At 39.5% G+C, this 72,089-nt stretch overlaps 3 protein-coding genes and 1 pseudogene across 5 annotated transcripts; 2 read left to right on the forward strand and 2 right to left on the reverse strand.

Annotated features, from left to right (window-relative positions):
• Positions 1-14,488: 14,488 nt before the first annotated feature.
• Positions 14,489-30,727, reverse strand: LOC120294423 (probable transcription factor KAN4). The gene is made up of 7 exons (XM_039314499.1): positions 30,452-30,727; positions 16,789-17,257; positions 16,481-16,557; positions 16,126-16,165; positions 15,744-15,876; positions 14,823-14,925; positions 14,489-14,701 (listed from the first exon to the last, which is right to left on the reverse strand). The coding sequence occupies exons 1-7, from the start codon at positions 30,725-30,727 to the stop codon at positions 14,489-14,491; spliced, it is 1,311 nt and encodes a 436-aa protein (XP_039170433.1).
• On the forward strand, positions 30,680-34,973 carry LOC104449364 (transmembrane protein 147). Its single transcript, XM_010063497.3, has 7 exons — positions 30,680-30,906; positions 32,905-32,974; positions 33,072-33,131; positions 33,509-33,623; positions 33,777-33,892; positions 34,079-34,203; positions 34,576-34,973. Exons 1-7 carry the CDS (start codon positions 30,830-30,832, stop codon positions 34,697-34,699), a joined length of 687 nt encoding a protein of 228 aa, XP_010061799.1. The 5' UTR covers positions 30,680-30,829; the 3' UTR covers positions 34,700-34,973.
• Positions 34,974-37,026: 2,053 nt separating this feature from the next.
• Positions 37,027-43,260, reverse strand: LOC104449365 (B3 domain-containing protein Os11g0197600). Of its 3 annotated transcripts, XR_726545.3 has the most exons (8): positions 42,921-43,260; positions 41,867-42,380; positions 41,274-41,443; positions 40,256-40,748; positions 39,869-40,038; positions 38,350-38,712; positions 37,272-37,456; positions 37,027-37,138 (listed from the first exon to the last, which is right to left on the reverse strand). XR_726545.3 is itself a non-coding variant. In XM_010063499.3 (7 exons), the coding sequence occupies exons 1-6, from the start codon at positions 43,011-43,013 to the stop codon at positions 38,395-38,397; spliced, it is 1,758 nt and encodes a 585-aa protein (XP_010061801.1). In that variant the 5' UTR covers positions 43,014-43,260; the 3' UTR covers positions 37,034-37,456; positions 38,350-38,394. The 3 variants fall into 3 exon arrangements, 2 of the variants coding, with proteins under 2 accessions (XP_010061801.1, XP_039171471.1); XM_010063499.3 differs by having other exon boundaries at positions 37,034-37,456; XM_039315537.1 differs by having other exon boundaries at positions 37,034-37,465.
• Positions 43,261-66,288: 23,028 nt separating this feature from the next.
• Positions 66,289-72,089, forward strand: part of LOC104451877 — a 10,791-nt pseudogene continuing 4,990 nt past the window's right edge.

Raw genomic sequence — 72,089 nt, forward strand, 5'->3', positions numbered from 1 at the left:
GGCTTTACATATTCTTGAACCGCATTCGTGAACCTTTTAGCCTTCCCAAAATTCCAGCTCCTCCCTTGACCAGAAAATAATCCTCCTGAAACTTCATCAATTGGTCATACAAGACATCTAAAATGACATCCCATTGATAGTTATCGATATACCACAAAGTATCGATAAGTAATTAACATTATTCATTCAAAATGATCCAACGAAGCACATAATGCCCAACTTCTTTATTGGCTTGGATAAGCATTGATGGTTCTGAGTTGGTCGATGGAGCTATGTTGGATGCTCTCGCATCATTCTCCCGGTTTGTTTGAGATTTTTCCTCAAATCTAGAAGGTTTTCATCCTCCAAGTAAGGAGAAAGGTCTCCCCGTTGAATGTTGCTGAAACTCCAAACTCTCACGGAAGGTCAATCTTGTAAGCATTGTCACCAAGTCACTCAATAACTTTAAAGGGGCCATCAGCTCTAGGCATGAGCTTGTTCTTTCGTCGAAATGGAAATCTCTCATTCCTCAAGTGAAGCCACACAAGATCGGCTGGTTGAAATTGAGTCTTCTTGCGATATTGATTAGCTTTCTTCTTGTAAGATTCGTTGGCCTTTTCAATCTTGGATTGAATATGCTTATGGAGCTTCTTCATTGATTCACTCTTTTCTTGCCATCAAAGCTCACTTGAGAGTTAGATGGAATTGGAATCAAATCAATGGGTGTGAGAGGATTAATTCCATACAACTTCAAATGGCGATCGACCAGTAGTATAACTTGGTGATCGATTATGTAAACAAATTTAGCATGCGCAAGCTTTAAATCCCAATCTTTCAAATATTTACTCACCATACCACGAAGAGTGGTTAGAGTACGATTTGTTACCTCCGTTTGGCCATCGGTTTGTGGATGACAAGCTGTGATGAATAAGAGTCTTGTACCAAGCATTCTCTAGAGAGTCCTCCAAAAGTGGCTTAGAAACTTGGAATCACGATCCGACACAATGGTCTTTGGTACTCCATGAATGCAAATAATCTCTTTGAAATATAATTTAGCAATATGAGATGCATCATTGGTCTTGTGACATGGCATGAAATGAGCCATTTTAGAGAACCGATTGACGACCACCATGATAGCATCTTTCCCTCTTTGAGTTCTTGGTAGAGCCACAATGAAATCCATGCTAACATCTTCCTAGGGCTGCAATGGTACCGGAAGTGGAGTATACAAACCTTGATGGAAATGGCTTTTTGATCTTTGACAAGTTGCACACCTTGAGATGATAGCATGCACATCTCCACTCATCTTGGCCCAATAGAAATGCTCTTGAAAGAACCTCAAGAGTTTTGTTAATACCAAAAATTGACTAGCGAATCCTCCACCATGCGCTCTCGGATAAGCAATTCGCGAAAAGAACTCTTTGGGACACATAATTGATTTCCTTTAAAAAGAAACCCATCTTACAAAGAATATATACCTTGAACTCCTTGCTTGCAATTGTTGATGATGGATGAAAACTCCGCATCTTGAGAATAAAGAGAATCTAGAGTCGAACGACAAGCATAGAATATCTTCTCGATAAAGCATACGCACAACATTAGTGTGCCCCGTGTTTATATTTTGAGACAAAAGAAAATGATTGAAGAAATTCTATCCATTTTGCAAGTCTAGAATTAAGCTTGCGTTGGCCATTAATAAACTTAAGCGCCTCATTATCGAATGAAGGACAAATTGTTTTGGCCTCAAATAATGACTCCAATGATCAAGAGCTCGGACAATGGCATAGAACTCTTTGTCATAAGTTGAATAATTCCTCTTGGAATCGGATAACTTTTCGCTGAAATATGCCAATGGTGTTTGTGCTTGCACTAGAACAGCACCAATACCAACTCTGCTTGCATCACACTCAACTTCAAATACTTTATCAAAATCAGGAAGTACAAGAATAGGAGACTCACAAAGTTTCTGCTTGATTACCTCAAAGGTGTTTTGAGCAGTCTTTGTCCATTCAAAAGCACCATTCTTCATGCATTCAGTTATAGGAGCCATAACGATACTAAAATTTTTGACAAAACGTCGATAGAAAGAAACAAGTCCATGAAAACTTCTTACATTAGAAATAGACTTCAAAACCGGCCAAGTCTTCATAGCTTCTACCTTGGCTTGATCAATAGAGATTCCATCTTTGGAAACCACATAACCAAGAAACACAATGCTTGGAGAAGAACTCACATTTCTCCATTTTAGCATATAGTTTTCGTTCTCTCAAGACATTAAAGACTGTTTTAAATGAGAGATATGCTCCTCCTCGTTCTTGCTATAAACAAGAATATCATAGAAATAAACAACGACATATTGACCAATAAAAGAACAAAGAACCTCATTCATAAGTCTCATGAAGGTACTCAGGCATTAGATAATCAAATGGCATAACCAACCACTCATAAAGGCCTCCCTTGGTCTTGAAAAGCATTCTTCCATTCATCACCTTCTCGCATTCTGATTTGATGATAACCACTTTGCAAATCTATCTTTGAAAACATAGAAGAACCATATAATTCATAAAGCATATCATCAAGTCTAGGTATAGGGTACCTATACTTAATGGCGATGTTGTTGATGACAGCGGCTATCAACACATTCGGTATGTACCATCCTTCTTAGGTACAAGTAGAGCGGAAACGAACAGGGACTCATGCTTTCTCGGACGTATCCTTTGGCGATAAGTTCATCGACTTGTCTTTGCAACTCCTTTGTTTCCTCTAGATTGTAAGCTAGCTTCTTTGGTAGGGAGCACCTGGGATCAAATCAATTTGATGCTCAATACCTCTTATGGGAGGTAATCCGGTGGCAAATCCTCCGAAAACACATTCGCAAATTCTTTCAACAAGCAATGCATTTTGGATATATAGGTCACTCTATCTCACTCTTTTTCTCGACTACAAGCAAAGCAAATACATTCTTTTGTTTGCTAATGGCTCTCTCAACCCATGTCTCACTCAGAAACAGATTTTCCTTACAAGTGTTTCCCTCCCTAGGTTGATTATTATGTATCGAAGAAGGATTGAAAGGTAAAAGAGTAATGTATTTATGTTCCTTATGAAAAGAGTATGTGTTTTCCGACCATCATGCATAGCTTGTATATCAAATTGCCACAATCTACCCAACAATAAGTGGCATGCCTCCATAGGAATCATCACATACAACCTCATCTTGATAGTTCTTCCCAATCAAAAGGATATAAGAACGCGTTTGGTTACCTTGAGTTCATTCCCTTGATTGAGCCATTGGAGTATGGTTGAGGATGTTTCATTGTTGGAAGCTTTAGCTTGTTGACAAGAGTTGTCGAAGCAACATTGGTGTAGCTCCCCACCATCGATGATCACCAACACACCTTTCCATTAATAGTGCAACGCGTGTGAAATATATTCTCCCTTTGCTCTTTATCAAAAGAAACTTCAACATGCAATGCTCTTGGATGATCAACAGCTCGCCATCATCAGCTTTCTCCACAACTTCTTCTTCCTGATCAAATTCGGAAATATTTTGGTCTTGATTGACCTCAACCTCTTGAAGCGCCGAATTGATTTCCTCAATTTCTTGAAGAGTCATAACTCTTCGATTTGGAAAAATTTGCTTGTAAATGCCCAAAACCATGGCACTTAAAGCATTTTCTTGCATCGCCTTCAAACTTCTTTTGGACTTCTTTGGAAGGCTCTACAAGTTTTCCCTTGCCTTTGTCTTTTGTCGACGTACTCTCACCCTTGCTTGAGGAAACACCCTTAAAATAGGATGTCGCCCTTGTTGAGGTTCTGGAGGAAAACCTCTTGCTCTTCAATTGCTTTTCGACTTTTATAGCTAACTTGCATATGTCTTCAAAGGACCAATAAGGTTGAAGTTCAACCATATCAGCAATTTCTTGATTCATGCTGCCAAGGAAACGAGCAATGGTTTGCCCGGGAACACGGAACTTCACTCCTCATTTTGAGTTGTTCAAACTCACGAATGTATTCTTCAACACTCATCCCTTGTTGTCTTAAGGAATTCAGTTTGAGGAAGAGATCTTGCTTATAGTTGTCGAGGCAAGAACCTCTTCTTCATCAACTTCTTGAGTTTTCCCAAGACTTGATTTGGCCTTTTCCTTCTCTTGCTCGTTGTTGCTTTAGATTCTCCCACCATAGAGAAGCATATTTGGTCAGCTTTAGGACAACAACCTTACATTTCTTCTCATCCGAATATGATTTGAAGTCAAAAATTCGTTCAATTGTGTGTAGCCAATCAACAAAGTCGTCGGGATTGAGATTACCATCAAACTCAGGGGACTTCCACTTTAATGTCTCTTTCATCCTCCTTATACTTCCCTCTCCGTCTTCATCTTCGGGTGGAGATTCGGGAATCACTAGAGTGCGAGAATCATTCGGTTGTCTCCGATGGACTCAGAATCGCCATTAGAATTTTGACAAGATTCGGAATCGTCACGTTGATGCCGTTCGTTAGGACGCCTTGCTGGTTGTCCTTGTCTCGCCGGATTCTCTAGAAGATTGAGGACTCGCTCCATTTTGTTGTTGAAGATTTTGGATTGCACGATCTCGCATTTCGTTGTGCGCTTGCTCCAAAGTCAAGCCTCTTGGAACTTGATCCTCCATAAGGAATTTGTAACAGAAGAAAGAAAGGAATCACTCAAATGAGTTGAACCTTGAGCTACGATACCAATCTTTTGATGTGTGATGGGGTGAGTGATTCAAGAACAGATATTTTTAGAGGGGATTTTTGTGGTTAAGTGTGTGGAGTAGTGTATACGGTGAAGAAACAAAAGGAATAAGAAAAGATAGAATAATCACCTTCCAAGATATAAAAGGCCACGCCACCAACCAAGGATGAGGATCAAGATCTACAAAGCTCACCACCAAGGCTTAAAGCTTCCACCAGCCAAGGATAAAGGGCTTCGGGATAGGAGAGAAACTCACCACCAAGGCCTAAAGATTCCACCAGCCAAGGATAAAGGGCTTCTTGGCTCACCACCAAGGAGTGATCTACGCTCCAAGGATAAAAAAACCAAAGGAGTTATCCACTCTCCTAAGATGTTCACTCAACGGAAATCTCACCATTTTCATTCATAAAATTCGTATCTCCCATACATTGGATAGTTTCCCCTATTTATAGGAGGATTTTAGCCTTAAGAAATATTAAAAATAAACTTTAATGACCTAGGAACTTAAACATTCAACTCTTGAGCTACATAAAAATAAAAATACCTAGGAACTTAATAAAAAGCCTTTATTAACACGGGAACTAAATGCCTTTAATCTTCGGCCTTCCGCATTCTCAAACCGTTGGCTTTCCGTGTTCTTGAACCTTTGGCTTTCCATATTCTTGAACCACATTCGTGAACCTTTAGCCTTCCCAAAATTCGAGCTCCTCCCTTGACCAGAAAATAATCATCCTAAAACTTCATCAATTGGTCATACAAGATATCTAAAATGACATCCCATTGATAGTTATCGATATACCACAAAATATCGATAAGTAATTAACATTATTCATTCAAAATGATCCATTGAAGCACATAATGCCCAACTTCTTTATTGGCTTGGATAAGCATTGATGGTTCTGAGTTGGTCGATGGAGCTATGTTGGATGCTCCCGCACCACTCTATCAAATATATGGAAGAAAAAGAAGCCTTGTCCATTGGACATTACCTCCACAAGATTCGGGCCCCAAGCATTTTTTAAAGGTTGCCTCAGTTACCTTAAAAGGTAACCTCTTGCCAATAAAGTACCCCACGAAGTGCTTCAACAGTTATCGAAATTCGAAGATGAGGATGTCGCCAAAATGACAAGAGATAGTGGATTTCTGAAGTAGGACAATTGATGCTTGCGAGTCCACCTCCATAATGATTTTGGAAGTGCCTAAAGAGATTGCCAGTTTGAGGCCCAAAAGAATACCCGAAAGTTCAGCTTTTAATGAAGATAACACTCCTACATGTTGGGCAAAACCTGCAAGCCAGTTACCTGAGTCATCGCAGAGAACTCCACTTATTGAAGCTGGACCACGGTTGCCTTTAGAGCACCTATGGTATTGAGCTTGATCCAACCATGGGGAGGGGCTGTCCAACCCACATATGTCTCTCTTTTATACCCTCTAGGAAGACGGTCTCTTTTTTGCCATTCGAGCTGAAAGGATGTCCTTAACATATCCCATAATCAGGCTTATAGGAGTGCCTTGAAGAGTGAAGTCCTCGAAGCCTTCTTAATTGTAAGACTGAATGTCAAAATTTCTATCTTTGTGACAACGGTCATCTAACCGTTTCAAATTGTAATATTTATTATGAAAATAACTCCTTTACAGTCTAAACTTCTGAAGAAGATGATTGGGTAGTCAATACTTAGTTAATATCTGAGCTAAAAATCTCCAACATTTGACTTGGAATTGCTGAATGTGCAGCCGTATTTTCAAAGTATAAACTGTTGGAAAATAATTTATGACAAAAGAAGAATAGAATCTAACTGCTATAATGGATCACGATTTTCTAAATATAGGTATTTATTTTATAACTTCAATTACCTTTCTTAAAGAGTTGAAAATTCAACAATTCATCAAAGGACGCAAATTCGCCGGGTTATCATTTAACTTGACTTAAACACGAACACACTCACAAATGGGAAAACACCAGGCTCACGCCCAAAAACCCTAATCCACTCCCCCTCCCCTTCTCTCCCTCCCTCCTTTTAGACTTCAGGAGCATGGATGAAAGGGAAGCACAACACACACACAAATATATGCAATTTGAGGTTGCCTGCTGTAGGCAACCTCCTCCAATTTGGGGGTATCCTGACGGGAGTGGCCTCCCTAGGCTTGGTCTCGATACCAATAAGTCCGTGGACATGATTTGAAGTTGATTTTATTTAATTTCATTATCTTTGCATACACATCATTGGACAAACTTGTCCTTGAAGACTTTATATTCTTCCTATCTTAAAATTTAAATTTACAGAAGGTAAAAAATCCAGAATTTCTAGGTTGTACGAACTTTAATATACTCAATGAGGTCACGGCACTTTATGAGGTCATATTTATTTCTTGACTAAGTACAAAGAGAATCTTGTGTATCTCTTGATAAATGGTCATTTGGGTTAATTTGGAGCAAGCATCTTATAAGATATAACACAATTTGTTTCATTTTTGAATTTCTTACTTAAGTACACATAAAATATAAGTAAGTAGATTTAGGAACGAAATCCTGTTCAGAAATCATATTTTGGTGATTCCGATTGTTAAAAATCATCTCATTAAAGTTGTCAAGGACAAGACTTTAACGTTCAAGAATGTTGATGACAACCCAAGAAACAGAAGATTACAACGCAACTGGGGTTTTGATCCTTGCATCTTCTCTTCTACTCTAGCAAATCCTTATTAGTCCTTAGAGTGGAGGCCTTTGACTCCTCAGTTCGTATGCTGCTTCATAGGCTGCTGAACCTGTTCTCTCCACTGCCATCTTCCGATCTTCGGATTGGATGTGTTCGACGTTAGCTGACGATTCTACTTCTGGTTTTGTTCTTTTGTTGCTATTTGCTAGGGCAGGTTTTGCCTGCCTTTTTCCTTGTTTGCCACCCTTTTTGTTAGCGGCTTTTTTTGCATTCGGCTCCTTCCACTCAAGTTGACTTGTTGTCTTCTTGAGTGCAAGTTTTGTGGAGCCGAATTTTGTGTCATAATGTTGGTTGTTGGTTTAAACTCAATATATTATTACATTTTACCAATATATATATATATATATATATATATATATATAAATAAAGTAAGTCGCTATGAACAAACCAACCAATATTATTGCAAATTGCAGGACGAGGGAGTTGGGATCGAGTAAGATGTTGAAGAGCTTGGGGTGCAGAAGATTGGCAAAGATTGAAAACAAAACCGAACTGATCCGCCACTGGATTCAATCCCTCATGGTATGGCTAGAAAATTTTCCGCGGCACCGCTACTGAACCTTGGACCATGGTTCGAATTTAATAAAAAACCCCTTGTGCAAAGCCATATGTTATTTGACATACTAGGCAAAAAATAAAGAAAAAATTGCACTCGCTTGAGAATTCAGTTTTACTTTGTATTGTAAACTCTTGGAAACTAGCAAGTATCCATGACATAGACATGTCAACCTGGCCAACCTTTGGCGTGAAGACCCATTAATCTCACCTCTAGAAAGTTATCATGTCATTTTGTTTTGTGATGACCAAAAATCTCACCTCTAGAAAGCCTAGCACAATATAGGCCCATTAATAACTAAACTATATTTTAAGGAAGTAAGTTATCAGTAGGATAACGAACTTACGAACGTAAGGGAATGTAAGTTATCTACATGCGTAGAACTTTGACATTCAAAACAAATACTTACCATTGACACTAGTAATTTTTGAAATAAGTGTTGTAGGTCCTCTTCAAAATTAGTAAGTTATTAACAAAGTAAGAACTTGTCATTTAAATCATTCAAATTAGTACCTTACACTCGAAATAAGTAATTTACAAGAGTAGCCCTTTTTACAGCCATAAGTTACCAGCAATTTGAGGAACTTTGAAATGTCACGTTTAATTTTTATTTGGTAACTTGCAAACGATAAACGGACCCACTTGTGAAGGATGGTACAATCATTATTTCATCAATGAGTTATTAAGTGCTTGTTGGGCTTACTCCTAACATTTTATAGCACCGATATTCTACTATCGGATACTAGATATGAGGATCATAAAATTCATATTCGTGGGTAAGTTACTGCTTAATTGACTGACCCACTTGTAAACAATCTACTGCAGAATTTGAGGGTTCTTCAATCATTCTTGCTATAAAACACTTGCCAGGCACTTTACAAAAATAGCAAAATAGATAAGTGTGCTCACCATACTAAATTTTTTGTTACCAAATCCAAGGTTTATTTAATAGTCCGCTTATATAACTTGCCCTTGTTATTGACTTATTCCATTTTCCACTCATTTCCACTTCTCCTCATGCGTAGTAATGCATAGGGGTGTGCAATTGGACCAGGTTGGCCCGAAAACCAAATTGGACCACCGAAAAATAGGTCCAAGAGCAGGTTTCTTTAAACTACTTCAGGAACCAGTTCCATTTTTGGAAACCCGTTGAAATTGGTCCGGTTCCCAATTTCCAAGTAAGAGCTCGCCCGTGTCCCAAACCGATTAGACTAGTTTGGAACCGGATTTTACTAGTGTTAAGAGAAGAAGATTTGTTAACGTTTTAGATAAATGAACAACTTCCTATAGTAGTTGTGGGAATGAGACTAATATTAGACCAATGTTTGCCCCTAAAGTTTATGCAATGTTAGGAATTTTACTTGTGATGTTTGTTTATAATAATTAGCCTTGTGGATCTTTAGTTTTTTTTTTTTTTTTTTTAGTCAAAAAAATTCATGTACTTATTGATTATATGTGCTTAATGTTTCAATACAAGTTAGAAGGGTTACGTTGTTTTCTCACGTATTTATGTAAAATTCAAAGCCGTATAGGATTTTTTTTTTTTTTTTTGTCGGTCCTACTACAGTTCTATTCTAACTCTCACTCTTAGACTTGTGCTTTCTGCCCTTTGCGGGCGTGGGAGTCCCGAAACCCCCCGCTCCACAAAACTAATTCGTCCCACCCCAAACCCCGAGAATGTAAGGATTCGAACCCCCCCACACCTCCCCCTTCCGGAGTTAGAAGGGTGGCCACTGGGGTAAACCCCAGTAGTTAAGCTATAGGATATTGAGTGGTTACAAAATAGATTCCAGTGCAAACAGGGTAGACCTTGGAACTAGACCGAAAAAACAGAATAGGTTACAGAACAAGTTCCAATGCAAACATGGCAGGACACATAGTCCAAAAAAGAGAAACTAGTTATAACAAGATAAGTACAGGGTCCAAGTTTGGAATCTACCCACCCCGGAACCAATCACCCTTAGTAATGCGGCATTTTATTGGTAATTTTCATTTGATTCCATTCAAATCAACCAGATGTTCCTCAAAAAGGAAGCTTTAAATTCGACTCCAATGGCTTCAATTCTCAATAATCAAACATGCCCCTGAGATTTGAAATTTTTTTTTTATTTAAATGAAAATTGTATTTATTGCTCAAAAGCATATATGAGAAGCACGTGAAGTTTATGACAAAGAAAATTGAAAAGAGCAAAGGCCAAAATACTACAAAATAAAGTCAAATCTAGAAAATAATGAGGATCATCATAGTATCCATAAGAACGGACCTATCAAGCAAAATAAGAGGCAATCAATCATTGGATCTTATATCATCATTAGTAATGAGCATACACTAAAAATTCCTTCTCTAATAACTAAGGCGTTGCTAGTTGGTGGTACGCATTTGAGTTCAACTTCCTCTATACCGTCACCATGCGAGACAACTAAAATAGGTCGGATAAACACAAATCTAACTTTCAAAAGAGCAAATCTTCGTTGTTTAGCATGACATCATAGCTCCTGCAATCATTTTTTGAAACTGGAGTTAGAGCACTTATACACGAGACTGTAGCACAGGAATATTGAATCCTTAAAGACATTATTGAACTCTCAAATATAAATTGGGAGAGAAGAACCTAGTTTTAGAATTAGATTATGAAAGATCAAACTCTAAGATTTAGAATTAGACTATAGAGAGCTCCCAAATCTAGATCATGAGAGAAGGAAAAAAATAACAAGAAGACTTGAAAAATCAACAACAAATGGAGGGGTGGGTGAGATTAGCTCAAATCCTCCCATTGCTGAAGGTTGAAGACAACGATGGAGAGAGAAGAGAGAGGAGAAACAAAATCTCGACTACTTTTTTCATTTACACTAACCACTTTGGATAGTGTCAAGATTTGGATCTTTTATTGCTCCTTAATTAGCAGCATTATTCTATTTCCTTTAGATCAACCTAAGATTCTGGATTAATTTCAGCTATTAGATTGGGGACATCTTGTCAAGGGGACCTCAATTGATAATCTTATACTTAATTGTCTTGCTTCAAACTTATTCATGAAATTCTTTCATAAATAATACTTATTCAAGAATCATCGCAGCGATGCTGGGATGATTACAATGTATTTTTGGCAAAAGTTGTACATTGTAACATTTTTCTCCATTGTGGATGTCACAACCGGAATCTTAAATGAATAAGGGTAGTGACATGGCTGTCTTTCTCTCTTTCTTCCCTTTATTCATGGTGGTCTCTTTTTCTCTTTTTATTTCTTTTCTTTCCTCGGTCGTGTCTCGGCCTTCTGTCTTGCCGAGTGTCCCCCATCCCTTCCCTCCCCTTTTTCTCTTCGTTGACTCTTCAACCCCCTCCTCTTTCTTTTTCTCCTTTCTTGTTGGCCTTTTGACTAGGTCAAATACCCGCGTATCACAACGAAGGTGTTGATATGATTTTTCAAATAATTGAAAGATTTGTCATGTAAATTTTTGCCACTTGAAAAGCAAGCAAAGAATAGAAAAACGGTCCAATAATGAGGTCTCAGGTACAATATAAGATCCAGCAAAATAATCAGGGTCCTTTAAAGTTATGGTAACTTGGATCAAAACATGCATGTGTCCTTAAAGAATTTAAACCACATACCAAGTACACTCCCTCCGCGCTCCTCTCTCCTCCCTCCCTCTTTGCTACTGATACACCAGCAACACTAATCTTGTTACCTCAGCTCCATCATCAAGCCTCGTCCTATTGCCATTCGCTCTCATTGCGCCCTGCTTGACTTAAGAAGCCCTCCCTCTCCCTCTCTTAAGGTTGGGCCCGGTGGTTGCGACCTCTTGACAGCCAAGGTCATGATCACCTGGCATTGCCAACCGGCCTCGAACATCTCCAGTAAGGCTGGTCCAGTTCTCTGTCCTTTAAAAGGACAGAGGACAGGCTTAGTGGGTTGGGACCACCAAGTTTAAGCAATGATGCCTAGACTAAGTTTAATGACGTTTGATCCAGGTTGCGAGCCCAGGCCTACCCGACACGCAAGGGCAGAGAGAGAGGGGGGTGGGGGCAGGGAGGCCACACGTACACAAATGGCAATGGGGGCTCAAGGACGAGCCGATGGCCATGTCGGCCTCATCATGAGGCACATGCAAGTGTCAATGGGGCGGCAGAGCTCCGATGGACATGGTTAAGGTTGGTCATGCATAATGCAATGTGGGTGGGTGTAGTGAGCATATGCAAGGGGAAGAAAAGCAAAATGAAAAAAAAAAACTAATTTGAGCTGTTGAATTTTCTTATTTTTGATGCGTCTAAATTTTAAGAAATAATTTTACCCAATTCTAGAGAGCCCCAATCTCAAATAAGGAGAACAATCACTTGAACAAAATGAAGAAAGAAGCTCCAAAGTTCAAATTGCAAAAAGTGGACCAAACGTTGTGTGGAGGATTTTAGAAACCCAAAAGATAAAGGTACGTACTTTCGGTTTTGTCGAGAATCTTTTCTCACGGAATAACATGATAAGATATCATGATGGGGAGCAAGAAAATGTGTGTCCTCCATTGGGACACCCCCCGAAAATTCTGAATTGTCCGGAGTCTCTTCAGCTTTCGTGCATGTACATCGTGTAATCCTGCGTGAGAGAACCACTTTCCCTCCACTTCGGACAAAACCGCAATGATGATATTGGAGGGGTGCCTCCTGTCGATTGCTCGCCCACCCTCTGAAAGGGCAAAAAGAAAAGTTTTAGTGCGACGTTTTCCGTTTCTTGATGTACTCACTTGATGTCGGTGAGAAATTTAGTGAATCTGTTTACTGATGAAGGTAGACATTCTCCTCTTTATGGCACCGATGACGTCCAACTTGTATGGCGGGAATGAGTTAAAGTGTTTTTTAATTTCTGATTTGAAAAAAAATTTCCCCGACCACACTTCTGTTTTGTTATTTACAAACATGGGCATCATTTACATTTATATTTAGTTAAATATATATGTGGATGGTGTCCATAATGTAACTCACTAATAAAATAAAGTTTAGAGAAGTTCCCTTCAATTGGGAACGGAAAAAAAAAATATAGTTGTCATAACACTGACTCCCTTGATTTTTGCTTACATTGCACCTATATCTCAACTACTTTCAAAGTCAAAACTACACCCCAGATTAGGTAGTTCCGAGGTTGGCCAGCATGGAAAAACATGGAGGTCTATGCCAAGTCTATATGAAGTCATTTATTCTACCTTCATTTTACATTGTAGGTTACAGAGTTCTAACATATTTGGTATGGAGAGGTGGCTCATTTGGAAATTCAGGCGTCTCCTTAGGGGCCTTCTTAATTGTAGCCTGAATGTGAAATTTCCATCTTTGTGACAATCATCTAATAGTATCAGGATCTAAATGTATATTATGCATCATTCCTTAACAGTTTAAACTTCTAAAGAAGATGTTCGAGCAATCAATACTTAGTTGGTATCCGAGCTAAAAGTTTCCAACATTTGACTTGAAATTGCCGGCCATCCCCTTCTAACATGTAAACCGTTTTAGAAAGTAATTTATGATAGAAGAAAATTAAAATAAAATTACAATCTCTCTCGCCCCCTCCCCCCCCAAAAAAAAAAAAAAAACCACACACACAGAAAATAAATGCAATTTGAGGTGGCCTGCCTTAAGCAACCTCCTCCGATCTGGGGTATCTCGATGGGAGTGGCCGCCCTAGGCTTAGTCTTGATGCCATAACTCCGTGGACATGATTTGAAGTTGATATTAAATTAATCCATTAATATTTGCATACAGAATATTAGACAATACTTATCCACGAATAGACTATTTATTCTTCCTATTTTAAAATGTAAATCTATGGAAGGTAAAAGCTCAAAAATTTCTAAGGTCGTGCGTGCTTCAATATACTTAATGAGATTGCGCCCTTTATGAGATCATTTGAGTTTATTTAATGGACCTTCGCATTATAGACCATGTATAGTCCTTCAGGAACAGTAACTACCCCAACCGTCAATTATATTAGTTTATAACCCAATTTCTTTTCTTTTCAATTTTTTTACTTAAGTACACATAAAAATATAAGTACGTCGCCAGGAACGGACAACCCAAAATTATTGCAAAAAGGCCAGGATGGGGGACGTGGGCTCGAGTAAGGTGTTGAAGACCTTGAGGTGCGAAAATTGAGAAAGATTGAAAACACAACCAAATTGCTCCACCTTTGGACGCGACCCTTCAGGTCATGGCTAGAGAATTTTTAGTGGGACCAATGATGGACCGTGGTTCGAATCGCCGTCACGACAGTGAATTATTTATACAAATTCCCCGTACAAAGCCATATGTTATTTGACATACTAGGCAAAAGACTAGAGAAATAATAAAGGTCGCCTGAAAATTGAGTTCTTGCTTTGTCTTGTAAACTCTCGGAAACTAGCGAGTGTCCGTGATATTTAGTCATGTCTACCGTTCTTTCTTCCTCCCATCAATCGAGACAAAATTTCAAGGAAATCACCAAGCAAGTGCATGGATGTACGAAATATTGCAGGCTCAAATAATTCATTCGTCCATTTCCTCATAATTAAAGCAGGTAATCAATTTGATTGATGGATGGATCAACACTTGAAGGGTTAACTCGGGCGAAGATTCGGTGCAGTCCATTTGCCAACTTGGCCTCCCGAGTGAACTCCAGATTGACCAACGCATCCTCCGGAGGTGGTGACAAGGAGCTCGAGTCCAATCTTTCCTTCGCATCTTCAGACATACGTCGATCAATAATCTTTTGTCCGTCCACCTATATAAAATAATTGACCCCAAATGAAAGCTATCAACAGAGAAAAGATAAATTTAAAAGGAGCGGTATCTTTTTTTGGACCAGACATTGTTTGGTACTCCCTTGATTCTTTTCTATTTACCTTGGCGTCATTTGCTTTGAAGTGGGAATCATATGTCAAAGCATTTTCATGATCCGACTCACTTGTTCCGCTTGTCTCCATTGATTGCAACCACAATAAACCTCTGCTTGCACAAAGGTCCAAGAGTTAAAAAATCGATGATTTAGACATGTAACGAATCTAGTTGCAATTGATATTTGGATATTTATTTGGTATACCCTGGAGGGATGCAAAAATTCCACAAGCCGGGTTCGGTGGATGAGATATGTACGATTAGTTGGTCACCAAGAACGAACCAGGAACACGCACAAGTTATAAAACACTGGCATAGAAGAATTCTTTTCAATAATTATAGTTATAATACTGATATAAATTCATTTGAGTGAGGGTAAGCAATATGAGTCACGCACGGAAGAAGACGACAGTAGCCTAACCTGGTAAAACTTTGATGGTTTGTATGTGCGGTCTTAGGTCTAAGAAGAAACATAAATTTCTAAAAGTGAGAGATTTCAACTTGCTTGGCGACACATGCTTATTGGAGGAATTAAACCCCTTGTCAGCATCCAAACGCCCGTTGGATTTCAGTGATTTCGAGATTTGAACCAAAACCCTTGACTTTAAAGCATGCATTGGAACCTTAATGTGGGTTTTTAATCCATAAATATGCTGTGCTTATCATAAAGGCCAAGCACGTAAAAAGATGGCCTTATCTAAAAAATAAGGCACCTTTTGTGTTCATCAAACTCAATGCGCCTGTTCGAGCTTCTCCATCCAATTATTTAGACTACCAACAACAAAACAAGCACCATTTTTCACACGACACAGTTACGTTGCCCATCACCAGGAGGCACATTTATGTCAATGTATGTGGATCTTCTTCTTCTTTATTTTATTTTATTTTCATCAAATGCACTGAAATTTCAGATGAAGAAGCAAACTAACCCTTGCGTTTGTTTGAAACTTGCTTGGGATGATGGGTTGAGAGAGTAAGAGTTGTCGCAGTCTTCGTGTTTCTCAGAAGATAATGACCCTGCCTCTACATGTTTTGTACCGACGTCTAGTGTTTGCACTTGACCTGAAACATTTATCAAGCAAAGAGTTAAAAAATCCTCTCTTCAGCGAGTGAACCCGTTCAAATGTACAAGTTTCCCAAGTCTCAAAACCCATTTCTTTTTGATCTTTTCTTTGAGTTTTTCCTCTCTTTCCTTCATTTGGAGCTAGCTAACTCCGATCAACAAGCTCTCTCAGAGGAAACGTGGGAAAAATTAAGGTGGATAAATAAATATGATGATCCGCAACTAGAGGAGAATTAATCCACAATTACCTGACGACCCTTTGTCAGTGCTCTTCACTGTTCGATACATCTGCATGGAGAATCAAAACCCACAATAGAAAATAAATTAATAAATGAGAGAAATTGAAGTCCACAATGCTAAGATTAATGCCCTCTAGCTATAGAGAGAGAGCTCTGTAGATACCCCTTTGTCCTTACCTCTTGTAATCCAGTACCCACCACAAATGCGCAACATCATAAAATACAACAAGGACAAAAAAAAAAAAAAAAAATTCATAGAAACCATAAATGTCATTCACAATTCATGAGATCAAGAGACTATATGGAGAAACTAATTCTCAAAAAAAAAAAAAAAAAAAAAAAAATATAAAGAGCAAACGCCCACCTGCAAGTGACTCTTCACGTGGGCTAGGGTTAGATCCTTCACGTTCATCAACTCCAGTACAGATTTTGGGGTTGCTCCTGTAAAATCACATTCGATCGGATTAAATTTCTTTACGACCCATTTCTGATATCCTTTTTCTGAGTCAAAACAAGTGGAGTTTATAAGCAAAAGGCGAGGCTTCTCTTGTTTTTCGTCTTCCTTTCTTTTTCTTTTTTTTGGTTTCGGGGGAAGGGGGGGGTGCGTTCTTTTGGCTAAGTCAAGAAATGTCCAAATATGAAAGCATACTCATGATGTGTGCGTGGATTTACTTTCATGACCGCCTAGAAGCTGGACTGCATGAACAAAATGGGCATGGAGAGTCGTGGTCCATCTCATTCTGGGCGCTCTAATACTTCTCTTTACACTGCTCCCAACTCGAGTGCTTCGCTTGAACTCGCGGCTGTATAAGTGAGGATGGTGGTGATGATTGAGGTTTCTTGGTGGTTGTTGCAAGGTTGAATGGTTGACATCGCCCATTGCAAATCCTAAGCTCAACGTGGGCTCCCCATGACCATGACTAAAACTCCTCTCTTGTGACAAGAAATTGTTCTCATGGCTCAAATCGCTCCCACTGCTTGCGGAGTCAGTGGTTGAGCTCATTTCACTACAGAATGGTTTCCTTGCAAAATCATCGCAATCATAAATTGCGACCTTCTTCCCGGAATCTGGAACACCTGGAGGATTAATTTGCAAGGAAAGATCAGGAAAGTTGGTGGGGGTGTCATCGGGGGGCCTGATCTAGAAAACATGGGAATGAGAGTTATGGATTTTGAAGGGAAAATGTGACAAGGGATCAGTGATGATAGAGAGTCCTAACAAGGAAATAGGAGAATCAAAGCAACTGGAAACCGGAGAGTGAAGAATCGGTGAGAAAGAGAGAGGGTGTGTCTACAGGAGATATAAAAGGCTGACAATGGAATGATAGAGGTTGTGATTAGATCATGAGTGCCTTATGATTTGCATGGGTGTGTTTGAAAAGAAGAGAGACTGAGGAAGAGGAGGAGGATGGAACAATATAGGCTTTTTTCGTAGGATCTCTCTCTAGGTTGAATAGAGATCAGTGCAAGTAATAGACAGATTCCAGAGCACCCAGTGAGGGATTAAAAAAAAAAAAAGTGAAGAAAATGAATGAATGCAGAGAGAAGAAAGAGAAAGTAACAAAAGTTCTTTTTCTGGGTTGAAGCTCTCTTGAAGGCAAAACCTAGAGAAAAGAGAAAGAAAGTATATTTATGGATCAATGCAGTGAGTGCACAGAGAGAGAGAGAGAGAGAGAGAGAGAGAGAGAGAGAGCAGGTACTACTTCCTTATCTTTAAAGGCATATTCAAAAGCAGAAATTAATAAATAGATAATAAATAAGAGGATTGAGGCAGGGATGTGATAAATGGTGGTTTCTTGATGGGAATGGTTGGAATGATAGCAAGAGAAAAGTGAGGGTGCTGCAGTTGAATGGAATATATGGAAAGGAATTTAGTCTCTCTCTTCTTACATTGATGGACAGTGACACCCCCTTGGAAAAAAGAAAAAGAACTCCTTTTAAAAGCTTTTCTCTTTCCGGCTCCATTTGAATTTATAAATTTCAATTATGTCATTTAATGAGTTTAGAATATTCCCATTTTTATTTCATGAACGAGGATTGACTAGCAGGCCTAGAAATATCCCTGTATCTGAATTGCCCTTTATTATTGGCTTTTTCCCAAGCAGATGTGACCCGCGCATCTCCACCAATGGTTGCCAAACTCACCTTTGATGAGTTAGCATTTTGAAAGAAGGAATTTAATTAGTCACCTGATCATTTTTTGATGAGTTAGCGTTTTGAAAGAAGGAATTTAATTAGTCACCTCATCATTTTTTGTCCAGTGGTCATGGATTGCTTCTCTTGACTCGACGTTTGTACTTCAATCCTCTTTGACCTAGCTTCACTTTCAAAACATGCAAAATATCCATTGATGATACTTTTAGTTCTGTCTATAGAAGAATACTCATTAGTCAGGTATGAGTTCAATTCACAAAATAAAGCATCAATATGTTTTGTTTGGGAAAATGAATATGCGTATCATTTGAGTTCATAAAATGGCCAATAATGTGACAAATGCTTGCAATGTTTAGGGCGAGCAAGAATCTTGTTACACGAACTTTTTCTTCATCAAGAGGAATATTTACCAATAATTATAGGCTAGACTAGATGTCTAGGGAGATTTTATCTCGAGCAATGATTTTGGGTGGCCACCATATTGACTAATTGCCATGACTAGTCAATGTCTATGTTGTCCACGCTTTCTTCACTTACAAAACTAGTCCATACGTGGTCGGTCTCATGTATGTACCGAGCTGGACACGTGCGCAGCCCCAGCGCAAATGTCGGACTTAGTCTAGGATGAGCTGAGCTCTCGTGAACAATAAACTAAAGAAAGAAATGCAGGTATTCCTTATTTTTGCACTCTGCCTATGTGAAATTTCATTTATGCAAACTGGTCTATAGATGTCAGTCATTGGTTCTTAGGAGGTTGTTGCTGGAACCCTGATTAATCTTTTCCAGATGAAGTGCATCAATCACATCCATTACTACATGCTTTATTATGTAGCGAAAATCATTCCATATACAAAGCTTTCAATCGTGCATTATGTACTTTTAAAGATCAGGAAAATCTTCCTCATTAAGCCAAAAACCCCTTACGAATGAGTATATAATGTATGGATTATCCCAACATCAATGTCACATGATAAGTCTTCTATACTAAGTGGGAGCTATGCACATTTAGGAATGGAGTTGTTTACATGGTCACAGCTAAGATTGTGAAGAGTCAATGAGAGCATGTGTCTACTATTTCTTTTATTGCAAATTTTAATTCCGTCGTTCGATCAATAGTGCGTTTTGGAAGACGAGTGGTACCCTCACTACACTTGGAGTCCTGTTGGAACAATCTTAAAAATGACTACTTTTTGCCAGATACAATAATCCTCTCTAAGTGATATAGAAAATTCTTACAGTGATTAACTTTAAATCATACATATAAGTCTCCAACTCATAATGGTCTAGAATGTCTCCTCGGTGTCCATTTACCCATTACTATCTAATCGGTTGTCAGATTTGCGCTGCGTGTCTAACAAGCACTCACACAAAAATGCTAATATCCCTCGTACCCTCGCGTCGCTCCGCGTTTGTCTAGCTTGCACTAACCACCGCAACTCCCTGTCTCCCTAATTTGCTCGAAAGTAGAGCGCTCTCTATCTACCCGCACCCCACACCAGCCTCCACATCCCCAATCTCCCTCATTGCCGCCACCGTCAATGAGGACAAGGCAACCGTGGCGAAGAGGCATTCGTGTGGGGGCGCACAAGTCGCACGACGCTGCTCCGACGAGCACCAAAAGAACTCGCGACCTCCGTGCCACCACCCTCAAAACGCATTCATCGCTCAAACACAAATTCCATGTCAATAGGTCAGACAACCAACACTCAATGGCTCAGCGACAATGACGAGGCTCGTGACAGGTCTCTTCTCCGAGAAACGTCGATGGATCGAAACACCGGATGAATCGAGGACCGGGATGAAGACTTCTTTTTTCTTTTTTTCTTTTAATAGGGACGATGGATAGCGCGTGAGCAATGATGGCACGTTGGAAGAGGAACTGTAGGTACTAGTGGGCGCTCCAACATGAACAATACACAATTTCAACGTCTAGCGTATTGTCTTCACAACATCGCATGGCCCAATATTCCCTCTCCGTGTTGAAATATTCCCTTTGGCCCCGACCCCACCACCACCACCATCAATCATCATCCCCGTCGAGCCCCACCCGTCGCGTGGAACCCCCGCCCCCCATCCCTCGGCATCAACGTGGGGATTCCTCCTCCTTTCCCGTCACGTGACTCGTGACCATTTGTTAAGCTAATGTGGTACTGGTATATGTTCATGGAGAAATATAGTTTACCGTTTGATGTGAAGATAGTTTTTACATAAATCACTCTATTTGTCTTTTGATTTGAGAATTAGAACCGTCCACTTTCTCAAATCAACTATGTATAAAACCGCCAGCGGAAAATCATCTTTGTGCAATTGAATGTGCTATAATTACTCAGCGTTAATTATCATTTTCTTTGCTCTCTTTGTTCTTCTCTCTCGCTTCTCTCCCACCTTGTTCCATTTGCTTAACCCCGTTTTGTTGTATTTTCTGCATGTATTTCTCCTCTTAACCTTTTTTTTTATTAACTATTTACCTAGATCGCATACATTGTTATATGAATCTCAGCAATTGATGACTATCTCTCTATTACTCCTAACATGATAATTCTAGGGAAAAAAATTAAAAAACTCGAACGTGTGATTGCTTTTTTTTTCAAGCATGATTTTGTTTAAACCTCAACCAATTTGACAAACTCTCTAACTTATTTCTCATTTTTAATTGTGGTTAATTAAGTATTAAATAAGTCTCCCTTGGGCGTGGACTCTTCCTCCCTCGAGCTACTTTAGAAAATGCCCTCTTTTATTTATCTTCTTCCTCGCAGAAAGGAACAAAGGGAAGACTTGAATACGTTCAAATCATGTGAGCTTAAACTAATGGTTCCTCAAAGCCATGGTCAGCGCCTTATGCGCTCTAGATTCTCCGGGAAATGCAAACTTTTGTCTTCTTCTCATTTCTCTATTAGCTCTCTCTCTAAATTCTCTCTCTCTCTCTCTCTCTCTCTCTCTCTCTCTCTGTGGCTTGCTTGTAATGTTGTCAAATGCTTGGGCTATATATTCCATATTCCTTGTGTTTGTCGTATTGGAGGAACACTTCTTAGCTTTCCTTTGTCTACCCTACTATTATATTCCGTGAGAGGAGGATCATTCAATTTCACGTCAAAACAATGTTAATATAAGCAGTGTCCGGGCAAGTTGGCACCCAGCATTTTCTTGATTAAGGCACCTACCTGTCTCCTGTATTCCCCTTTTTTTATAAATTGCTTGCCCTATTTTTTTAACCAGAAGAGAATATTAGATTTAGTGAAGATTGAGCAAAGACAGACATGTGCTACTCAAGATTTTAAATCCAAAGTCACTCCTTGTATTATGTGACTCATGTCTCAAGCTTAATGCTACACACAGAGAAAACTACTGAAACGCTGACCTCTTCCCGCCAATACTACCACTTTCCTACAATAGCATGGAATGAATAAAATTACATGGACTATTACCGACTTTCGCATATTTATTTTCCTTTCCGACTCTTGTATATAGTTCATGCTTATAGGACTTTCTATTGTTTCTCTGCATGGGGTTCCAAACTTTAGAATGCCTATATCCAATGGAAATGGTAATGTCGAAGATCCCAAAACTGAAGAAGCCCATAACATAAAACTCTCTGGAAGCGTTAGAAGAGAAGCCCTAGAACGTATTGGTCCGCTGAACAAAAGTCAAACGGCTACTATACCTAGTTAGTTTGTGGGTTTGTGGCTACTTTTAGATAATGCCTATAAGCTACACACTGGTTAGGTGAAACTAGTTGTGCCCTAGATCTAGGGTAAATAAAGAGCATTATAGAATGCCGCTAAATTATATAAAAAAAAATTGAAAAAGAGCAAAGAACTTTTTTTAACACCGTCACTCGTGGGCATTACTTCCGAACCCAAATGGCTCCATAAAATAATTTAAACAGCAATCTCAAAGTTCCTGCTTTTGGCCCTAATATTCTATTGAGCCTACACTAATCGGAAGAATATTAGCTTCTTTATGGTTGATTAGCGTGAGAGAATGAGTTACAGCCATGCATGTGTTTTGCTTTGAAATTTGAATGTCACCTTCTTCTTCTCTCTCTCCGATTTTGACTAACAACGACAAAAAAGAAAGCAAGGAATCACCGAAATCACCGCCGTTTAGGCTGACGTGCACCACGACATTACATCACACAGAATGATATTATATTATTCACTCGTCGCTGTTGATTAATCTCCATCAGAGAGAGAGAGAGAGAGAGAGAGAGAGAGTGTGTGTGTTTGAGTTCTTCTATGTCGATTAGGGCAAGAAAAGATGCTCTCTTGGAAAGGGAGTGGCAACGGCTGGCAAAGAGTTGCTATCATTGCCTGATGATGATCACAGTAGTCACTGTAATTATGAGTTAATGAGTAAGAACGTGACTGAAACTCAGTCCCGATAAGCGAAATTTAATGGCCTGCTTAAAATGGGAAGTACTTACACTTGTGGAGTACATTAACTGATAGCTACAATCATAACCCTCGAAAGAGCGACACAGTTGTTAATAGAATGGTTGTTTATTGATAATGCTCTTTTCGGGGAAAAAAAAAGGGTTATTGTCACAAGAATCATCGATCAAAGTCCATGTGTGTCAGCAGTTATTTTCAGTAGAAATGAAAATCAATTTGGTATATTTTGGTGAACATTTGTATTAACTAGTGTCTTAAAGCATGTATTAAATGTACTAATTAGGATTTGATATATATGGATCTCACCAAATATAATGACTTATATGAAGTGAACTAACAAGAATTGGGAGTACCTCAATGGGTCATGCCACCATTGAGGTACATGACTTAAGAGAGCCAAAACTCACCTGGATGTCATAGGAATCGAAGGAAAAGTATTAAAAAAAATCATAAATCTATTCAGTTATAACAATTCAATCACAAATATTACAATTGTGTCAATTTAGTTGTATTTTTACAATTTGCCAATTGAGTTAATCCTACTAATTTTAGTCGAAAATTGTTGATGTGGCCATCTTACGTGGCATGATTGGTGCTGGCGGATGACTATCCTTATAGTTATACAGCACTCTCATTTCCTTTTTTATTCTATCTTTAGTTTTCAATGAGCTATGAATTTAAGTAGATTATTTCATTTCTTTCATTTCCAATTTTATTTTTAAATGGAAATAGGTAACTTGAAAGCATGTGGTTGATAAAGCTTTGTTTTCCAAGGACGGCTAAGGTGGGGGCATCAATGCCGTATGCATTCACGAAAGTCCTAAACACGCCCCCGAAGGGAACAAATTCAACCCTGGGAACTTGAAGCCTCCACCAAATCATATGCATTTTCCATGAGCAACTTCAAAAGGCCGGAGATAGTTATCCTCCACACCTTTTTGACTTTGAGGTAAAAACATTCATTAGCATCTAAAGAGCCCTTAAATCATACATACATATACATATATATATATATATATATATATATATATATATATATATATACCCATATATATATATAACCCAAATTATATCACTGTGATACAAATGCTCCGAGCATTGTTTTATTACAAAAAAACCTCTAAACTTGCCTATTGTGACATAAATACTCCCAACTTTATTTTGTGTCACGTAAAACCAAATTATATATGTGTGACACATATACCTTTTAACTCAATTCCATACATGTTGTATTTGTCATACGATATAAATTCGAGATTTTTATGACAAAAAAAAAGTTTGGGATATTTGTGTCCCATTGAATAAGTTTAGAGTTTTTAGAGATATAAAAAAAAATTCAAAGTATGTTGTCATGGTATTAACCCTAAATTATATAGCCCACAAAGTCAGAGCATCAACATATTCATGGGATGACATTGTTCTTCACTGTCTATATCATTGAATGTCAATTTACATGCCGATTGACTAATTCGTGAGTGCAGGTACAATGTACTTAGAATTAGATGTTTCTCGATTTTTTCACATATCAACTGCATATGTGAAGTCACTTACCAAAAAAACTGCATATGTGAAGTCTCCAAGCAACTGCTTTGAAAATAAAATCTTTAATTAGTGATAGACAAGGTCATACAAATCCAATTCAAATATGCACGAAACGAATTAGACTTTAAAAAAAAAAAAAAAAAAAAGGCTGATGATCTTGATCTTCTAAAAAGCTAAATAATTTGTCTGAAAATAGACGAATAAATCTGATGTCTAAATTTCACTATGTTCAAAAGAAAGTGTGCATAAGTCAATCAAACATAAATTTCTAGCCGTAATTGATCATAATAGTAGCCCAAGTTAATAAATATCATTGCATTTTTCATTTTTTAAAGGTGCTCTTAAATTATCATTTTCATGAAACCCCTCCTACATATAGTGCTAGGGTGTAAACAGACTCGTGATTAATCATATTATTTTAATTTTTGTTTGTTTGCAATTCACAAAAGTGAATTCTAGATGTTAATGGAGTAGTATTTGTCATAAAATACCCTATATGATCACAAAAATGAACAGTTTTATGGTAAAACTTATCATTAAGCATCATGAGTGGTGGAACTTAGGTTAGGAAAAAAAAATTAAAAAATATTATAAGATAAAAACACGATGCCACTTTTTGATTGTGCGAAACATAAAGAGTAATATGTAAAAGTGAAAAAGGGGAAAGATGAAAAATTGCCTTTTTACTGTTCAGATCCTCTGCAAATGATATATATAGACACACACATTTAATAATTGGCAGAAATAGTGGCATAAGTTAACAACATGGAAAATCAACTCAAGCGGCCGAGTCTCCTATAATCATAGTCCATTCATCTTTATTTTATATACACATTGAATTAATCTACATGATCCACCCCTTTTGGGTAAGCTTTTTTCACCTTTACATGGAGAAATGAAAATTTCCACGGCTAAAGTTCAAGCTGTTTAATAAAATAGAGCATCAAAATGAATGAGGGTTATCATAAGATCACCATCAAATGGAGACGGATATCTTTAAAACTACATTGATCACAAGATGGTACAAAATAAGTCAGTTATTGGTAACCAAACTATACAAGTATTATATATTACACTTTATAGGGGGGAAAAGTACCAAAAACATCTTAAATCTATTATATTATTATTAATTCAGTCATAAATCTTTCAATTAGACTAATATTAGTTTTAAACCTTTTTCGCATTGATATTAATTGAGTCCATCTAGTCAATTTTGGCTGGAAATCACTTATGTGAACTTTGGCCATCCTACCATGACATGATTGGTTGACATGAACATTTTATTTAATTTTTAAATACTTTCTGAAATTTTTTGTTAATTTTTTCTTTTCTTTTTCCTTCTTTACTTTCCTTTTTCCTTATTTCCCTCTACCAGTCGCCACCTCTCCATCCAACCACCGATGAGCGCAAGGGCTGAGACGCCCTCACTAGCCATAGGCAAAGCCAACCCTCACCCGGCCCTTGCATAGCCGAAGGCTGGCAAAAGCGTCCCTGCCTTCCCTAGCCTCTAGTGAGGGATGGGTGAGGGGCCTCGCCCGAGTGAGGCTAGGCCACCTTAGGTGCTAGCAAAGGCATTCCACCCTTCACCATATCTAGTGAGGGGTGGCCTAGCTTAACCTTTGCCGACCCTCACCAAAGACCGACAAGGGCGTCTTGGCCCTTACCCTTGTTGATGGTCAACAACCTCCACTGGCCATTATGGAAGGTGGTGACTAGTGTAGGGAAATAAGAAAAAAAGAGTAAAAAAAAAAAGGAAAACAAGGAAAGAAAAAATTAAATGTTTTTTTAGAAAAAGTATTTTAAAATCAAATTAAATGCCCACATAAGCACTAGCCGTGTTACATAGAATAACCAAAGTCCATGTCAGCAATTTCCGACCTTGATTGACTAGATGGGCTTAATTGGTACTAATGTGAAAATATTTAGGACTAAATTGATTCAATTGAGGGGTTTAGGAATGAATTGACGACAATACAATAGGTTTAGGTTTTTTTTTTTTTTTTTTGTACTTTTCCCCTTCTTAGAATGTAAACATTTCCGGACCAAAATCAAATTTAAGAAGACCATGATAAATACTTTATTTTTGTATTTCAAATTGCTCAACACAAACAATTTATCAATTGAGAAAATTGCTCAAACAATTATAAACTTATTTTATACAAATGTCAATTCTATCATACACTCTTTAGTTTTGCCAATTTTAATTTTAAACCTTTACATGAAATTCTAATATAGTTCTTCCGGTCATTTTTTTTTATTGGAAATCGCTTGACATTACAGTCTAGTTATCACCAGCCATTTTACATGGCACACTGCAATGTCACCAATTTTTTGCCAAAATTGGCCAAAAGAATTATATTGGAATTTCACGCAAGGTTTAAGATTAAATATGTTAAAATTGGAAAGTTAAAAATGAATTGATTTCTGTATAATATATTTGGGATTGATTATATAGTTTCCCCATCAACAATTAGAATTTGGGGATTTACTATTATAATATTTCACTAAAGTGACAACTCTTCTTTTCATCAAATATATAACAGCAAAACATTGTGGAAATAGATCGAGGGAAGTGATGAATAACAAATTCAGAAATATTACAACAAAACATTATAAAATAAGCAAATTGACCCCATAGTGAAATCCAAAGTCTTCAATAGTATTTGTTATAGGGCAAATTACCAAAAAGTTTTTATGAGTTGTATCTTGGTTATCTCTTTAATTACGGTTTTTTTTTTATTGTTCTAAGGGTGATTTTTATTTATTTTTGGTCGGTTTCAAGGAGAGATTATTAGTTGGATTTTGGGGGTGAATGTGGGCAGATTGGACTGGTCAACGAGAAGCCTAACCCTGAACATTGACATATTAATACATGCACGCCTCGAAGAAAAGAGCGTGATCAGAAGGATGAAGTCAGAGAAGGGTCAGAGACATCAAACCAGACAAAAGTTTATTCTTCATCTATGTCCTAAATAAAGCTAAGAGTTGGCAAATCAAGCATCGGCGTTCCCCAAGGACAGGTCATGCCATGCAGGGAAAACCGAAGAAGACATGCGAAAATCAGACCCTAAACCACTTTACGATGGAACCCCCGTCCTCTGGTAATTCCATCCCTTAAAGTTCCATGGGTAAGTGTGCCTCGGTTCGGCCTCAACCACTCTCGCTTACCGGTTATAAGCACAAATACAAAGACCACAGTACCGACTGTCCCTCTGTTGTTTTATCTCCCTGCCATGACATGATCATCGCCATCAGGTTCACTGGAATCTAAATGACTGTAAGTCGTACGGTGCGTCATGGCCTTCAAGAAGTCCCTAGTAAATTCCCGTACATGAATTGTCGTCAAAACAAGGGAAGGGGAACTAAGGAGAGAGAGGCAGAAGACGACCCAATTTCGGAGGGAAAAGAAAGAGAGTAGAGGCATGTCTGCTTTTTCATTGTTTTCAAGGAGAGAACACAAAGAAGTAGAAAAATGAAAGCAAATGATGTGTGGATGTTTACAGTGTGATTTACATTGCAAATTCGAGGAAATTGACACATGTTGTGCATCACTAGGGCATTGAGCACGAAAAGGTCACATTACATTGCTTATCAAAATTATATTAACATTGTAAGTATTTGACAGACGTTGTCCCAGCTAAGAGGCATATGACGATTGCCCTAATTGTGTTCCACAATGTAAGAGAAAAAGAGAGGACATTTCATACCCTAGTGAGCTCTTTTGGGTATCATTACCTGGCGACTTTCCCTTCACTCATGGGCTGACTGATTGAACTCGATAGTCTTTTGTTCTCATTCATGATGGACTTGAATTTCTCAAGAATGGATTATGTTTTCTAGTGGAAAGGACCCACACGGAGAACCAGTTCATATCGTGGTTTGATTTATTGAATCATCAGTTCAAGTTGGGGAGAGAGAGAGAGAGAGAGAGGGAGGGAGGGAGGGAGGGAGGGAAATTCAGAATGGCCACTGAGGCCAGGGTCTGGCCATTTTTGGTTTTGAAATGGATCTCATACAAGTAAAGCTGCCTCGACCAAAAGAAGAAAATGACATGTCCGGTTTTTCCTTTTCGTAAGGAAAAACCTACCCGGAGGGCCATTGCTGCAACTTATACCTTTGAAAATCAAATCCCCTTTATTTGGGACCATTTCAAGAATTTAATAATTTCGGTTGCTAGACCATGCTTATTCCAAGTTGTTGGCTCCTCTCTCAAGACTACCTCCCCTACATCATTTTTCTCCATTATTCAGTTCACGAGATAATGATTAACTTCTCTTTCACGGACTTAATAGATCACTTCCGATTAGAAAGTAATAATGTGAAAGTGGATGCAATCCATCATGTCTTCCTGTTTTGAATTCATTTTCGTGTGGCTAAGGCTTGAACCCAAACCTCTCCCAGTTTCCCTTGTCGTTTATTGAAAATTCTGTGCTGCTGCTGCTGCTGATGGCCTCTTTTCCTTCTCCAAGCTAGTCTCATTCTGTGTTTTCTCCTTGCTAGTCGCTTGGACCACAAAAGACCAAACTCTGCTTATAGTGGACCCATAAGTAACATCATAATACTTTATATATAATGTCCGCCTGTTGCTTTTATTCCGGTGTTGTCACGGAGATTTTTTATTTTTTATTTTATTTATTTTTTATTTTTTATTTTTTTAATTCTGGTTATTAGTCGTGGTCGTCGGTAGAGGAGAAGTCATCGAATGCAGCCATGACACATATGAACCGAGCCCTTGCATAAAGCGAGTCCGACGAAAGATTTACTGGATTCAATGGTCCATACCCATTTTGAGTACATATATGTAACTTTCATAAATGCCCTAATTTTCGCATCACTGTCATAATATATCTCGTATCTGAGGTGTTATTTTCTTTTTGTTCTCTCTCTTTTCGATTTTCAATTGGGCACCGAACTAAACACACAGAAACCCCCTCCTACAAAATTGACAATCTAGATTCCATGGGCATGCTCGTGAAAGGTTTTTCTCGCCTATACATCGAAGGCAAGAATCTGTTTGATTTATGTTAAGACTGCAGGAAGAAACGCGTCAGTCTATCATTTTCTCGTGTACTGATCTGTAGGGAAAAGAACAAGAACAAAGGATTCAAACAGACAAGCAGATAAAATAAACAACCATGATTTCCTGGAGAGAGAATCATATGAAAATGGGTCGAATCCAAGAGTCCAAACCTGCAGAAGAGCATTATGGCACTTAGGACTTGAAAAGGATAAAAAACACAAGAACATTTGCAGACCATGTGCAGTCAGGGAGAGAGGATGGTGTGGTCAAGGATAAAATGGTTGAAACATGGATTGGGAGTATCATGTGGAGATAAAGACACTTGTGGAATCTTTCGCCAGAGATTTTCAATTATGGAACTCACAATCATATAATTCGTACTAATCTTTCTTTTTCAAAAATATATATTTCTTATTCACACCCTTAAGTTGATAAAAAACAAACCTTGAAGGGTACATACGTTCGTGTATGATTAGATAGCTTCGTGGGTTTTCAATTTGCTGACCATCGATGCTTTTGTCCTACCATGTACATGAGAAGAATGTTGAGCATTTCCCATTGGTTGTTCATAGTTATCTTCACTATAAACACACTAGAGACGGCATTGATCTTTATGGCCTGCAGTGGATCCTAATGCTTGTCCTCTTTTCTATGTACTTGATTTGACAAAATATAGCTTGTTTGACAAAGTTTGTAAGCTTGAATGAACCATCAAAAGCACCATACTTTCTTATGTTTCATGCTTCTATCTCTTGTTGGATTCTGGTTGAGTTTGAATCAATTCTCGTTGAAGTAATGTCTCGTTTGGCTAGTGCACACATCAATTGCACAATGGCACTTGCAAGTGTACTAACGGGTAATGGAGTTCTTAACACATAGATCGACCCATGTTAATATGATCCATGAGAGTAATGCAAATAATTAAATTTTATGATATCATATGAAAATTTCATGATTTGACGCTTCACATCAACTCATAGGAACCGAGTGCAAGAGCATATCGCTCGAAAGCCTTTTATGACAGCTTTCAACGTGCCATAAATTCTTTTTATTTTCTTGTTTGTCTCATGAGTAAGTTACTAATTAAAAAGTGTACTGTGGAGTCAGCGATCCAGTTGGCTCACCCAAGCCTCCAAAAAGCCGAAGGAAAACCGAGCGGGTTCGGGCAAACGTCTCACACAAAAAAACCCGGCCCTTCTCGAAAAGTACTAGCCCGGCCCGGCCCGACCTGAGCTGACACGGCAACATAGTCAGGAGCAAATCGACCCGACCCGACCCGCCCAACCAACGACCTCTGATTTGAGCCCAAGGTCGAGGCGATTCCATCTGGGCCCCCAATCTGAGGCCCACAAGCCCGACACTTCCCCTCGTCCGAAGCTGGGGCTCGAGATGAGCCCCAGCTGCAGGCCCAACAGCCAGTGGCATTTTGCGTAAATTGAGAAGATCTACAGTGCCTGTTCCCTGCCGTTCTCAGCTCGATCTCGCTCTCGCTCTCTATCTCCATCTCCATCTCCATCTCCTCCTCGTCCTCCTCCTCGCTCGCTCGCTCGCTCGGCGCCGCTTCTCGAATCCTGGTCGGGTGCTTGGAAGAGGGAAGCGAGCGAGCATGACGGTGTTCCACTTCTTCAACTGCGCGATCCTCACCTTCGGCCCTCACGCCGTCTACTACTCCGCCACTCCCCTGTAAGTCCGTCGTTTCCCGTCTTGCGGCGCTCGTTCCGATCCGCTTTTCCCGATGCTCGATCGCCGTCGATTCGATTGGCCTTAGATATGTTTCTCGTGCGGCTTTCTAGTCACGTTGATGATTGTATTTTTTTTTTTTTGGTTGTCCTGAATTCCGTCCCTGATTTGGGAAAGAAAGCATGCTTTTTGTATCTCGGTAATTCCTCATCGGGGATAGCGATGGGATGAAGGATTGGGTTCCTGTTGTTTGTTGTGGTTGGTTCTGAAACTGACTTAATTACAAAGAGGAAGTATTGATGGGTGCGAGATAATTGCTTAGTCATGAAAGAGGGAAAGTTCGAGAGAGTCGCATTCGCGTTGGTGATCTAGCTAAGTTCCGGTTCTTGTTGTTCGATCACGTTTTCTTTCCCCCCCTCTTTTTGGATGAGTAAAGCTATCATTTTTATTGCAAAATCTCATTGTGGGAGGACTAGACCCGCCTCATGCCCACATGCTCACATGCTCAAGATCATGAGCTGTGTGACTCCTCTTGAAAGTGTTTGTATCACAATCAGCTTATGAATGGACTATGTCATACCACGACAGAAAGACTTAACAAGAAAATTTTCCATCGAGAACAAAGCCGAAGGGGCAAGTTAGAAGTGCGTAATGCCTAACGCCGGTATGACTCTCGTGTTTGTGCTTAACTGTAAACACAACCAATTTAGCCACTCTATGGATGGGTGGTTGGATTTGAGAATGGATTATCTCATCACTACCTCTCCAGATGAGGTAAATGCAGCTATTCCAAGTAAATTCTGACAAAAATTTCCTTAAGTCTGCACCCTTCAGAGGTCTTTATCCATTCAAATTCAGCGGACCAATCTCCTGGATCCTCTCAACATGACACAGCTGAAGCATTTCTTTCCAAATCTGAGAACAGAAGCTGCGCTCTAGCTATGAGTGAGCTCAACTCCATTAGATTACTTGCACGACAACTGTGCGAACCATTTGCAAGATTGGACCATCTTCTGATCCTATTAAATGTAGGCATATTAGGAATGGCACAGGATTTAGGCATACTAAGAGAAAACCAATAAGTCTGCCATTCAACCTTATATTCCTATTTTAAACATTGTTTTAATCAATGGAGGAAGTTAATCAACATAGAAGGAGAGGCAGTACAAAGGATTTTATCATCAAGAAAAGAATCTGCAATGAGCATACTGCATAATGCAGCTTGTTTGGCCAACATATTGGGATTGAGCATTCGGACCATCTCCAATCAAAACCTTATATCATAGCAGATACCTTTGAACTAAGATGCTGAGCAGCATTATAGACTAGTCTCCGTATGTAGATCTCCAACAAGATTTCATGAGGGTCCTAATTATCATACCACGAAAGAAGTAGATTGACCTTTTCCAAATAGCAACAACATACTTGATAAAAGGTTTGCTGCTAGCACACACTTCGAATGGCTTTTCCTAGCAAAGGTAAAATCAGAGCACAATTAAGAGACCAAATACTAGCTTTTCCTAAGGTGATAACCATGAAGCTAGGCTATCCAAAGTGATCTATATTTTTAAAAAGAAGCTCCGCAAGCATTTTTAATGGAAGCAATGTTCAAGTTGTTTGATGATGATTAGCTGTGAAATAGCAGAGTTTATTGTAATTCTCATGAAGTTTTAGTAAATCCTATAGGTATTCTAGAGTGATGAGTAAAAAGAATTGAAACTTGCATACTTTGAGTTTAAAGTATGATTCTTTGGTTGATGTACCTCAGGAGCCACCGGAAAGAGCAGTCTGGTATGTCCTTCTAGTGTGTTCTGTAGTTGATAGGTTCTTTTATTCTTCTTCAGATGTCGTTGCTTTCTGCATGTATGTAGTTGTAGTTGAAGTATCTGCTTTGTGGGGAGGGTTATATTTGAGAATGAGAAGGACTGTTTCTATGTATTAAAGGAATAAGTGTGTGTAAAGTCATTCAATTGACATACGCACTAATGAGTTTACATTCAGATCCGAGTATGATACACTGGGAACCTCTGTCAAGGCTGCTCTTGTATACCTTGGGACGGCTTTAGTTAAGGTTGGTCCAACAACAGATTATACTTGAGATTAAAGTTTTTCAATCTTCTTTGATATGCTAATTGCATGGAGGTTTCCTCTTATCTATTAACCCACAGCTGGTTTGCCTAGCAACTTTTCTCAAAGTATCAGAAAATGAGAGCTTTGATCCTTACCAGGTATCCTTTTGTACTCTCCTCTCAGTTCTTGCTCAGTTGGATTTTGTTTGCACATTTAATTTGGGCTAACATTTGGATATTACTTTGATTGAATCCCTCATATTTCATGTTACTGAAACTGTGCATTGCCCCAGTATCACTGAACCCACGATTTTGTTTTCATGCAATGTTTCTTCTGCCACTTGTACTCCACCCTGAGGCTCATTTCTGTTATTCATGATTATTTACTATTTAGGCTTAGATTTGGGTGGAGGGCGTTTTTCCTTTAACAATTGATTGAAAACGAAATTAATTCAGAGTGTCATGTTACTATGCTCTTTTGTTTAACATTTACTAGCTAAATTCATTCTAAATCTGTCATGCTTATTTATTTTCAGGAATTGCTGAAAGCTCTGATTGGTTTTATAGATGTAGCAGGGCTCTACTTTGCCTTAACACAGCTGACTCATAGGAATATATCACAAAACCATAAGTTCCAAGCTGTAGGCCTTGGTATGTGAAGCATTCATCAACTCAAATTCTAAGGTTTCTATTTGTTTGTGGAAAAATTATGTGTATCTCATAACTATATCTTGATCGTCCCGCCCGATCAGTTTATAGCAGGAGAAGATGATTTAAACAAGGTTCTCTCTTAACTGTTTGTAGGATGGGCTTTCGCCGATTCTGTCTTACATAGGCTAGCACCCCTTTGGGTTGGTGCCCGGGGATTGGAGTTTACTTGGGATTACATCCTGCAAGGTCTCGAAGCCAATGCTAACCTGGTATGTGTTCTTTGTATCATCTTCCCTCCCCAGGTTACTCTGGAAGTTTTGAGATGATTGATGTCTTCCATTAAAGGGTTTGGATAGAATATAGATAAAATAGCTGAAAGTTTCTTGGAGAAGATTAGAAGTCCGATGTATTTATTTCCAATTTATTGGTTCATTTTCCTGATTTTCTGAATGCAGGTTTTCAGCATATCCCTGGCTGCATTGGGATCATTGATGTGGCTTCGGAAGAACAAACCTAAGACTCTGGTCCCCATAATATATGCATGTGCTGGGATTGTGGCGACCATGCCATCTATCACAAGGTGTGCTTTTTTTTCCTTTTGTTGGTGAGCTTAGAATATTGATATTGCCTGCATGATCTAGACTATTCTTTAGGTATTGACTCTCCTTTAGAATAAGGACAAAAGACTGTCGCATATGGTTTTCTTCCCCTTTTTGCTAGCATACTGTTGCGGACTTCTCATGTGGTCCTAGCATTAATTAACTGGTATTCTTTGTATCGCGGCCTTGTTACCCATAGGTCTCTCATTTGATCTTGTTGTGTCCGTCTTTATTGTTTTGGATCCCCTTAATAGAAAGAACCTATTTTTTGTCCCTCTATTGAAAGTCTCTGTCATACTTCTTAATTTTCGAGTCATTTTCCCCTTTTTTGAGCTAAACTGAGGTCTATGCAGCTATTTGAGGCGAGGATTGGGGTGGCATTTTCCTAAGGTTGTGGGATTTGAATTGTTCACCTCGTTGGCAATGGCCTTCATCAGTTGGCAACTTTTTTCTGCATGTCAGAGACCCTCTGCGTGAGGGATAGGATGCAGAGTTTGAGCTAACTCGTTCATTCCCAGTGGCTTGCCCTTCATCGAAGGCACGCGGCTCTGATTTTGGTACTTCACGATTATCATTGTATGATGACTTTAGGAAGTATATTTCCAGCAGGTTGAGAGACACTTTGACATTCGTTAACTCCGACAAGATGTTCCTGCATGTAGCAACACTAAATTACCGATTTGAGGACTTAGTGAAGATTTTGTGATTATGTGGACATGTTGGCTTTTCTATTACATCGAACCGTTGTGTCTGTTGTCTGCAATAGTTGACTTGGGGGTTATACTTATTGGTAACAGCTGATCTTAGCCAAAGGGGTTATCACATCATATTGGGAAAATTGTCAAAAAAGTCCTAAACCTATTGCATTTTTGTCAATTCAGTTCTAAACTTTTTAATTTTGTCAATTGAGTCATAAACTTTTTCACTTCTTGCTGATTCAGTCCATCCGGCCAATTTTGGTGGGAAAATGCTGACGTGGACGCCGACGATGCCACGTAGACTACTTGTCGGTGCCGACGTGAAAATTTTTAATAATATTTTAATATTTTTTAAATATTTTTTAATTTTACTATTTTTTTCTGTTTTTTTTTTTTTTTTTTTTTTTTTTCCTTGGCCTTTTCCGGTGGCCGGCCACGGCCATAGGCAACGGCCAGCCACCGGCCACAGCCGGCCGGGCCTCACTCACTAGAGGCGAGGCCTAACCGAGAGAGGAGCACTAGCGAGGGGAGCCCTCACCCGGGCGCGGCTTGGCAAGGGTTGCTGGGCGAGGCTAACCCTCTCCAAGGCTAGGCCGACCTCATCGGGCATCGGCCAAGCAACAACGACTCTAGGTGAGGCCACCCTGGCCCCGGCAAGGGCCGGCCTCGCCAGATCTGGCGAGGGGAGCCCTCGTCGGGGCTTGCCCTTGCCTAGGTGAGCATCAGCCTTGCCCTGGCCGGGTGGGCGACGGTCGGCCACCGGTCACAGGCCGACGCCCACCCGACTAGGGGCGAGGGCGACCTCGCTCGGTGTCGCCTTGGCCTTGGGGAGGGTCGACCTCGCCCAGGCGACCCTTGGGCGACCCTTGCCGGCCGCGCCCGGGCAAGGGCTCCCCTCGCTAGTGCTCTTCCTCACTTGGGCGGGCCTCGCCCGTGGCGGGCGAGGCCACCGGCCGGCTATGGCTAGTGGCCGGCCATCGCCTGTGGCCGGTGGCCAGCCATTGAAAAGGCCAAGGAAAAAGCCAAAAAGAAAAAAAAAATAAAGGAAAAAATTCAATAAAATTCAATAAAATATTAAAATATTATTAAAAATTATCTACATCGGAGTGATCGTCTTACGTGGCACCGCCAGCGTCCACGTCAGCATTTTCCGGTCAAAATTGGCCGGATGTACTAATCAGGCAAGAAGTGAAAATGTTTAGGACTCAATTGGCAAAGTTAAAAGATTTAGAACTGAATTGGCAAAAGTGCAATAGGTTTAGGACTTTTTGGACAATTTTCCCCATAATATTCATGGCATTAAGCCAAGTGGGTAATGCTGCTTTCTGGTGTGATTGAATTGTTAGCTATCAGCTCTGGTAACACCGGGTATATGCTAAATTCAATGTAAAGAGCTACTAACTACCTCTTAGATAATGTGGATCCTGATTCAAAGAAACGTGGCATAATAACCGACAACAATTAGAAGTTTGGAATTATTAATGGACAGCAGTCTATAAAGCGTCACAGTAAATAATTGACGTAAGTTTATTACATAAACCAAATAAAAGAAAAGTGGGTAGCAATCCTAGTGATTGAAAGATTATGTCCAAAAATAAGGTGATTGGTTGCCGGCCAACTCCTGAACTTGCCAATTTTTTTATTCCATAATTGTTAGACATGAAATTGTCATTTCAATAAAGAGCTGATTTAGGTAAAGTGGTTTATGAGGATTTGTTTGTATAGAGAAATCCAATGTTCGATTTGAGGTAGGTGTATAGTTTCTTTCTATCTCCAAAAGAGTCCTCGACTTGTTTGTTTCACGGTAACGCATTTTTTTACCTTTACACAGGACAAACCGGTTTAGCGTCAGTTTCCAAATGATACTGAGCCGGTCTTAAGAAGGCGGTAGAGATGACAACTTTCGGAGAGGTTTATCTGCTCTTCCACTCTTATCAGATAATTTACTACTATCATCACTCCCCAGATGCATTTAACCGAAAAAGATTTCTCAGGTTTAAGGGCAAGTGAATGATTTTTAAGGTCGCCCTCTTCTGACGAAAAATTAATTTCTTCCCGCGAATTGATTTTTTAAGCACTGATTGCAATAACATACACCTGCCAAGCTTCCAGATAAAGGAAATGTACAATGAACTACATCCAGTCAAAATAAGTCAACTGCAGCAGCAGAGTAGCAATCACATTTCTCTTGGGCCAGTAATGGTTTTAAAAGTCATTCCTACAAAGTACAACACTACGTGATCAACACAATTTACAGCATTTCATTGTTAGTGTTGATTCCAAAACCAAAGTAAATTTTTGGTGAACCAACTCCAATGAATTTTGACATTACATGATTGGAGATCACTTACAAAGAACTGCAGAAGATGCCCTCACTGGCCTTGCCTAATTAGCTACCTGAGACACTTCCATCATCTACTTGTTCTCCAGGAAAAATGTACATTCTTGTTCAAAGCATCTCCTTGAGGCTTGAACTGATATACTCACTCTTACAAAGGACATGAAGAGCCCATTTGCACAAAAATGTTACCAATTCCTGCAATAACTGTAGTACGTTAAGGTTATGTTTGGTGAACTGGCTATAAGTTGGCATTTGGCTGTCATGCCTTGTATAAACCGGAGATATCACAGAAAAGAATATTCCATTCAGGGGGTGGTATAAGCACAGACAGATTTTCTGTACTATCCAAAATAAATAAAGGAAAAAAAAATGACTACAGAGCATCAAAGAAGAGATTAAGGCAGGATAGAGTGGCATGGCCACCATGCACAAGGACTTCACTGTGGACAATTGTAAGTGGCCGTGCACGAGGATTGCACTGTGGACAATTGTAATCTCACTATCTAACTTTCTAACTTTCTAACTTCCTCTCTCTCTCTCTCTCTCTCTCTCTCTCTCTAAGACTTCACTGTGGACAATTGTAAGTGGCCGTGCATGAGGATTGCACTGTGGACAATTGTAATCTCACTATCTAACTTTCTAACTCTCTCTCTCTCTCTCTCTCTCTCTCTCTCTCTCTCACCAGAAACTACCAGTTGCCATCATCCAACAAGCAAATTTACCTGTGAAAGTTTGCATATTTGGAACACTAACAAAAGGAGCTTTGGGTCAATCTATGAGAAAAAAAATGAACATAGTATTATTCACTGGCCAATCAAGCCATGAAAATGCAGATGACTGTACTTAACAATGGTATATCAAAGTCAGCATCCAAGGCATGATCCCACGGACTGTAGCAGGAAAGGGCATGGATTTCTCAGACTTGCCCTAGTATAAGGACTAAAGAATTTAGCACAAGCTACAAAGTTAAATGACGCCCCCACTCCTTTTTCAGACTGCTAAGACTGAATAATAAGATTCGTTGCAGGACAGGAAATATTCTGATATCAAAGCAAACCCGATGTAAAAGAAAGCTTTCCACAACGAACCTTTTGCAGTTGCTTTAGCTCTTTTCATCTGTATAAGGAATAAGATTAGTTATCCACTGATGCTGCTAGAGGAACTAGAACCCCATCTACCTTTCCATGTTGTTGAGCTTGTTCCTTATTTCCATCCTCAGATATGTGCACACGCATCTCAAGTTTTCCCACAAGCTCAAATATGCAGGTGTCTCCAATTTTGATGCCATTGCCACGGACAAAAGATAACCACCCTCCACAAAAAGTGTGCAACATCCGCCCCTTTGAATCTGGCACCGAATTCACTGTCCATGACTCCCCTTCTAAGTTTCTAAGGACTATCTCTGTTTTGCATATGGGAAGATGATCCATCGAAAACTGGTGCGGAATTTTCTAAATGAAGGCCGGCCAAATAACAAAGAAACAATTAGCAATGAGATGATTAGGCAATGGTCCCACGATCTGCAGATAACAAGTCCTTGCAAAAGAAGGGATGAACCAACCACATGGCAGCACTAAGGAGCTTTGGAAAGTAAAGGTCTGATGAGAATATTTGACTAGTCAAATTCAGTAAGTTCCCAGTGACAGGTTAAACAACAGCGATGACAATAAAACTATCCTCATTTTAGTGATTACATGTGAGCCCCAAAAAGTAAATGGTCCTTCAACTAAATAAAGTCTCACAGCACATTTGATTAGAGGGAAAGAACTAAAGAAAAAGTAAATAAAGAAACATCTAAAAGCATCACTCACTTTATAGATGCAGAGCCGAAAGTAACATAGTGAAAAAATGGAAAGCACAGCTAGTGTTTATATGGTATTTGGTCACTGATAGCATGTTTTGAATAACGGACCGGCCGCATTAATGATGAATTGAACATTCTTTACCACAATCACCACCAAACATGAAAAAAGACACGCATTTGTTACCTACAGTTTTTACCAATTATATAATCCTGATTCACTGATTATTCACATGTCGTCAATATAAAACTAATGGGTGTGTACACTTCATATGTTTGTGATTTATGCCTTTTACCCTCCTTTTATTTCATTTTTTTCAGATTTCTATGAAATTTAAATGTAACTTCAAAAACTGGTAACACTATTTTGATTTGGTTCAACCAATTGACTGATTCATATAATTGGTTTTTAACCAAGAATAAACCAACAATTAAGCTAGACTTGATCATAGACATTCCCATTGAACCAGACCATCCATTCTGATTAAGAATACAAAAAGTAATGTAACTCGTTTGCTTGTCAATCTATGAGCAGTTATGAGTTTCTAACTTGCTGTTACTCAACAAGTATGGGTCATAGTGTGACAACCCAAAATCATAGCAGAAATGCTAGTGGGTACTATAGTTGTTCACATAGGGAAGGAGAAGAAATAGAATTAGAAGTAGAGCACCATCATAAGTAAAAAGAGTTAAAGAAGTATTGTGCTCAATCTACCAGAAGACTATTACAATACAATGAAATACCAAAGTTTTTTGGTGTGTGGCTGTGTGCAACATGATAATATACATCCGAAGTAAATGCTCACCAGCGTGTATGAACCACTGACATTGAATCTTTTCATAATCCGAACAAATTTAGGGAAACTTGAAGCAAAAGATCGAGCAACTCTCTCTTCTTGGAGGGATAACATTACTGACAGACAATCTGTGTTCTGCGAGCTGCGTGCAGTTCCAGTGCTGGCTCCAACAATGATAGCTGACTCCATTTCATTGGGTCAGAGGGTATCAGATGATATAGTACATTCACACATTCAGGCAGATATAAGTTGCATGGTTTATGTGGCAACATTGGAAAGGATTATCAAAGAAAAACAGGCTTGTAATAAAGGAAATGGGATCAAAAAATTGCATCTCACAAAAGGTTTATTGAGAAGGAGAAAAAGAATGCCGTACTAAAGGAAGAGGGAACTTACCAGACTTTCCATTGCTGGTTTTCAATGCATTGCTTGAACCCTTGAATGCACCAGCATGCTTCTTCATGTCAGAGGAAGAGGCTTCTTGAAGCATTCTCTTCACCTTCTCAACAATTTGTGAACTGACTTTCGTAGATTTTCTTTTCCTTTTCTTTGATACATTTTCTCGACCTGCATTTAAAGTTGCAGTATTCCTGACATCTAACCAGGTCAAAGTTTTTTTCACACTTTGGCAGTCTGGCCTGCCCTGTGCAGCCCCAAGAATATGGACTCGCATTTCACACTTGCGGACCAGCTCAAAAACACAGACATCTTCCAATTCAATGCCATTAGCCCGAACAAAAGCCATCCAACCTCCACAGAAGGTATGGCTAGTGTGCACTCTGGTTGTGGGGACTGAATTTACAGTCCAAGATTCTCCCTTCAGATTGCGTAGGACAATAGTTATTTTGCTTACCGGTAGATGCTCCATTGAAAATTGATAAGGTATATTCTGCACGATGTGATAAATCAATTGGGTAATCTGAAAAGAAACACAACAGCCAGAATAATGCAAGACAACATTTACATCTTTTCCCCAGTAAGTTAAATAAAGTAGAAACATCTATTTCCAAAAGAAAACTTCAAGCGTCACATGCCCAGGCTTTGCACGAAAAGACAAAAAAATTGTCTTTATGGTAAGCAACGATTTCAACAGCAAAGAAACAGGGCCCACATTCCAAAAGTGTACAAAAGACTCGAGCATTTGGTAGCAGTCATTGATTCTAATGGAAGTCCAATAATAAGTTTGTCAAGCCAAACGGAACAAAAAGTTTGTAGTTAAAGAGGCGAACTCTCAGCCATAGGTATAGCAGAGTTCAGCTGACATTATCAAAGGTAGCCTCTACTATAGAGACAAAACGAAAAAAAAAATTGAGTCTCACATGTCTCAGTACTGGCATAAGGCACTGATTTGCTGCGTAAGTGTCATACAGAATTACAGGTCTAGTAATGTGAAGATGTTTGCTCCAGGACTCACCAGTGTATAGGAGCCACTAATGTTGAACTTTTTCATAATTCTGACAAAATATGGAAAGTGGGAACTGAATGATCGAGCTACTTTTCTCTCTTCTTCAGACAATGACTTTAACATGTGACAGCTGGTGGACAAACTTGAATGATCGCCTTTGCTGAACCTATTCCTAATATCTGCGATCAAATTTCAAAGATCATATAAATACGGATTTATGGAGCACTTATTTAGGAGTAGAAAATGAAGAAACTGAGCGATGTTCAAGGCTGTAGACAAAAGTGGGGAGAAATTTAGGGCTTTTACCTTTATAGATCAGTCTTCTACCGGGAGACATTTTCCCTTTTCAAATGAACAAGAAACTAAAAGACTGTTTCTTTCCACATTCCAGGGACATGCATAGTATCACAGTGGAAATTCCAGCATATAAGATTCTATTGCTTCAATGAAGGGGAAAATTTGGTTGTACATTGTCTTTGCCGCAGAATATTAGCAGCTATATATATATGAGTGACAGAAATTTCCAGAAGAATCGGTATAGTTCCCATGTTAGGGGAGGCAAGTTATCAAGGACCTAAGAATTGGAGAAGTGAGAGCATTACCAGGTGATTCTTCATAAACTTGTGCTTTAGAAGACAAAATAATATTGTCATGTGGGGTCTCTCTGACGATACTTGTTCCACGATGCTGTGCACTTGTGACCGCATCCTGTTTTCGGCCAAGCTTATCATCACAGGCACAAACTTTGGGTTTGTGGCTCTCATAAACAATGTTTGAACAATAAGTGATCTCATTTCTTTCACCATTCCTCTCCCCGTTTTGCCTACAACTACTAGGATCTTGACTGCACATGGCATGAAACGCAGCTTCTTTTTCACACGAGCTCTGTTCAAAAACTTGCACATAAAAGTGCAGATTACCATCATGCCGGAACACCAAAAGGTCGCCGGATACAATAGAGTGGTCCCTTATAAACGAATGCCAGCCAGAGTTGAGGAACAATTCATGATTCTCCTCAATCAACTCGACATGCCAAGTGTTACCGCTTGGACCTTCTAAGAGAGCTAACCCAGACATCCATCCTTCCATGTGCTTGACAAATTTATCTGGAATTTTCTGTGACAGAACCAAACCACAAGGCGTCAAAATCAAAACAGTGCAAGAAACACGGTATGCCCAACTACACACAGCCTGTGATGAACATAAAGGTGTATCAAGTAGACGAAAGAACATCCACACAGAAGCGCAGCAGGAAACCTGCATTTGGACTTATCATTATGACAATATGAAGGTCAGCTAAATAATCATATGGCCAATGCTGATATGACCGTTTCTTGTCTTGCCCCCTATTAAAGCTCAGGAAGACGCAACAATGTGAACCCAAATTGGCCTAAGATTTTCTCACCCTAGGACTAGGATGAAGCGAACTTCACCATGACACCAAATGTCAAACTCACCAAAACCAGAACTTGGATTTGAGTATAACAAAGAAGCAGTAGATTTCGCATTTGCCCACATCAAGCATTCCAATAAATCCATCATCTAGTACGCTCAGACCCCAAACCATGGAAACCATATACCAGTGACGAGAAGAGGGGAAAAATTCGCAGATAATTGAGGGAACAAAAATACCCGAGAGAGAGAGAGAGAGATTACCAGCCTCCTAGAGCTCACAGAAGAGGAATAAATCTCGAAGAAGTGAGGCCTCTTCCCGTTAGGCATCTTCCAACGGGTCTCGTCTCTCTCCATGAAAACCCCTCTCTCTCTCTCTCTCTCTCTCTCTCTCCTTGCCCTCTCCCTCTCTCTCTCTCTCTCTCTCCCAAATTGATCACTCCATTGAAGGCGTGCTGTTACTATCCTGCGAAACAGTGAAACCAGAGAGAAGAGAAGAGGATCGCGAGGCAGCCATTACATTTCACCAATTTCACGATCCGCATCGCAGGAGTTTTAGAGATCGACATGGACCGTTCGAGCTGGCCACTTCGAGCTCGACGGAGGAGGCGTGCGCACGTGCGTCTCACGACCCGGGGATTCTCGTGGGTTGCTTCGGCTGTTGTTCCCTCACGGCCACCTGAGCGCGTGCCACGAATCCTGTCCCCACGAGTCCTATTATTATTATTATTATTTATTATTATTATTATTATTATTATTATTATTATTATTTTTCACTTCTTTACTCCTAGCATTTTAGAATAATGAGTAATTTGAAAAATATTTTCTTAAAAATAATTATTTATATCACTTAAAAAATTAAATAAATGAAATTTCTTTTATTCTTCCACGAAAATACTAAATATGGCTCATTGTCGAGATTCACTTTTCTAATTTCTTCCAAAACAAGATATGAGATTTCTTGATCTCACCAAATGGTGTTCTTTAATGGGGCAATCATTTTTTCCATAACAAAAGACTCCATGCTTTGCTACTAGATTGAAGGATTGATGCTAGTATAGCTAGATAATTAACCAATCGGTCATGCATTCTCAAGTAAAAGTTTTCTTTTTTAATTGCGTGATGAGCTTGATTAACTTAAAGGAATTGACGGGGCTCACATAAGCGGTGACATCACTAGCTTTGTGAGTGGCATTTTGCTAGCTTATTCCCCTGTTACTTTTGTTACTTCTTCCTTAGGATTCTCTCATTTTCTTTCCTTCATCTTCCTCTCATAATTGACACTATGTTTTTTTTTTTCAATCACATCAAATAATTCTTTGATATCCACCTTATTACAATATTCTTGTCGACTAGCATTAGACCGATTCTTCTGTCGTTTTGGGTACCTTGTGTCCGTATTTGAAATCTTGAGATTTTCACAACAACCGAGAGTCTCCTGTGTGTCGCAGATTTATGTCGTGGCTTGAAAATAATCAACCATAGGTCAATTGTACTAAAAATTCCTAAAGGCTACTCGGTAGATTAGAACTCGCTCAAATTGCGCCAGATTGAAATTAACCGTGAATTTAAACTCGAATTCAGAAATTAAAAGTTCTATCATGTCATAATTCATTTTAGGAATGTCGACTCATTCTTAGAAAAATTTTCTGCAAACCGAAATTTTTGGCGGAAAAGCAAAGTAAGGTCGTTTTTGTTCAGGAAAGTCAGAGGGCCGGTTTTGATCGCATCTTTGGGATGCAAGTTGCATCATTTGACAGGGAAAAGTCATAAGACGAACAAGGTCACATAGGCTGATTTATTTGAGCTTCAATTGATTTGAATTGAGTGAGAATTGATTGGATTTGAGGGAGAAATGTCCAAAATTCGTAGTCCTCCATGGTGCACAACATTTTGGACACTTTGGCAAGCTTCTTGAGGAAGCTAAGGAGGGGAATTGGCTAAGGGGAGGGCCGGCCAAGGTGGGGCAAGAGAGAGGAGGAATGGACAAGTGTTGAAGGCTTGTGAGCCAATTTGGGGTCCCCCTCTTCCAGTAGCTTTCTTCTTCTTCTTTCCAACTACTTTCTCCATTGTTGAGGTTTGAGAAAAGCTTGAGAAACTAGAGAAAACCGGTCAACCTTCCCTCCTTGCTGTCGCATGCCCATTCGGCCACCAAACCGCCGCCCCATTGCTGTCGCAAGCTTGCATGCCAGCACCGAAGCCGACCCTGCTGTTCGCGCATCCAGGGCCGTCGTCCAACTACGCCAGCAGCTCCTGGTCATTGTCGAGGTCGCTTGGCCTCCGTCCAAGCCACCGGAGCTTCACTGTCGCCTCTCCTCAACCGCTTGGCCGTGTCTCGCCGTTTTCAGCCCCAATTGCCGCCGGTTCTAGCCTCTTTGATTCAAGATTAGTAGCTAGAGTTCCGGGAAGTTGTTTGGCTTCACGGCCTGTTTTAGGACCCTTCCCGGCCTCCGTTGGTGTCACCACTTGGAGGATTGTCGCCCGCCTTGGTGTCATGGTCACCATGGACTCACCGAAACGCAAAATCGGTAAGTTTACTCAGTAAACCTTGCTTAGGAGGTTGATGATACTTAGGGGGTGTCTAGATTAGTCTAAGTAGGTTTAGGTGGTTAGATTAGATTATTTAAATGTTAATTAGATTAGATGAATGATTAGTTTATTGGATAATTAATTAGGGTAATTGTATGTTTTGATTAGTGTAATCTTGTTTAAGCCTTAATTAATTATTTTTAATTAATTAATTATATCGAATTTATAATACTTATTTTATTATATTAATATAATATAATATAATTTTTTTTATTTAATTTTCGGAATTAAAATTTATTTATTTAATATTTCGAGAATTATGCCGAGATGACCGATTGTTAGAATTTCGCATTGATAGCAATAGTGAGGTTAGTTTGTGCAAATTGTTTGTTAAATTGAGAAATTGAGTGATATTGGTGAAGTTTTGGTATTTAACTTGAAAATACCCGGTGTCGGCTTTTGGCATCGTAATTGGTTTGTAGGACCAGTTTGAATCGTTGGATTTTAATGGATTGAGTATCCAGTTCTCTGGTTTAATATTGAATCGACAACTTTAGCAAGCAATTATATTGAACAGCTTAGGTGAGCAATGATCAACTTTGGCAAGCTATAGAATACATATATCAGCTTTGGTGAGCTATACTATCTATCAACTTTGGTGAACTATACCATCTATTTCATCTTTGGGGAGCATTGTTCATATTGAATCGATTGAATTAATAGATGGTATTAATTGAATAGATAGTATCGATTGATAGATAGTATGGAAGTGATAAATGGATTTATGGTTTGGTTGTATTGATCGATTGGATCGATCGATTGATTGATTGAGAATTGAATTGTGCTGACTTGTAAGAAGGAACTGAGGCGAGGTAAGTCTTCTAACTTGAGTGGTTAGGCCTCTTTGGGTATTTCCTTCCTAGTCGGGGTTTAGAGGGTAGACTTGCCGAGACATTATCTCACTTCGTCATGGGCTCAACATTTTTAGGTCCCTAGATGGCGAATCCTTTGGAGCTTTTTGGTAGACCAATGAGGGTCACTGAGAGGATTTTTTACTATGTCGATCCCATAAGTCATTAGGTCTATGAACTTGTAGTGACCACTGTCTGGGTTGATGAGAACCTACCTGGTAGGGTTCCTCATCAATTCAGAGAAGGGTATTGCTACAGACCTAATGGATTCCTGGATAGTCCCTTCAGGTGTTTTGAAATCCCCTCTGGTGTAATAGATGTAGCTCTAGGTGAGAGTGCAGTTGATCCTCCAAATGGGTTGGTGGAGGACCCGACGCCCCCGGTGCCTGTGGAGACTAAAGAGTTGGCAAATGAATCCGAATAGCTAGTTAAGGAACAACTATGTTTTGAGGACTGATCTTCTATAGATCTTTTGTTAATAGACTAGTCCTGTAAATGAACTAGTATGATGTGTATAAAGGTGTGTGGTTTGATTTTAAAAATGCGATCTTGCTTTTCTATCATAATTGATTTTTGTCTGGGGATTATTTATTTGCTTCTGCATGCATATCAAAATGAATGGGTCGGCGACGTGTCCTGGGAAGTCGCAAAATTTTATCGACCACCGAGGGATAGGCGCGTGCTCGAAGTTCAGGGCGTGACATGTTGCTTGTTACTTGAAGTGTTTTACTTTTGAACATAAATATCTTATTATGGCTAACTTTACAAGAGGTATTTTTACAAATTTTTGTTTGTTGATTGTCGTGACCCGATCTTGTCGCCCGATCCCTTCTCACAAGGGAAAGATCGGATTTAAGGGTACTTGACAATGAAAGTTCCCTTACAGTTCTCAACTATAGGAATGTCATCACCTCATTCCCCGGACAAACCTTTTGTGAGTTCCTTTTACAAGGTTGCGAGTTCTCCCAAACTCGTACTCTGCTTGATAGCGGAGTGTCGCAACTCATACCTACACGAGCAACATTTCTTGAGAGAGGAAGTCAGGTATGAATATTGGATTTAAAAGTATCTTTATCATGGTAACTCTCCTTCTGGTACTCCTTCTAAAGGATGGCGTTACTTCATCCAGTAAGAATTTTCTACATGCGGGTATTGCTAAACCATATTGAGTCCTATCGGGACTCGTATTCTATGTGATGGGTTCATTTATACAGTCTAGTTATTTACGACAACCAAAGAATAAGACGGGAGTTGCCACTAGCCTTGTTTTTTAGGGGTTAGCTGGAAACCCAATCAAGGATTGGGAATGTTCCCTCAATTCTTACGCAACCAAATATCTAGGTCTAGGGATTTGGGTTATGCCAATGTTTTTATTAGCGCCATTTCGATACCTAAATAGTATGTTGTGTTTACCTAACATGTCTATGCATTTATTCTTACATTTCCGAGATCGTCAATCCTAAACTAAATGATCATGCATGGTTGATCGTTTTCATGCTAGTTTATTTCTAAAGAATATGAAAAGGAAAACATCCAATTGAATTGAAAATCACAAAGCAGTAATTAAACGATCAAGGAAAGTAGTAAATCTGCCATGCAATTTTAGAAAATATAAAAAGAAAACACAATTGAAAATGATAAGAGAAAAAGAGAACCCGCAACTCATTAGGCTTTTATATAGATGATGAGAACCCAAGACATATGTTGAGGATGAATGATACAAAATAATGGTCGGAATAGACATCGACCTTCACTATCTTCATGTCATTTTTATTTCAAGGTCCTAATCTAGATCTAGTCTAGAAAATTTATAACTAGGTATATACAATGGAAAGAAACATGCATACATGTCAAAACAATCAAAAGCATAACATTATACTAAAATCAATCTTTCGAAACAAATTCAATGCAAAAAGAAGATTTAGGCCTCGAGATCGGTCTTTGAAATTCATGCGCAAGTCACTCTAAAATACTGCCTAATTCATTTTATGACTCATGGCCATTATTGACCAATTGTATTCTCACATGGCCAATAACACTTATAAATCTCATAACCAAGCGATCTATGGCTTTTATAGTGTGGCATCCTAAAATCTCGTGACAACCTCTGGAGTACCATGAACCAAGATTAGGTAATGGAAATGCCGTTTGATTTTGTATTAGCCATTGAGTTAATGAATTTCAATTAATTTAAGGCCGAGCATTGTAAATGATGATTATTTGGGTGGTGATGTGTCTTCAAGTGACCCAAGGATTTTATTAAAGTGCAAATTGATATAAAAATCTTATTCTTGGTGGTGCACTTTATAAGTAGAATTTTATTGATTTAAATTATAAATTTTTGTGGGCTTATAAGTTGAAATTAGATGTTTATTAAAATAAGGGTTAAATGGAATAAGAATAGGAGAGGGTGGGCTGATATTTAGGCCCAAAGACCATCCAACCAGCCCACGCCAACCCTTTGGTTGACCAGCCCAAACCTTGAAGCCCATCAACTTTGCATGTGAGTTGCCAAGTGGCATGGAGGAGGAGCCAAGTGTGGCTGCCCTCATTGGCTTCCTTGGGCTGGCTTCATGCAATCAAATGATTGCAAATGATTGTGGGAAAGAAAGCTAAAGGGAGAGAGGCGGATGGGTGAAAGGGAATCAAGAGAGAGAGAGAGAGAGAGAGAGAGAGAGAGAGAGAAGAGAAAAGAGAGAAAGGGGGAAGCGGGCGTGCGAGAGGAAGGAGGAGGATCGACCGCCTAGCTCGCCGCTGTCCGTTCGCCGCTTTGCCGCCGTTCTTGTTGCTGTTTGTGCTTGAGTTTAAGGCAAGTGAAGTCCTAAAACCTACCATTTGCATTGCTGTGTGTATGGGTAGTAGATGGTAAGTCTTGGTTGTGGTAGATGGGATGAAATTTCGGAGCTATGGAGAGAGATTCGTTGGTCATGCATGCTGTTTCTAGAAAGATCAGTTTGACCATTCTTGAGTTTGTGTGTTGCATGTGACTTTTTAGTCAGAATATTTTTCAATTTCTTCATGAAATTTGTAAAAAACACCTTGAAGAACAACATACTAAAATTTGAGGCAAAACGAACAAGTATTGGTTAGTGAAATTATTTTTTTTGGAGAGACTAGATCTGGAATTCGTTGTGCTGACCTTCAGTGGTTTCGTGGTCTGTAAAGTAACCTTCTTGTGAAAATATCACTTTGATCTCTTAACGAAAGTTGTAGTATACTTCTTGAGGTAGAATATATCAACAATCTAGAGGAAATGAACAAAAATAGGTCGGTGAAATTGTCATCTTTTGAAGAAACTGGATATGGGGAAAAATGCTACTTCGACCTAGTATGATTTCATGATTTTTATAAAATCATACAGTTAAAATTTGATCATGTGTCCTTAATGAAAGTTGCAAGTAATATTCTGAGGAATAACATACTCAACATTTATAAGAAATGAACATATGTAGGTTGATGAAATGAGTTTCTTTTGGAAGATGATATCTGGGAAAAGATGATACCGAGAACAGGGCGAAAGAATCGTCTATATTTATTAACCTAGAATGATTTGGGTTTCGATGTCTTCATGAGATATTTGGGTATTTAATTTAAATACACTGCTTCTAGGACTTATCTATAACATATCAAAATTTCAGAATTTTTGGAGTTCATTTGGGTATTTAATTTAAATTTCTTCCGAAATTGTGCAAGTTGAAATATTGAAGTTTTGAAAACTATGATGCATGGACCGTGCTGTTTTGTGTGAGGTTCTTTTAGTATGATGTTATTCATGAAATATCTGCCTTTAGGTCTCATCTATAATGTATCGAGTTTTCAGAATTTATTAATGTCATTTATAAATTTTCTGGAGTTTTAATTAGAGGAATGCATTCTGATTTATTCGAAAAATTAATGTGTTTTGAAAAATAAATGAAATTCTCCATTGTGATGAAGTACTTTGAGTGGTTGATTTTGCTGCATATGTGATGGCATATGGCATGTTAGATGATATGAAAAGTTGGTTGAGATTCTTGATATTGTTGCATCAAATGCCATGTTGAAATTGAGATACATGTATAAATGTGAATTGAGATGGTAATAAGACCGTTAGAGGTGTGAGCCGACGATGCCTCGGGAGTTTCGAGATGCCCGAAATGTGGGGGTGCCTGAAGCCCTGGAGGTGTGTGTCCGAGGGATACCTCGTGATGCCAGTTGGGGTACGAGATGCCTGGAATGTGGGGGTGCCGGATGTCCTCGGGAGTGTTGAGATGCCCGAAATGTGAGGGTGCCGGAAGCCCTGGAGGTGTGTGCCCGGGGGGATACCTCGTGATGCCAGTTAGGATACAAGATGCCCGGAATGTGGGGGTGTCGGATGCCCGGTGGTGTGTGTCGGAGGTTCCTTGTGATGCCAGGTTGGACACGAGCGATAAATTTTTGGATGCAAACATTGGTCCTTGGGAAGAAAATGATGTGACCTAATTGAAATATAAAGATCGAGGATGTGCACATATGGCATGGATATGCATGAATGCTTGATGATGAGTGCATGATGGTATATGCACATATGGCATGGTGATATATGTATGAATGCTTGATGATGAGTGCATGATGGTATATGCACATATGGCATGGTGATATATGTATGAATGCTTGATGATGAGAGCATGATGGTATATGCACATATGGCATGGATATGCATGAATGTTTGATGATGAGTGCATGATGGTATATGCACATATGGCATGCTGATATATGCATGAATGTTTGATGATGAGTGCATGATGGTATATGTACATATGGCATGATGACATATGCATGGCTGCAAGGTAAGTTATGTTTGAATGCATGAACAATATGTGCTTTGTTTATGATGCCTTGATTGTTCTGTTTGATGCATTGAGTAGTTTGATGGATTTTTACTACTGAGTGGTTGTACTCACCCTTTTTGGGGATTAACATTTCAGATTAGAAAGATGCCTTTGTTGTCGGTTGCACGCAGTACTTACTATGGCATACCTACAGATGTGGATGTGGAGTGTACTGAGCATGTCTGTGTCGGTGCCCTTGGTTTAGTGTTTGTTCGAGTCTGAGTCCTAGTGATGTATGATGTGGGTCGAGCTGATGGCCCGGTCATTCGGGAGTTTTTGTCTGTCCGCGTTCGACGTGATGGAGCGATGTTAGGGATGTTACCACTATCGCCACCCAATGCACCGGATTGGGTATGATGGCGCATATAGCAGTTGGGAGCTGACACTTTTTGGAGATAGCCGACGCTCGTTGATGGAGGGTGGTACATGTTCGATGTAGAATCGAGTCCTTTTGGGGTGGTAGCCAAGTATAGTTAAAATCTTGGCTTTTTTGTTGTATCGACCTTGATGTCCATCATGAAAATATAAATAAGAGTGAATCGGCATTATCTTTTCTTATGGTGCGTAGTTGGTGTGTATTGCATTATGGTTATTGGAGGGAGAAATGGTGAGACTTGTTTATGCTTCCGCTAATAAGTTGCGCTGGGACCATTAAAAAATAAAATCTCTAGTCATAATTATATGAGATCGAGTAATTAAAGAGAGAGTGCCTATGGCGACCTCAGGCGAGTTGGGGGTGCCACATATAGTGTTTTGATAGTAGGAGGGAGACACTATCTAGCGAAAAAAAGAAGTGAAAATGTAGTTTCTTGTTTGTTTCAGGCCATGGTCACTAAATATGCATCAATCTCTTCGAGAAAGCTATCGAGTGGTCCGCAGATTCTTATGGCCAACAAATGTATGGTGGCCACAAGTATGGGATTTTTCTAATGCTTACAACTCACCTATCATTGCTTGCTACCAAAGAGGATTAGTTTGAGCTTCTCGATATGTGCGAGGCTCATGAAAAGAGGAAATAGTAGAAAAAAAATAAAAATCACAAAAACCAAATAGAAGGTTGACTTACATGGGTGAAATGACGAACAAGAGAAGAAGGGACATCAAAGGGTGGCGAATCTAGGGATGGCATACATGTCACGCCTTGAACCCCGAGCGCGCACACATCTCTTGGTAGTTGACTTAAAAATGCGACATCCCAGGATGCGTCGCCGACCCATCCTTTTCTTTTTATCTTTCGATTAAGTACATGTGGAAGTGAATTAAATAAACCCCGGACAACCAACAAACATGGGATAATAAAAACACGGCGACCAACGGCAAAAATAACATTTTCATTTATCAACTGTTAATCCTAGGAAGTTTAATGGTACTAGCTGTTCTATGGCCACTTCCTATCGACCCTCTCAAAATCCTCAGGGATTAGGGTTAGCCTACTTCACTAACGGCAAGACCAGCCAAAAGGTGTCGCCTCTCGCGCCCACCACATTCGCACTCAGCAGATCTCCATGCTACGACCCTGAAAAAAGTTAACCATGACGGGATGAGATAAATCTCAGTGAGTTAAAACCCTAAACTCCGATTAGGACGCAAATTCGCCTCAAAGGTGGTCTTAAACGCACACTATACAGAACTTACATCGCCTGGGCACGTCCTTGCACATTAGTGCATCACATATTCCAATATACGTATCACAAATGTATGTAATAATTGGAACACATCAATCTTATCCTTCACACAATCACATGAGTTTCAATTATAAGGTAAAACCATTATGACACGTCCTATACTGTACCACATAATTTTTACCCTACAATCAGGCGCAGCTATCACAACCACTCAGACGTGTTCAAGTTATTATGACCCAACGGCCACGGCCCCCCACTGAGGAGCTTCGTTCCAAAATCTATTTGCGAATAGCATTGTCTAGCATTCTCTACCTAGATGACACCCCACTGAGGTGTTTTGTTCCAAAATCTATTTGCAAATGGCATCATCTAGCATTCTCCACCTAGATGGCACCCCACTGAGGAGCTTCATTTCGAAATCTATTCGCGAACGGCATCATCTAACTTTCTCCACCTAGACGACAACCCACTGAGGAGCTTTGTTCCAAAATCTATTTGCGAACGACATCATCTAGCATCCTCCGCGTAGAGGGTACCCAACTGAGGAGCTTCATTCCGAAATCTATTCGCGAACGGTAACGTCTCGCATCCTCCACCTAGACGACACTTGACTGAGGAGCTTCGTCCCACATAAACGCATCAGGACAATTTCCACTTAGTGACCATGCAAGCACGTCATCAATCAACCCATTTCTTATCTTTCGTCAGTTAGCCCAAAATACCAAAATTCCTTTTAAAACAATAAACCTTGCAATCCTTTTTTTTTTTTTTTTTGTTCAAAGCTTTCCGAAATAAATTCGTACACGGTCACGTACTTAAAATCAAACTATCAAACTTTGCATGCTTCTACTATAAAAACTCTTCATTTTATTGAGCACATAAAATTTGACGTCAAAACATGACACCTTATTTACTTTCTATTTTCTTTCCCAACCACCATTTTTGGAACTAAATTTGGGTAATCCCCATTTTTTTGGTTCAAAACCTTTAGAAAGAAATTCGTAGGTGCTCACGTACTCAAAATTAATCCACCAAACTTTGCACACACCTAGTTTAAAATCTCATTGTTTTATTGAGCAAATAAGTTTTGGTGTCCAACCCGACATCTAATTGTTTTTCTAATTAAAAGCTCATATGGTCATCTTTGGCAATACTAATAAACAACCAACATAGAGCAATCAACCTCATGATATCACACATGAGTTCTCAGCATACCAAACATCAATCAAATCACAATATTCCTAGCAAGTTAGATACCAAAAACAACTACAAAACCACAACCGGTCCTAACCGACAGAAACCGGGCCAATTGTGCGTCTCCAAGTTTAAATCCAGAGACCTAACCAAATGAGTTTGGAAAATTCTCAAATTTGAATATGTTATAAAGGACACTTAAAAAAATATTTTTAATGAAGACATCTTGACCCAAATCTTTCTAGATTGAGAGCAGTAATTCGCCCAAACTGTTACAAAAACTGTGACCATGTCCATAAATTATATTTTCCGAAATCAGTTTGGTTCGAGATCCAAAACTTGTCCGTTTGATTTGAAATTTGAATATATTAAATTAAAAGATGTGATGAACAATTTTTGTGAAGAAAACCTTTCAAAAATTGAACCCTAAGAGTTGATAAAAATCTTTTAAACACCTAAAGGTCACTGTTTTCAATACCAACTGAGATTCCATTTTGCATAAAACGGAATTGAAATATTGTTCTTCTAAATCCATAAAAATATTAAATAAAATATATATCATAACTGAGGATGCCTAGAACATTTTTTTAAGAATGGAGTAATCTCAAAATCGTAGTACATTTTTCTCCACAAAAATAGTAAACGACGAGCGTCCAGCAAACTAATCTAGGAGAAATCTACTAAACCAATCTAAATCACCCTCATTAGTACTAATCCAACCAACTAGATCAATACTAATCCATCTTAAGGCTAATCTAACCAAACTAGATTAACACTAATCCATCTTAAGGCTAAACCCCTTAAGCGCAATTAACAACCTAATAAAGGATTATGGAGTTAACTCACCAGATTAGGATGGTGGCGGGCTCACAGCGACAGCAACGTGACGTTGGTGAAAACCCGAGACAACCATGTCCCCAACGGAGGCCTAACGGTGGTTGAAAACGACAAGGAGGGCTCACGGCTTGGGTTGGTCTCGATTCTGTGGAGTTGGTCGGTCTCGACTGTGGTGGTGTTGGACGCAAGTTGAGGTCATTGGTGGCGACGCAATCCTATGGTGACCGGAATGGAATGGAGCTAAAGTAGCAAAGGAGATGGCACGACTGTGGTGAGGGGCTGTGAAAATGGAGCTGCTGTATGATGAAGGTGGCAATGATGTGTTGCTAAAGTAGTGGTAGGCGTGAGGCAAGAGTTCGCTGGGTGGTGGAGTATGGATGGTGGAGATGAGGGGGAAAGAGGAAGGTGGGGTGATGGACGTGAGGAGGGGAAATGGGCTGGCTGGTGTTTGTGCGGTGAAGAAGAAACGTGAGATGGAGAGAATGGAGGGGGACAAATATGGAGACGTGAAGGATGAAGGGGAATGGGTAGTCTGCAGAAGGAGGGGGCCTGTTCACGTAGGCAAGGGAGGAGAGAGGAAAGAGATGGGAGAGAGAGGGGGAATGGAAGGTCAAAGCTTCGATCAATGAAATGCCTTGTGAAATATCTATGCACTTAAGTGTTTGTGTCTCAAAGTCTTTAGCCAACTTTGTCAAGGGGTCCTCCAATCATAAATTAGACTCCATTTCTCACAATTTAATCCATTTTTTGGGGCCCAAATAAAGCCTTTAATCTGCCCATCCGAATTTCATTTTATTTCTTTTGCCGAAAACCATTTTTTCCGCAAAATTTGAAGCTCGACGGAATTTCTCCGAAAGATGAGATGATGTCCTAAAAATAAATCATAACATGCTCGAACGTTTAATTCTTGAAACTGAAGTCAATTTCGTGGTTAAAATTGACCGAACACAATTTTAGTACAACCTAACCTATCGGGTAGCTTTTAGGGATGTTAGTGTGTTCGATCTGTGGTCGATAATTTTCGATCCACGTTTGTGCATCTTCGACTCGTAGACGACTCTTGGTTGTCATAAAAATTTCAAGGTTTTAATTACGTGTACCGAGTATAATATCGATAGAAAATCTGGTTAGTGTCGTTCGACGTGAACTTCGCAATCACGCGGAATCACTTGCAATTCAATTACGTGATTCCGTCGAATCAACCTATATCCGATCACAATTCAATTATAATGGTGTCGTATTGACCCTTGTTATTATGGTCGAGCGATTGATTTCCGATCGAATTCTCTAGTCTGTCGCGTTTATATCATTTAACGGCTTCACCTAATAGATTAGTTAACTCATGAGGGGCCCTGCTCAAAGTAAAATGACCATAGGCACATTGACAAAATGCCCATTTTATATTATCGAGACGGGGTCGAATTTCAGTATGTCACAATAGACATATTGGTAACTGCTGAAGTGGGATTTCTAGAGATACCTCCATCAAGATTATGAGAGGACAATTCTAAAGAGGAAGATGCAGGAGTGTCATCTTTAGGAAACAAATCAATAAAAGGATTGATGAAAAGTGAACAGTTGGAACCATGGGAGAAGATGCAAAAGAATGTAAAGATGAGAACATCCTATGTTCCCAGAAGGCAATATGATGAGACACACTAAGTTAATTGGAGACAAGGTCCCAACATCTATACCTTTTATGCTCAATGCCATATCCAAGGAAACAATATAGATGAGCACAAAATTCTAACTTTGTGCATTCATTTGGAAGAAGATGCACAAAACATCCACTACCAAAGTAGACTATAATTAGGAACATTGTCATACAAGTGCTCATATGGAGAAGTTACCTATAGTTGGTGACATAATACAATTGATAGTGTATACAGCAGTATGACAAGCCTCTCCCCAAAATTGTTCTAGACAAGATGCAAGGATTAAAAGAGTGCATACAATATCTAAGATATGCCTGCATTTATGCTCTGCTTGACCATTTTGTTGGGAAGTTCCTAGACAAGAACGATGAATGATAGTATCGTTCTAAGAAAGAATTTTAAGAAATTCTCTGTCCCTATATTCCATGGCATTTCGAGTACGAAAAGCCTTGATATCTCGAGAAAATTGTGTTTTGGTCATGTCAACAAAATTACCATAGATAGAAATGAGTTCAAATCAACTTTTCATAAGATAAAGCCATGTATAATGTGAATAATCATCAACAAAAATCACAAAATAATGATATCCTCCCATAGTGGGAGTAGAAGATGGTCCCAAAATATCCGAATGAATTAGATCAAAAAGAGCATAAGAGACAGATTCAGTGATATTAAATGGTAAAGCATGATGTTTTCCTAACTTACAAGACAAGCAATCAAAAGTTTTATTGTCAACAGAACCTAGATGGCCACTTAAAAGCAAAGGAATTAATCTAGAAAAAGAAAGATGGCCCGAGCAAGAATGCCAAGTTTTAGATGATACCGTGATAGCACAACCAGTGAAGGAGTTGGGAAGCTTTAATGAAATAAGCTCAAACAACCATTCCACTTTACGGCCTGTCTCAACTGTCTGTTTTGTCCGTGGATCCTATTCACGACAACAATTTCAAGAGAAATGAATGTCAAAACCAAGCTCACATAGCTAACCCACAGATATCAAGTTTCATGAGAGTTTGAGAACCATAAAATGTATTGTGTAAGGACAATTTGGATGTTGAAACGTTCCTTGTATGACTAAATATCATCTGAGAGTTATTAGCTATATGAATAATAGGTGTTTGTGAAATGTATGATTTTGACTTGAATAAATTGGAATTGGAAGTCATGTGATTACAAAACGCAGAATCAAAGAACCATGAATTAGGAGTACTTGGAGTGATTGACAGAGTAGAAGGATTAGAAGTACTAATTTCTTGAAGAATGGAATGAACTGTGGACCAAAGATCATCTAATGATAGTGTGACAGACGAAGTGTTAAAGGAATCCTCTATGGTAGCAACAATAGTAGATGGGTAGTATGTAGGCGAACCTTTAAACCGAGATTGGTTGTTTGTTCCTATAGGTTGCTTAGATTGTAGCTGATAATAGTTTGATGCATGATGACTAGGTCGGCGATAGTGCATACAGTAAGGCTTGCACCATGAGTATAAACTAGAAGTGGCAAGCATTGCATCTGTAGGGGTGGAGTAGTGGAGTAGCATGTTGCGCCTTTAAAGTCATAAGTCAAGTCTCCTTAGTTACTAGTTTGGAGACAACTGCCTTAAGATGAGGTAAGGGATCTCGATGGAAAAGCAAGGCTCACACAGGTTCATACTTATCATTAAGAGCCAATAAAAATTGCATAACCCACATAGGATCACGATATTCAATGAACTTATGAGCATCAATTGTCACGCCCCGAACCTCGAGCGCACACACATCCCTCGGTGGTCGATAAAATTGCGACATCTCAAGATGCGTTGCCGACTCATTTATTATATTGCACATGCGAAAGCGAATAAACAAATCTCTTGACAGCAAACAACATGTGATAGAAAAGTAGGATAACAAATTCACAACTAAAACACACTTTTATAAACAAACTAGGTTTATATATAAAACTAGTCTATCTACCAAAAAGATTGGCTCTAAAAAAGGAAACTGTCCTACGACCCATTAGTTGGACACATTCACCGATCCTTTGAATTCCACAAGCTCCAAGGGCGCCGGGTTCTCCACAGCACCATCATGAGGGTTAGCTGTACCCTCGCTTAGAGCGGCATCAACTACCACAACGGGGATCTAAAAACCCTAGAGGGGACCAACTTTGTATCCATTGAGTCCGCAGCAAAACCACGCCCTAAATCGATGAGGAACTCTCTAAGGTAGGCCCTCATCGATCTAGATGATGGTCACTACGAGCTCATAGACCCAGTAGCCTTCGGGAATAGGGAAGTCGGTAATCAACTCAAAAACCCTCTGAGGTTGACCATCACGTACTAGAGGGGCCGCCATCTAAGGACTTGAAAAGATTGAGCCCACGACGGGATGAGACAATGTCTCAACAAGTTCACCCCCTAAACTCCGACTAGGAAGGAAATACACCTAAAGGCAGTCTATACACACAAAATAGAGGACTTACCTCACCTTAATTCCCTCCTGCATGTCAATACAATTCACATACTTAATCAATCAATCAATCAATCAATCAATTCAATCAATACAATCGATAAATCAATCCATCAATCCATCAATCACAGGAGTCCCGATTATAAGACCAAATCGTTATGACAGGTCCCATACCGTGCCACACAATTTTGTCTCATAATCCGACGCTTCAATTTCAATCAAACACATGTTCCAACTTGATTACTGCTCGCACAGGCACAATATACCAACGCACATCGATCTTCTAGCGTAATTAGGCTTCGTCTCACTCCTTTGAGCACGGCAACATCCATTGACACACATCGGGGACAACATTCTTGAAGGAGCATTAGTCTAGAATCTATTGCGACCGGCTTCCGTTGTCCAAGGGCATTCCATATAGGTGCAATGTCCTAAAACGCACATTGGGGATGGGTTCACTTAGCCATCACATGATCAATCAATGCCAACCAAGGACATTGTGCTTTGCACTCAAATGCATTAATTAAAATAATGACTTAGCATGTTTTCTTCGTACTAAAAAAACACTTGATAAAAATAATTGTGCGTGGGTACACGGTCAATTTGAGTAAAAAATGTGATATCTTCATTTTTAAAAATCTCACTATTTAATACAGCACATAAAAACATTTTTAGTGTTAAAAACCGATGCTTGGTATTTTCTGATTAAATACCAAATTTTTTTATTTTTGAAATAATAACTCAAAATCACAACCACCACCGAATTTGCACAAATTAGCATTCAATTACACAAAATAAGAACACCATTGCAATCGGCACAAAATTCTGATCACCGGCTATCCCTGTATAATATTAGGAAATTATTAAATAATTAAATAATGCAAATTAAATCCAATAAATACTAACTTAGGTCGGAAATGCTAATCTAACTACCTAAACGGGCCTAGAAAATTATTGCACCTATTTAGATAAATAGGATAATCTATCTAGTCCTTAATTAGTCCATTCTAACTACCTAACATGCATAATTAACAAGCCTGCGGCGACACCAACGGAGGTTCAGACGAGCCTTAAAACGGGCCTAGAAGTCCAAGAACCCTTGTTGGCCTTCGGCCTCTATCCTTGGGCCAAAGGGGCTGGACGAGGCGGTTGGCTAGGGTTGGAACGGGCCAGGCAGGGGGCAGCAGGTTGCAGCGACTCCAGTCGGGCAATGGCAGTGGATAGCGACAGATGGCGGCTAGGCGATCTCGACGGTGACCAGGGTGGCTTGGGACGGCAGCTGGGCGAGAGCAGGAGGTGGGATGAGCACGGGGGCCCGAGGGACGTGCGGACGACTCACGGGTGGCGTGCGACGGGTCTGATGGCTACGGGCAACAGTCGATGCCAAGGGGGAGGTTGCTAGTTGGTTCTCTAATTCTCTCAAGCTCTCAAATAGTCTCAACAATGGAGACAGGAGCCAAGGGAAGAAGAAGAAGGCTGCTGAAGCAAGGGGGTCCCAATTGCCCCAAAAGTCCACCAAAATATCCCATTGTGCTCATTGCTTGCCCCCACCAGCCATGGCTGTCATCCTCAGCCAATTTGCCCTCCATGAATTCCTCAAAAAGTCTCACAAATGGTCCATAAAGTTGCAGCACCTCCTAGTTACGAATTTTGTGGCATTTGGCCTCCAACCTCACTCAATTCCCCTCCAATTGGACTCAAGTTGGAGTCCATAAATCTAGCCATGGTGCCATTGTCCATCTCATGATTTTTCCTCATCAATTGAACCAACTTGACGGCCAAAAATGCGACAAAAAACGGCCCTCTAATTTTCCCGGTCTAAAAATGCCTAAATTTGATTTTTCACCGAAATCTCGAGTTTGCAGAAAAATATTTGGAAGATGAGTTGACGTTTCTAAAATGAATCGTGACATAACATAACTTTCAATTTTTGAAATTGGGTATAAATTCATGGTTAATTTCAACCGAGCACGATTTTAGCGTGACCTAACCTACCGAGTAGCTTTTAGAAATTTTTGGTGCAATTGACCCATGTTCGATTATTTTCGAGCCACATTGTGCATCTTCGACTCATTGGCAACTCTCAATTGTCGTGAAAATCTCCAGGTGTCAAATACGGACACAAGGTACAAAAATGATAGAAAAATCGATCTAGTACTGTTCGATAGAAATTTTACAATCAAGTGGAATCACCCATACACTAATCACATACCTCTATCGAATCGACTTATTTTCGGTCTCTAATCAATTTTGATGGTGGCGTAATGACCCTTGCAGATTAGCACGGTCGAGCAGTCGATTTCTAGTCTAATTCTCAAGTCTATTGCGTTTAGATTCCTTAACGGTTTCACATAGTAGACTAGTTATCCCGTGAGTGATCAGCTCAGGGAAAAGAACTATAGATGCGTCGATGAAAAGCCCAACTTATTCAATTGAAAACGGAACCTGAAAATCCAAATGTCACATCAATAATCAAATCCCATTTTGGTTCAAATAAAGCTAGCTAATCCTATATAGATTGACATGTCTCCTGTTACATGCAATATAAGTAACCTAATAGTTGATATTAATGAGCAATGTATGATGTGGAATAACGACTAACGTGAAAATCCCAAGCTTCCTTTGCTATATTTAGGCGACTAAACTGAAGTTTGATAAATGGAATCAAAGTATCTCGAAACCACATGAGTATTTGGTGATTCTTGCTCTCCTTGTCACGCCCCCGCCCCATCTCTGGCATGAGAGTGTGACCAAGACCGGTTAGCATCGACATCCCAGGCACATTGATTGTCTCAAAATATTTTATCTTGATTAAGCACATGTGAAAGTGAATTGAAAACAATCCTCGTACATAAAGAAACATGGAAGTTGGGAAACATGTATACAAGCCAAGCAAACGAAAGTAACATGTATTCATACATATATATACATATCAAAAGTTGTTATGATTACATGCTCATCATAGTCCTGGACTACTTATCTTCATTACCACACATCGACGATAAAAAGGCTAAGGTAGCCTAACTCCTCTATCGAGCGTCCTCCAAAAAAGGCCCCCATCCTAGGCCCTTTCTTTTACGATGCTCCTATAGGATCCACCAGAGGGATGAGGCCTTCAATGGGACCTAAAACATCCCCATCAAAAATGAGGCACCAAGCCTTGTACACATGAGGAACCAAGGTATTTATCCCTTCTTGGACCCATACAATGGTAGTATACTTCCGGTAAGTGACGTTCCCTTCTAAGTCTATTATGTCTGTCATGGTAGTAACCATATCAATCAGAAGACTGGGATGGATGGATGGTAGGATTAGTTCACCCATCCCACACCAGAAATGGTGAAAACAACAAAAGTGAGCTGATGACTCAGCAAGTAGAAATCCATGATTCTCCTATAGGAGGACATCTTGCCATCGATCCTTAAATACAAGATTACCACCCACTTGTCGATGGCAAATCAATAGCAAGGTTCATGCCCTGCCTTGTTTATGCATATGAAAGGCTCTCAATTTTCTATATACTTTCAAGCATCAAAGACAAGAAGTTAGTCCATAAGAACAAGCTTTCTAAAAATTCGCAGCCTACAATCATTTTGGTTACTAAGAGAAATGCTTGCATCACATAAGACCCGTTCAAGCACTAAGTGACCCGATGCAACATATGCTCAAATTGATGCAAAGACTCGGCAACACATATCAAAATGAACCCAGCTTTTGCAAGCATCAACTCAAGCGTCACACATGGACTTTCATTTTTCATTTTAAGTATCATATTAGTCGAAATTAATCGACTCTTTCGGTAACAAGTAGGAATCGGTCCCCCTTGGCAACTGGCATCATATTGATCTCATTATCAAGATGGCATCTAGGGCGACCCCTAGGCATTGGCCTCACCCGGGCTAGCATCGTCTACGATCTCAATATCAGAATAGCATTCAGGACTTTACCCTAGGCAATGGCCCGGCATCCCCCAACGTCGACATATAAGCCCATCGTGTGTCCATGCATTTCAAGTATCAACTGATTCATTTTATGTTTAAACTTTTAACCAAATGGAAGGCTCAAATGCGTGCCATGCAAGGTAAATTAATGAATGACTCTGATGTCTTAATAAATCAAACTCATGCCGGATATGATTCGGGCTCGTGATCTTGACTTGGAACCATTCGCTCAGGCTTTGGCATTGTCAATACTCATCGAGACATTTCTTTGACATCCGGGTGTGCTTGACATTTGTGAGGGATCATGAACTTACTTAATGCAATAACGAGCAATAGAAACATAACAAGCATAACAATACAAGCCAATCCAAGCAAATGATGATAAGATCCTAAAATCGATAAACGTAGTACATCACCCTATCGAAGAGTTAGGAAAGTCTACTTACAACTTTTTGGACGTAGCTTCAAAACTCTCCTTTGGTGACCGAACGGCTCCCATAGCGACTTGGTGAGGAAGGCGTGAAAGAAATGAGAGAAAGGGAGAGAAAATGAGAGAATGGCTAACCCTTAAAATATGAGGATGCCTTCTCCTATTTATTGGCCTCTTCCTCTTAGATTTTTATGCAAACTCATGAATAAGCCTAAGATATGAGTTGGCTTATCTAGTCTCCTTAATTGGCGCCTATACTTATTTGTGTTTAATTATGATTGGTCCACCTATTTGCTTATCCTCCAAGGCTCACTTTAGGTTAGTTATTGCCTAATGTGCCTAAGGGACACCTAAGCCCCTTTATATACCAAATGTCCTCTTTCAATTGGTTGGCTCTTGCCTTGTTCATCAAAGCTATAATCTAGGCTATCATGCCCTAAGATTTACCTAATATTCTAGAGGACACCTAAGTTAATGATTCATCAAAGTCATTAATGAACTAATGTCCAAAGCCCTTAAATGAGTGTCTATATTTTTGCCAAGCTACTTGAGAAGCAAGTTTTCTCTCCCCCCTGCAATTGACATGTGGCATATAATGGATAAGGATAGACCATGGTCAAAGTTTATGGAAGATTCTTGAACCCCCAATTACCTCTTGACACTTGTCTAATGATTTATCTCTACATTAATTGATTATTGAACCCCCAATTACCTAATATTCTATAGGGTGTTGCCTAATTGGAGAAGTCATTCATATTTGTACACAATCGATGGTTCTATGAGAACCGAGGTTCATGCCAAAATTTACTAAACTTTAACCAAATGAATGCGACTAAGTCGGTAGCCTTCTTAAACTTGTCCATTACCATTTTCAATTGGAATTGACCTATTGAATGTCTTAAAATAAACTTCATGGTTGGTCTTGGTTATTTGCCATAACTGGGTCTCGGTCGGGTGGACTAGGTCCATGGCTGAACTTGCCATGCCTTGGTCTATCCAAGGCTTATGTCATTGATTCCCATTATTGACCCCCATACCTTATTCTCATGGCTTGGAATTGAGGATGTTACACTCCCACTCCTCCAAACGTTAGGCAAATGTATCATCATCCTCTTCAATGGCCTGAATAGGCTCGCGAATACTTCTAGTGACATAACGCCAAAGTTTATGTCCCCTTAGAAAACTTGATATTTCTTGAGCCTATAAAATATAATTTGATCAATTCAGGGTGGTCTAAAGGGGCATTGAAACTTCTAATTTGTCCATGATATAGTAAACTCAGCAGATTCTATAATGAATTAGAAGAAAACCGATATTTGCAAAGTTGATATTGATAAAATAAGGTAGAAAATAAATTGATGATGTCGAAATACCTTAAGAACAAATTTGGAAATGCCAAAAGACGGTCGAATTCAAGCAAAACCAGTCATAATTGAGCCGAACCAATCAAAAAATCCTGAGAACCAATCAGAAATAGGTTGAATCGGTTGGAAAACCCTAAGAATCGGTCGAAAAATCAAGCGAATTGATCGGAATCTAGCCGAACCATTTTGAAAACAGCGAGAACCGATCAAAATCAAACTAAATCGATTAGAAACCCTAAGAACCGGTCAGAAATAGGTCGAACCTGTTGGGTCAATGTCGATCAGCAACAGTCAACATCAGTCAACTGTGGTCAAGCGGCGGAAGTTAGTGGTCGCAATGATAGGATGACGTGGCGTTGATGTGTCAGTGATGTAAAGGATGACATCACTACTTGATGGACGCGATATATCACGTGCGAGGCTGTGGCGCTTGGATCTCACGTGTAGAAGGTATGAGTGGCACGTGAGGGCGCATGGGCAACTTTTTGACGACGTCCATTGCTGTTTTGGACTTGTCGGAGAATGTAGAACCTATTTGTGGTGGTTTTCTACTGAAGGGTCTAAGTATTGACTTCAAAAAAGTTGACGGCATTGGTGGACCGATGATGTGGTGTGCGTGGTGGCATGTGCGGCTCTCTCCAAGTCGGTTGGTGATGAATTTTCAAGGTCTGACTCATTTGAGACAAACAAGTCTGATGATAGTGTTTGATTTTCGAAACAAGCAACGAAACTATCTGGGTAGCAATCAAGGACAATGGTTTGGTGAGTGATGGATACTGACGCAGTTGTGACAATGTTGCTATTACACGGTAACCCCTTCCTCAGACAAAAACTTGCTCTGATACCATGATAGAATTACAATGGAATAAAGTGGATGAGAGAATTTCGATATATTTCTATGTGTGTAATACTGATGATAGAAGAGTCTATTTTTAAGTTCTTCTAAACAACTATCTAAAGTGATAAAATATTACAATATCAAATAAAATTAATTAGAATCAATTAGGAAAGATAAATAACTCTAACAACTACCATGAGTTCTACGAAATGGTAAAGTGATACATTCTTGCGAGTGTTTTGGGTGCAAACGCGCAGGCACACTAATTGAAAGATACTGTGTATTTGCACTTGCACATGTTTGTGCAAGTGTAGTGTTCGTGTATTTACAACTTTAAAGCAAGATTTAGGCATCTTAGTCCCCAACCAGCAATAGCAGATGAAGAGAACTTGGAAATAGTTTTCCAGATCATTGAGCAACATTGATTTGAGAAATAAAAATAGGGGGAAAAGTGGATAGTTTCGCAAAGAAAAAGAATCACTATTAACTCGAATGTGAAGTTTAACTATACCATAGTTGTTGGGCCTAGTAAAAATGGAAAGAAGTATGAGCCGTCAGTTGAACTAACTCCTAAACCATCTTCTGCACAGAAAAGACTGCGTTGCCATTGGGACACCATGATAGAAAATCTCTCCAGAGAACTACATTCTCATGTGAACAGCGGCCCCCTTGAAGCTGTCAATTTCAAGGAAGTCTTCGAGAAGCAGAACTTCATATTAGCACTCAAACAAGTAAACTACCTCTAACTTTTCCCAAGTAATGCATGAACAAAACTGGACCAGGCTAGGAGCAGTGAAAAATTATTGATTCCACTGCAGGTTCTGGGAAGAGAAGTGAAATCTGTCTACATAGACAAACTCGAAGACATGTCCTAGAAGGAGATAAACAAGGTCTTGGTGACAGACATAATCGCAGGTGCAATAGATGTGGATTGGAGAGATTTTTTTCATTATTTGAGATGGATATCGATAAGCAATGGGAAAAGAAGATCCAGGCAGTGGCACAGGAACATGGTAATGAAGGCCATGATCAGGGAGCAAAAACAGCGGATTGCTTCAGGAGAGGTACTAGTATTTTCCTAGTGATGCAGCAACATAGTCTTTCAAGAACCACTTATAGTTGTTTCTCAACTCATATAGTTGTCTGAAGCAGGAATTGGATGCTTATTTAGATTTCTTCATATCCGAAGGGATGACACTCTCCGAGGAACAAAATGCCATTTTGCTTAGGGAGGCGATCATTGAGAGCGGGGGTAGCACTATGGTTCTAACAGAGTGGGCCCTGGATGAGCTCGCTAAAGATGCAAAGTGGCAGGTTCATATCTAATTAGCCCCCTTTGATCATACATTTGTAGGCGTTCTTTTAAACCACTTCAGTTTCCAGTACGGAATCGGCTCTATGAAGAGATTGAAGAAGTGTGTGGCTCAAAAAGAGTAAGGAGGACCACTTGTTGCAGCTTCCGTATCTTGTGGCTGTATTCCATGAAACCCTGAGGAAGTATAGTCCTATGCCGGCACTCCCCTTGCTCTATGCGCATGAAGATACTCAATTAGGAGGTTATTTTCTTCCAGCTGGAAGCCAGGTTAAATCAGTAGTACTTATATGCATTCTTATTTCCTTAGTCATACAATGTCTTGAACTGAAAGATGATGTTACATTCCATGCCATGTTTGTGGTTTCTGTAGATTGCCATAAACGTTAAAGGGTGTAACATGGACAAACAACAACGGGAGGATCCTGAAAATGGATGCCGAAGAGATTTCTTGATGAGAAGTACGACCTTGCGGAGTTGCACAAGATGATGTCATTTGGAGCAGGGAAGAGGGCATTGCCGGAGCATGCCAGGTCATCTTGGTTTATTGCACAGTGATCGGCAGATTAGTGCAGGAGTTCGAATGGCGAGTTAAAGACGATGAGCTAGAGAATGTCAATATGGATGGCCTAACTATGCGTAAGCTCCGTCCGATGCAAGCAATGCTAAAGTCGAGAAGGTGACTGCTTCGAACTAGAAGAAATCACGGTAGAGAGTGAAGTGGATTTTAATCCCGGGCAATGGTTTTGTTGCATCGTCTTTGGCTTCTAATACATATGGAGTCTCTAAATGATGTGTGAGGAGTCAATGTAACATGTCTCAGAAAGAAAGAAAAATCTATGTAAGAAGAAGGCGAAATCCTTCTGGTGCAAACGTTGGCTTGCTCGTTTTAGAATAACTTCGGACGAAAGAAGCTGAAGCTGAGACTTTTCAAGGTGTTCCTGCTGTGAACAGGATTTTCACCTCATGAATTCTTAGATTGATCACCTCTTTGTAACGGGGTGAGATTATGTTAGCTTCTTCATTAATTGGTAAGTGATGCTTAAAAATAATCGAAGTTGCTTCAACTTAGTAGGATTCAAAGGATATGTTACATGGCAGGTTGAAAGTAACATATGCGCGCCTAAAGATAAGTGAAGAGAGGACTTATTTAACTTTTAGGCCCAAGCAGGGTATTCAATCAGCTATGACACAGCCGGAATTTCAAAACCTTATCAACTGGATCACTTAGAGGGAGCTCAAGCCGAAGTCCAAGTCCATTGATATATCTATTCAGACCCTAATTCCCTCCTCAATTACTTAAGTCAAGACACAATTGCCTGCCTTGTTTGTTTTTGCTAAATCAAAAACCGAAAGCATCTTCCTAACTTCCCGGATAAATATTCAGATTTCAAAATATATTATAAAATAATTATATGCGAATTTATGTGCTATAATTTATATTTGGTAAGAGTTTTTTTTTTGTGTGTGTGTTTTCTGTCTAAAAAAAAGTCAAATTGCATGAGTAGTAAAATTTAAACTAAACAAGAAATAAAAAGTGAAAGTCAATTCGAAAATGTGCTATATCAATTGCTTCATCCCCGTCACTCAACTATGGACTCTAATACGGTTCACAACAGAAATTTCACACCCCAATATTGGGGTGACATTCAAGGGTTCTTCAAATCCTTTAAAATATTATCTCCGCATTTGAATGGATTTATCAATTGCCGCTAAATTTATCTTCCAAAGCAATATCTTAAGTCTTGATGGTTTTTTCTATGTGTTGATGGGCCTAAGTAGGCCCGTCCGCCCATGTTGGGCCTAAGAACCCGGCCCGCAAGTTAAGGGCCCATGGAGGAACGGTTACATTATGAAAGATTGTGTTGTTTGGGTACGAAGGATTATGTTGTTTGAAGTAGCATTTTAGATAGAGAGGGAATACGTCTCTCTCAGTAACAACACTCCAAAAAAGGACGTATGCTTTTCAGATGAAGTGCTCTCCCCCTCCAAAAAGAATGTAAGAATAGTATGCTTCCAAAAACAAAGTTTTCTCCCCCTTAAAGCAACAGTACGCTCATTGGTAGAACGGGATCATAATTCTTCCTCAAAGTTCAACATTGGTGTTTAATCTGTGAAAGACAATGTACGTTCGACTCCGTATATACTTTTGATCGGTGATGCATGTGCTTCCCGGGCTCGTCTTCCGTGTTCATTTTAGGGGTTCGATTGAATATTGGATTCGGTTTTAGGGAATACGTTTTTCCCAACATTGGTATTAGAGCCATACTTCATGTTTTTCGATCCCTTTTTCATGTTTATGAATTGCTTTTGATTGAATTTGCATGAAACACCACCGTCGGTCAGTCGGGGATGGAAAATCCCGACACTTGTACTGTTCCCCCCTCGTTTTTGGATTTTCTGTAAATCGAAGTTCGTTTCTGATAGCGTAGGGTTGAAGCTCTCGTCGATACGAGAAATTGAGTGGTGGATCACCGTAGGACGCGCCGCCACGCACGGCCGTAAGGAATCGACGATTCGATCCCCCTTGGGCGAGTGCGATGCACGCGCCATTTCGGTCACAGGCGCGTGCGACACACGGGCGCGTGCGACACACGCGCATGGTTGCTAGTGCCTGCGCGGCATGCACCAGCTAATGTCATCGTGACGTTAGCCACGCACACACATGGCACGTGCTAGGTCGGTTGGTTCGACCCAACTCGATTCGTGTGACCCAACCCAATTGACTCCAACCCGTTGACTCGTTGACCTCGACCTGTCTGACCATTGACCGTTGACCCGTTGACTATCATTGACCATCGTTGACTTGTGTTGACCACCATTGATCGACATTGACCACCGTTGACCGGTGGAAAAAAAAGAAAGAAAGAGGAAAGTTATGTATTTTCTACTTTGTTCATTATGGATTATAAGTAGTCCATTTTTGTTCTACATTTGTTGTAGGAACTATGATGCGTTATGCACAAATGCTTGCATTTCCGAGAACGGACGAAGAAAATGCAAGACTTAAAGGGCTAATGATAGAGTTAGCTAATTATCGGTGGAATGACGGTGATGTAGTATTACATGTGGTCAAGGTCAATAAGATGATACAAGAAATCATCTTGCATGGTTATCCTATGCCGGATTTTAAGAAGGTGCCGGCTTTAATGAACACTCTTCCACCTAAATGGCAAGCAGTGTTAGATTGCTTATGGGAGGTCAACGTGGTCCCAGATTATAGGAGGCTTGTAGTAGCTTTTGTAAGAGAGTACTATAAGATCGAGTTAACCAAAATTTCAATCCTTGGGCTGAGTGCCACATGGCGCAAAGTGAATGCGCCTTGGAGATGGTATGAGAGCTCTCCAAAGGTTTTTCCATTATTAGCCAATGTGCCTTCAATATTCTCAAAGAATTTTATTAAGAGATTAGAAGAGACTTTCCAAAATTATTTTTTCTTAGATTAGTTTGAGATATTTTAGGTGTAAATATCTCTTTCTATGTTGATGTTTTTCCTCTAAATATATTACTTAGTGTAATTGACATGTTTAATTATTGAAAGTTCAATGTTATCTATTGTTGTAAATTAGTATGTTAATTTACAATTCTTTGTGGGAAGTTCAAGAAAGTTTAGTGACTTTACTGAACTTATTTTGTATAGAAGATTATATTAGCGATAATTTTAAGTTATGATTTTTGAATGATGATTGGAAACTTAGTGACTTTTTTATTCTGAAACCTTGAAATTATTCATTAATATGATGGGTCTGTGCAAAGTGGATGCATAAATGATAGACATTAATAATTCGTGCATATGTGTCTAATATGTTTAGATTGATGGCTTCAACAACTAAGAACATAATTGCTGATTTGAACAAAGAAGACAAATTGAACGGCGAGAATTATGAAATATTGAAAATGAAAATTCAATATGTGCTTGAAAAGCAAGAAGCACTAAAAGCTTTTAATCATGTTATGGAAGAATTTAAAGATGCTATGTGCTACCTTGAGCTAGCAGAGGATCGCCTCAAGGCATTTGAGTGGGAATAGATATATATTGTGCTGCTTCCAGCTCAGAAGGGACTTCGAGCTCTAAGTGCAAGCGCATTGATTTATTCAATGGGTAGAAAAGCAAGGAATCAAATCATTCTTGCAAGAAACTAAGAGTTAACAAACATAAGAGAGAAAAACGTTCTCAAGTGAAGAGAATTTCAAGGGTGAAATGTTATAACTGTGACCAGAAGGGTCACTATGCTTATGACTGTCGTGAGCCAAAGAAGGTAGACACCTCTTGTACTCTTGAGAACTTTGTTTTTGTGTCAAGTTCTGTATTCTTCGCTGAATCTAATCCTTTGTGGACTGTAGATTCGGGAGCAACAGACCATGTAGCAAAGGATAGAGAATCATTCGTGGAATTTCGACGAGTATCGACTGGAACTAAGTGGATCTATGTAGGAAATAACTCCAGAGCCAAAGTAAAAGGGATTGGCACCTGCTAATTGAACATGTGTGATGAGGATGCCTTTTGTTCCTACATTATGTTTTATATGCTTTAGAGATTCGTCGAAATTTAGTATCTACTTTAGTGTTGGTTAAGCTTGGTTTTAATATGAACTTTCATAATAGTGGTGTGGATTTGTATTTGGATATAAACTACTATGGTTGTGGTTATTTTTTAGATGATTTTATTGTATTAAATGTTGACTATGGTAATGTCAATATTTGTTATTCCCTTTTCACGTCTCCTAATTTATATGATAATGATGTGAATGTGTGGTATGCTAGATTTGGTCATATTGGCCAACAACGTATGAATAGACTAGCCAAAGAGCGATTGTTGGGCAATATTGAAAAAGTCGATTTGCCCATATGTGAGCATTTTCCATTGAATGGACCTAGACTTAGAACCAGGGAAGAAGAGTAAATTTCCTGCAGGTATGCATCCCACAGTGGGCGAACAACTCCCGTTCAAGCCCTTCAGGGACAGCCTTTTAGCAGAAAATCACTCAGCCCTTTAGTTCAAAGCCTATCGATACCCAAAGATTCCAGGATAAAATCGTTTCTAACCTACCTAAGCTGCATTTTTTAGAGGATCCTACCAGGCTGGTGAAGAAGAGAGATTTAGAAAGCCATTGAGAGGTTTTTCACCAAGCACACACTTTACTTTCAGGAACTTTGCCCAACACAATACATCCTCCTCACCTTTTATAGACGATTAGAGGTCACAAACGAACAAGGACTAAGCTCATGGATCCAGATACAAACAGAGGCACCGGAAATTTCCGGGAGGGAATTATTTGCACACTATGAACAGTAACTGTACTGTGAACAGTACCTTCCTTAGCCTAGTGTTACAGTAAAAGTGAACAGTGACTTGCTACAGTGAAATTGTACGGATTCAACGGTCTCGTCCATCACGAGCATTGTAGCTACAGACTGAGTCATCTGAGCTGTCTTCTAGGAGATGTGCCTCATATTTCTGTTCAAGGCTTCAAGGTCTTCAGGTGAAAGGATTTGGTT

This window comes from Eucalyptus grandis, chromosome 6 (assembly GCF_016545825.1).
Source record: "Eucalyptus grandis isolate ANBG69807.140 chromosome 6, ASM1654582v1, whole genome shotgun sequence".
Classification (NCBI taxonomy): domain Eukaryota; kingdom Viridiplantae; phylum Streptophyta; class Magnoliopsida; order Myrtales; family Myrtaceae; genus Eucalyptus; species Eucalyptus grandis.

Bases quoted from the DNA above. Each gene is read 5' to 3' on its own strand.
- LOC120294423 (XM_039314499.1), bottom strand. From the start codon at position 30,727: ATGGAGATAGAGAGCGAGAGCGAGATCGAGCTGAGAACGGCAGGGAAC. The intron at 17,258-30,451 runs GTCGGGCCGGGC...CATGTTTTCTAG, and splicing joins ATGTTGCCGTGTCAGCTCAG to ATCAGGCCCCCCGATGACAC. The intron at 15,877-16,125 runs GTAATTGTGGAT...TAAATGTTTCAG, and splicing joins CACTGACAAAGGGTCGTCAG to GTCAAGTGCAAACACTAGAC.
- LOC104449364 (XM_010063497.3), top strand. From the start codon at position 30,830: ATGACGGTGTTCCACTTCTTCAACTGCGCGATCCTCACCTTCGGCCCT. The intron at 32,975-33,071 runs GTTGGTCCAACA...ATTAACCCACAG, and splicing joins TTGGGACGGCTTTAGTTAAG to CTGGTTTGCCTAGCAACTTT. The intron at 34,204-34,575 runs GTGTGCTTTTTT...AGGTCTATGCAG, and splicing joins ACCATGCCATCTATCACAAG to CTATTTGAGGCGAGGATTGG.
- LOC104449365 (XM_010063499.3), bottom strand. From the start codon at position 43,013: ATGGAGAGAGACGAGACCCGTTGGAAGATGCCTAACGGGAAGAGGCCT. The intron at 40,749-41,273 runs GTGAGTCCTGGA...CACATCGTGCAG, and splicing joins TTAGTGGCTCCTATACACTG to AATATACCTTATCAATTTTC. The intron at 40,039-40,255 runs GTAAGTTCCCTC...AAATGGAGTCAG, and splicing joins AACCAGCAATGGAAAGTCTG to CTATCATTGTTGGAGCCAGC.